The sequence below is a fragment of the Vigna angularis genome, chromosome 8 (genome assembly GCF_016808095.1).
Source record: "Vigna angularis cultivar LongXiaoDou No.4 chromosome 8, ASM1680809v1, whole genome shotgun sequence".
Classification (NCBI taxonomy): Eukaryota; Viridiplantae; Streptophyta; class Magnoliopsida; order Fabales; family Fabaceae; genus Vigna; species Vigna angularis.
The window spans coordinates 3,136,025-3,207,858 of record NC_068977.1 but is presented as its reverse complement, the minus strand read 5'-3'; the positions used below and the strand labels follow the sequence as shown (position 1 = coordinate 3,207,858).

Genomic DNA, 71,834 nt, shown 5'->3' with positions numbered 1-71,834 from the left:
TACATACATAGATACACATATACGTACATACACACACACACACCTATATATATATATATATATATATATATATATATGTGTGTGTGTGTGTGTGTGTGTGTGTGTGTGTAAAACAAAAAAGTAAAAATTCCCACATACATATAGCATGTGGTGGAAATAATCTTGAATTGTTGAGAGATAATGAGTTGCAAACTGCTATTCACAAACAAATTGAGAAAATCCAATTATCAGATTTGAGTCGATAACCAGCGATGCTCTAACCTCTAAATCAGCTAACATAAAACAATATACAATGTAGTGTCAATACATTTTTGTATAAGGTTTAGAATGAGGGAAAACAAACATACATACGCACGTACATACATATGCACATACCTACATACGCACGTACCTACATACGTACGTACATACATACATAATACTTTGACAACATTTTAACATCATTTACGTGTCATTCTGTGATTGATCCATGTTGGTGTTTATGATTATTATTGATTGTGGAATAATTTTGGACCAATCACAATGACACGTAAATGATGTTAAAATATTGTCAAATTATCATTATCCTACATAGATATATACTCACATACCTACGTACATATATACATGTGTACATACATATATATATACACACACATGTACCTACATACGCACATACATACATACGTACTACATACATACATACGTACATACATACATACACATATACATACACACACATACATACTTACATGCATACATAGATACATATATATATATATATATATTAATATATATTATAGTAATAATTCTCACATAGATATAGCATGGAAATAATCTCGAATCATTAAGAGATAATGGATTGCAAATTGCTATTCATAAGCAATTTGAGAAAAATATATTTAAATAAGTAATTCTCTAACCTTTAAATCGACTAACATAAAAAAAAGAATTATACTTATGCAGAAGAATTTAATAGGATCTTAGTTATATTTTTTTGTAGTTATTTATAATTGTTTCGACATTTTCCGTGAGGATCCTGTTAAAACACAAACTTGATTGGGTCGGTGATCACGAGCGGTAACGGCGGGCGGGCAAACGGGGAAGCTGCCAAGGATCGGGCGGACGCTTTCTCACCAGCTGTAATAGATCGAGCGGCTCTGGCGCCTGGGACACTAGAAGCTATCGAAAACCGGACGACCGTTGCTGAATCCCAAGAACTGAAGGCCGGGCGGACGGTACTGGCGGACTGTCGCTGCTCCACACTCCAAGCGGGGCGGTCGTCCTCGTACTCCAGGCCCTGCTCCATACTCCAAGTCGGGCGGTCGGGTACCTGTCAAAGGCACTCCAACGCTCAAGTCAGTAATATGACAGAGCGGTTTGTGATGCATGTATGCATTGCATCGTAAGGAATTCGTCCCAGAAATCATACCTGAGATCTTTATTTATACTAATTATAATGGGCTTTTACCTTTCGTGGGCCTGAAAACGGCCCAATCATATCTTAATCTTCATTAAGGGCTTTAATGAGTCATTAGTGCTTAATCGCGTAGTCGACATAGTAAATGACGGTCGTGACGGCCGGTCAGTAGGGTGATCGGCCAAGGATGTCAATCCTGGGAGGGACGTTCGAAACGGCCGGCCAGTAGGATGACCGGCCAAGGATGTGAACCTGGGAGGGATGATTGTGGTGGCCGCCCAGCATGATAACCGGCCTAGGAATGTCAACCTAGGAGGGACGCTTGTGGCGGCCGCCCAGCAGGATAACCGGCCCAGGAATGTCAACCTGGGAGGGACGCTTGTGGCGGCCGTCCAGCAGGGTACCGGTCACGATGGATACTCGGTCGGTCGGCCTGGATGGACGACCTTGGCGGACCGCTCGTTCTTGATGGTCGACCTAGATAGACGACCTTGGACGCTCGGTCATGATTGTGACTTGGGTTGGTGGCATTGGGCGTCCGTTAGTTTGGACGCTCGGTCTTGATTGTGACCTGGGTGGGCGGCCTTGGACGTCCGTTAGTTTGGACGCTCGGTCATGTTCGTGACCGTGGATGCTCGCTCGGTCTATGTATCAGGGGGACCATCTGGTACATAAGCCCCCGAAGCCCGAGCATAATTTTATTATTATGCGAAGGGGTTTTTGTAGATGGCTTACCTGGATACACGGGTTCTCTGGTTGGACGACGCTTCTAAGTCGTCTCTGTTAAGAGCCTTTGAGGACCGTTCGAGGCTGGGCGGTTTAGTCCTTTGGATAACGAACGGTTGAGGCCTGTAGAGGTTCTGCTGATACTGACCAGCTAAGGCCTTAATAGCCATGCTGGGACCGAACGGTTGAGGCCCCGGGAGGCCGGGCGGTACAGGCCGCGGAGGCTAGGAGACCGATCGGTTGTGGGCCTCCGAAGCTTGTGGTCATACCGGACGACAGTGGTTCTTCGGAAAGAACTCCCCGTTCACCGCCCGGGCCAAGCTGACAGTGGTTCTTCGGAAAGAACTCTCCGTTCATCAGCTTTGACTTGTGGTCACGCCGGACGGCAGTGGTTCTTCGGAAAGAAATCTCCGTTCACCGCCCGGGCCAAGCTGACAGTGGTTCTTCGGAAATAACTCTCCGTTCATCAGCTTGGACTTGGTCTATGTTTGATGCCAAATGATGGAGGAGAGCTCGTTTTGCTCTATGCAGTTGTGCAATCATTCCGGGTTACCTTACACCTGAAAATTTGATGCCAAAATTGGCTAAGTGCCTGTAGGGTCAGATTATGGAATTACCTAAGACCAAGGTAGGGTCGATTGATTGAACCCGATCGGCTGGGACGATTGAATCCAAATTTGGTTGAGTTGAGGCCAGACGGCTGAGAGTTGGAACTTGATATCCGACTGTTGAGGTGAATGGTCGAGAGCCTGTTGAGGCCGAACGGCCGAGAGTTGAGCCGGACAGCCCGATGCTGGATGCCCAATTTGGCGAATTACCTAAGGCCGGACGGCCGAACGGTAGAGGTCGAACGCGTACCTTGGAGGCCGAATGGCCAACGGTTGATTTCGAACGACCGAGTTACTTGGGACGAGCGTCCAAGAGGTTGAGGCCGGACGGTCGAACGTTGAGTGCCAAATTTGGCGAAGTACCTAAGGCCGAATGGCCGAACGGTAAAGGTCGAACGCGTACCTTGGAGGCCAACTGGCCGAACGGTTGGTGTCGGACGACCGAGAGTTGAATGCCAAATCTGGCTAATGTTGAGGCCGGACGGCCGAGAGTTTGAGGCCAATGTTAAATGCCAAATTTGGCTAAGTACCTAAGGCCTAATGGCCGAACGGTAGAAGTCCAACACGTACCTGTGAGGCCGAATGGCCAGACGGTTGATTTCGAACGACCGAGTTACTTGGGACGAGCGTCCAAGAGGTTGAGGCCGGACGATCGAACGTTGAGTGCCAAATTTGGCGAAGTACCTAAGGCCGAATGGCCGAACAGTAAAGGTCGAACGCCTACCTTAGAGGCCAACTGGCCGAACGGTTGGTGTCGGACGACCGAGAGTTGAATGCCAAATCTGACTAATGTTGAGGCCAGACGGCCGAGACTCGAGGCTTGATAGCCGACAGCTGAGGCCGAATAGCCGAGAGCTTGTTGAGGCCGGACGGCCGAATGTTGAATGCCAAATTTGGCTAAGTACCTAAGGCCTAATGGCCGAACGGTAGAAGTCCAACACGTACCTGTGAGGCCGAATGGCCGGACGGTTGATTTCGAACGACCGAGTTACTTGGGACGAGCGTCCAAGAGGTTGAGGCCGGACGGTCGAACGTTGAGTGCCAAATTTGGCGAAGTACCTAAGGCCGAATGGCCGAACGGTAAAGGTCGAACGCGTACCTTGGAGGCCAACTGGCCGAACGGTTGGTGTTGGACGACCGAGAGTTGAATGCCAAATCTGGCTAATGTTGAGGCTGGACGGCCGAGAGTTGAGGCCTCATATCCGGATGGCTGATAGCTGAGGCCAAATAGCCGAAAGCTTGAGGCCGAACGACCAGGAGTTGAGGTCGAACGGCCGGGATACTAAGTTGTTGGGTTGATGAAGCCGAGTGCAAAGGGCTGAACGGAGGAAGTTGATGTTCTCTTGAGGTGCCCTTCAATGCTCATTGGTTCCCTGTGTCTACAATGGGGAATATCCACTCGGCCCCACGGTGGGCGCCAAATGTTTCAGATGTGAGGGGCTGTGTTGGTCCCACGTCTCCACGTCACTCACTTCTCGTCTTCCGTACGTCGGATCTTCTGTGCTCGCTCCTCAGTGCGCCAGTAGGAGACCTGCGAAAGATTCTACGATGCTAAAGTCAGTTGAGAGCTAAGGCGTTTTTCTCAGACAGTAATAAATGTGCAATAAATGCAACCTATCTACCACTCACCCTGGATCTGTATTTATAGTTTTCGCTATGGGCTTGGGATTAGTGAAAAGTTAATCACGGCCCAATTCAGCCCAAATAGCTTTTAAACCCTACTTACCTTAAACTAGGATGATTAGTAACACGGTCGGCCACCCTCACGGGTCTTGTTCTTGAGACCGGCCGATCCGGACGATCGGGCGGCCGGCTTCGGGTGAGTTCTGGGTATGGGCGCGCGGGTGTCCGCCCTGCCATACGTAACCTTTCACAAGAGTGTGGTCACGGGGCATACGGGCCGCCGCCCTACAATACCTAACCCTTCACATCAGTAAGTAGAAGTGCAGTTTCCTGGGTCTCATACGTTACAATGGGCGGCCGGTCTGTTTGGTGATCCGATGACGTGGATGTCCTTCCATAGGGCGTCCGGTCCCTGCTGGTACAATAATAAAATTCAAATTAATACAAACATTGAAAATATAGAAAATCAAACCTAATGTTTATTATTTTTATTATTTATTTTAGGTTTAATCCTTTTCGACATCCCTATTTGTGTAGGAATGTCTCAGATAGGTCCTCGTTTTGTAAAGTGTATCAAAATGGTCCTTAATTTTGAAAATTGAGATCAATTGAGTCCTTCCCATTAAGTTGGCTGGACGGCGTTAAATAAATTGATGAGTGAGATGCTGACATGACGAAATGTTACTAACGTGGCATTGATCTGGCTTAATTGACGAAATGCCTCTATCTGGAACGCGCGCTTCTTCTGCGTGCTCATCTTCCCCGGCGAATCGGAACCCTAAAGCGCTACGCGCAAAGTTCAATTCAGAGAGAGAAGAGACGGAGAAAGGGGAATTGGAGAAATCAAGAGAGGAAAGGAGACAAACCCTAGCGACGGGGCGAGAAGGAAGAAGCGATTGGGGAAATTGGGAATTAGGGTTTTTGAGAGAGAAAAGAAGGAATTGCAGGAAGCAAAGAATGAATGGGAGTGAGTGGTGAGTAGTAAGTAACGTTACATAGTTGAGAAGAGGGATTGACAAGGGAGACTTGAACATATGCCCGAGACATTTCTTGAACTGATCGGATTCGAAAGATTCGGAGAGAATCATGAATCCACCAGACTGCTCAACAGGTTGTCGAAGCTCGGCGGCCCCAACTTGGTCGAGCGAACAGGCAAAGAGATCAAGAATAACAGACGCATCAGATAGCCTCTTGGAGAGTTGGTTATAGAAAGAGCACGAGTTGGCGTGGTGTCTGACTTGGTTGTTAAAGATGTGATGGTGGGTTCTGATGGGTTGGCGGAGATCAGAATCAACAACGATTCCAGGTCCGATAGTGGTAGGTCCGGAGGTGAAGAGCATGATCCTGGAGCCTGTGGTGACAAGGCAAGACTCTAGAAGTCCGAGGGCGACGGAAATGGCAGTGCCGGTGCACCTTGGAGGGCGAGTGGCGGAGGTGGAGTAGAATGTGGAATGGATGTCTTCTGACAGAGATCTTATTGTTGCCGCTCGTCCTTAACGCTCGGATGATTGAGATCTTATTGTTGCCGCTCGTCCTTAACGCCTGTCGCTCGTACCGCTCGACAGGTACGCTCGTCATCGAGCCTGTCGCTCGATAGGTACGCTCATCATCTGCTCTGTCGCTCGTACCGCTCGACATCTACTCTTGGACGATCGGTCTTACTGCTCGATAGATTCAATTGTCTTCTCACTACCGATCGTCTCCTCTCTAGGACGATCGGTCTAGGAAGTCGCTTGGTCTGCGATTCATTTTTAGTAGTTGTTTCTTTTTTTTCTGTATAAATACATTTGCTTTGTTGTATTTTCTGTAATTTTCAATAATACAATTCTTTTCAGTCTTTTCTTTCTGGTTCTCTCTTCCTCGTTTTCTCTGATTACTTACATCTTCAATTGGAGAAGTGATGGAGAATTCACATTCGGAAAATGGCAACAGAAAATCCTGTTTTTGAGGAACTGGCGGATCTGAGGGAGAGATTAAGGAAAATTGAATAAAGTCAGTTGATGATCGAATGAAGTGGATTGAGTGTAAAAGAAAGCGGGGATTGAATCAGAAGAAGTAAGAATAATAAGTGTAGTAGAGTGAAATACCTGATTGGAGGAGAGATAGCGGCTGCCGTGAAAGAGGTGGAGGGAGGAACAGGGGGAAGAGGCGAGATGGTTCAAGTCTCCCATGGAATCGAAGGTGAGGAGAGCGACGAGGGCGTGATCGGGGAAGTGGTGGTGGATGAGGAGGAGGAGGTCCTTCTTGAGGGAGAGCAGTTGGTCGTCGGGGGAGGAAAGATCGATGAGAAAGACGAAGGCGGGGGGAGAGAAGGAGAGTACTCGACGGTGCTGTAGGTCCACGTGCAAATGAATTTGATCTACGTCATTAAAATTTGCTTCGTCAGCGTGCCACGACTCAATAAATTTAACGCCGTCTATTGAAATTAACGGCAAGGTTCTAATTGACTCAATTTTACAAAAGTAGGGACCTAATTGAGATAAAAATAAATACGAGGACCTATTTGAGACAACCCTACACAAATAAGGACGTCCGAAAGGATTAAACCTTTATTTTATGTGTTAATCATAACATAAAGTGTAAGATAATAATTAATATTATAATTTAATGAATATTATATTGATATAACTTTTTGAATTTATTTAATTTATTACGGTTGAGGATTAGCTCCGAGGTGACGTGATATAGGAGGTTTTTTTTTTTGCAGTGTTGATTAACCCTTTCTTCATTATTGTGGCCTCATCTCTTGGTTCCATATCTTAATCACTCTGTTTTAAATAAGTGTTTCACTTTTTTAATTTTGATTTTGAATTTTAACATAAAAATAACTTAATCATTTTTAATAGTGTACCGTCCGGTCCTCCCGATTCATAAACCGAACGTCCACCCAGGTCCCCAACCAAGACCGAGCGTCTAAGCTAACGCTGTCCGACCACACATGGACCGAGCGATCCTCCAAGGTCGACCATTCATAAACCGAACGTCCACCTAAGTCGGCCATCAAGACCGAGCGTCTAGTGTGACCGATCAGCAGAACCGAGTGGCCGCCCACCCAGGTTGACATCCTTAGCCGACCACCCTTCTTACCGGTCGTCCCGACTTACCCTCACTCGGTCGACTACACGGTTAAACGCTAATGACACATTAAAGTCCTTAATGAAGATTAAGGTACGATTGGACCGTTATCAGGCCCACGAAAGGTAAAAGCCCATTACAATCAGTATAAATAAAGGTTCCAGGTATGATTTCTGGACAGATTGCTTACGATGCAATATATACATGTATTACAGGCCACTCGGTCATGTTACTGACTTAAGCATCGAAGTGCCTTTGGCAGGTACCGCTCGGCTTGGAGAGAGGAGAGAGCCCGTTCGACCCTTTCCAGCGCGCCCAGTCCTCAGCAAGGAGGTAATCGTCCGGTCTTCTAGTGCCCCCTAGAGACGGAGTCGCACAGTCTGCTTTAATTCGTGGATTTCAGCAACGTTCGCCCGGTCTTCGACAAACTCATCCGGTCTTCGACAAACTCATGTGTTTTAGTAGGGTCATCTGGATCCGACCGAAACATTTGACGCCCACCATGGAACCGAGTGGGTATTCCCCATTGTAAACACAAGGAACCAATGAGGGGCACCTAAGAAGAACGTCAACTTCCACCGTTCAGCCCTTTGCACTCGGCTTCATCAACCCGACAACTCAGTCTCCATCGTTCGGCCGCGCATCCTCAGCCGTTCGGTCAAGACCTCAGCCAAATTTGGCATTCAACATTCGACCCTCCGGCCTCAACGTCTTGGTCGTTCGTCCCAAGTTATTCGGTCGTCGGACATAAAGCGACCGGCCATTCGGCCTCCAAGGTCCTCTGCCGACCGTTCGGCCTCCAGCGCCCGGCCTCGTCAACACAACTTATCTGTCTCGATCGTTTTTCCGATGGGCCTCATGCGCACTGCCATTCATCGTACGATCTTTCGGACTTGTACGTTCGGCCCAAGCTTGTGATTGGCCGTTCGGAAGCAACCGTTCGACTGCGCGCGCTCGGCCAATACATTGGCCTTAGGTAGATCCTCGAAACCTATTCTAACAGGAACTTCACCAAACGTGGCCTCAGCCGTTCGGCTTTAATATGGGAAGTCTGAGGTCTCTGTATGATGGATCCTGGGTCCTGCGTAATTAGGGTTTGTGCCGGTGTGACTTTATTTCACTACTTTTATTAGTTTCAGCACGACAACGAAGATAGAACCAAATAGAACCCCAAGTGGAAGAGTAAGAAGCATCATCCAGAGAATCTCAGCATAAGAGAAGGAAAATCCCTGATTGAAAAATGGAGGTAGAGACAGAGACTATGGTGGAGAAGAGGGAGATAATCAACAACGTGATGTGTCTTTTGACAGACCCAGATGGAACTCCCTTGGGCTCTCCCATGTACCTACCTCAGAATGCTGGCCCTCAACACCTCAATCAGATTGTTAATAAGCTTCAAAACAATGTAAGCAAGTCCCTTTATTCTTCTCAAATTCTATTTTACATTTTGTTTATTATTTATAACATTGAGCGATTATCTATGCTTTCATTTTAGGAAGAGAAGTTGCCGTATGCTTTCTATATATCAGATGAGGAGCTCATTGCGCCACTTGAAACATACTTGCAGAAAAACAAAGGTTAGTCATGTTTGTTTACAATAAATTATTTCTTTTTCTTTCTTAATTCGTTGTAAATTCACTTATTTACTTGCTTTTAACACATTTTGAGAAAAAAAATCCTCATCTTTCTAAAGAATTGATACAAAGAATTACGCACTTGTAATGATGTTTTTCTTTTCCTTTGCAATGTTACTTTAACACTATTCCAGTCTCGGTGGAGAAGGCTTTGCCTATAGTTTGTCAACCTCAAGCTATTTTCCGGATTCGTCCTGTGAATCGCTGTTCTGCAACTATTTCTGGTATGTGAGACATATTGTGTATTTTCCCATTCGTAGTGGCACAATGTTGTATTGTGCTTGCTAAACTGTGAGAGACAGCAGTGTGGTTTGGATGTTGATGATTGTAGCACAAGTTTGTGTTATTCTTTGAATTTTCTGGAATTCATATTTTTGCGGTTGTTTATATTTTTAGATCATGCCGAAGCTGTACTTAGTGTTGCCTTCAGTCCCGATGGACGATAACTGGCAAGTGGTTCTGGTGATACCAGTGTTCGATTTTGGGACTTGACCACTCAGACACCATTGTACACTTGCAAAGGTTTGACATTTAAAAATGTTAAGTTGTTCTTGGTATCTGCTAATTAAGTACAAGAATATAAATGATCAATTTAACTAAATGGTAAAAGGAGTTAGAATTAGTTGAAGGTTCTCGATGAGAAGCAGTGTGTTACTGCTAAGGGGAATGTTCATCCTATTAAATCTGGATCATGATGGAATTCTAAGCTGGCAAAGAATAGTGGGAGGGTGGGGGTTATTGCAAAGGAATGAGAAAATAATAAGAGGGAAGGATAGGGACTGTGAAGGCTGGGAATTATAGTATTGGGAGAATTACAATGGTCTACTCTGCTGTAAAGAGCTATTCTTTATCCTTCCTTATTAAATTAATATCAATTTCTATAGTTTCATAATGTTTCGGCAATTTTAACGAGTCATATATAGCATTATAGCTGTTTACATTTCATGCAGGACACAAGAACTGGGTACTTTGTATTGCATGGTCACTGGATGGAAAGTATCTTGTAAGTGGGAGCAAGGCTGGTGAACTTATTTGTTGGGACCCTCAAACTGGAAAGTCATTAGGCAATCCACTAACTGTAAGATCTTTGATCACCAATACAAACATCTATTATAAAGTTTGTTTACTCTTTTCTTAATTTTTTTTCATTTAAGTTTATTGATAGCATTGCAAACTTCCACTATTTGAAGATTCAAACAGAGAAACTTGATGCTTTGAACATTGAATAGTACATTGTCGTAGTGAAGTACATATTGAAAACAGTAGTGAGCAATGGAGCAATGACTGCAGGGGCAGCATTGATTTAGCTATAAGAATTACACAACTCTAGTTACACAGCTTCCCCCCTCTTCCTTGCCCTAATTCCAAAAGTAAATAAAAGAACATCCTGCTTTATTCTGGAGATGTTTTATACGAATTGTCATTTATTTATTATTAGTTACATATTTCAACTATTATTTGGTTTGTTAACTATTTACTTTTAAACAGATATTAGTAGAAGGGTTTTTGTGTCATGAATTCCATATGATGTGTTTCTTTGATAATATAATTCAAATTATTCTTAAATATAGGGTCACAAGAAATGGATTACTGGTATCTCTTGGGAACCTGTCCACCTGAATTCTCCATGCCGTCGCTTTGTAAGTGCCAGCAAAGATGGGGATGCTCGTATATGGGATGTTTCTTTAAAGAAATGTGTTATGTGCCTTAGTGGCCACACACTTGCAATAACATGTGTAAAATGGGGTGGAGATGGTGTGATTTATACTGGGTATTTTCTCTCTCTTTACTTCGTCCTAGTTTCTGTGAAGTTTAGTCGGGATTTTTATTTGTGCTCATTGTCATAGTTTACATATCCCTGCATTCCCCCTGTTAGACTGGAAATATAAATTCATTTTGGTTCAATTCTCATTTTATGATTTTAACTCACGTTTTTATCTCAAGAGTTTTTTATTTTCTGTACTTTAACTGAACTGATCCTAGTGTTTACTGATGCCTGTAGTTGGCTTTTCCCTTGTTTTGGTTAAGTTAATGTCTTAATTATCATTCTGTAATTCTATTTACTGCTTGGAGCCTATCTGTGTTGCTTTATTACAGTTCTCAGGATTGTACTATCATTGTCTGGGAAACCACACAAGGGAAACTAATCCGTGAACTTAAGGTGAGCCTCATCCCTTTTCAGTTGAACTTTTCATCTTCATGTTTATTTTTTAACATGGTTTTTGTTATGCATGACCCCTGTTTCGGATCTGGTGTAACTTTTTTCTTCATTTAGTGTTTTGATAATATCTTCTCATCAGATGTAGCTACCTATTGGTATTTTTCTATTTCAATCTGGAAGGATTTCGATGTTTTATTTTGAATCAATGTTATGTAAATTTGTTATACAATTATTGAAAGGATTAGTGACAAATCAGGTCACAAGGATGATACCGCTCTATTACCATGTTGAGAAGAGAGAAACCAAGATGGAATATAATGAATTCCGTGTATTGTACATATGAGTATTCTTATTAATAATAAAGAAGATATGCAATAATAAGCAACACGATCAATATCTAATAATAGAAAATATTTGGTAAGATATTTCCTGTGAGATCTCGAAATTTTAAAACGTAATTAACATGTCAAATCTGTAATTATTACACTGCTGAGTCACCTGTCAGCTTCCATAAAAGCGTCTCGTCACACGTTCAGTGCATTAAAAACGCACCAACCGCTGCATGCACGAGCGCCACTTGTCGCTTTGGAAGGTTCTGAAATCAGAGTGAGTGTGCAGGTGTCGGATGGAGAGACGTTCGTCCGCTCGAACGTGGACTGAACAAAACTTGAGTTTCGAAAAACTCTTCCTCTCACCTGAACCTCTCATCTCCTTCCTCAGAACCTCAACTCTTCATCTTCTCCAACTTCTCTCTAAAACATCTAAACTTCTCTCTTCTGTAACTCACCGGTTCCCTCTCCGATCACATTTCAGAGCCGTAGGAACGTTCGTCCAGCTGTGATCTTTCTTTTGGACCGAACAGATTGTGGATCGGAACTGGTAAGTTCTCGTAGTCAACCGTTTATATTTTTCTGGTTTCATGCGAACCCTAGTTTTGGTTGCATGCATGGATTCTAGGTCTGAGTTATTCTGATTTTTGGTATTTTTAGACTAAGTGGAAGTTGTTGAGTGAACCCGGGTGTAGAACGCTGTTAGAGGTCGAACCAAAAATCTTGCTTTTGGGAGTACACTGCTAACCAGGTAAGGGAAGCTTATTAAATTTAATTCGTATGTTTGTCGTGTACTGTATGAACATTATGTGTGTCGCATGAAGTATGAACTGTGTTATTTGATTGTTGGTATATGATCATAAGTATGAGTTGATATGAGTATTTGAAAATATGAAATATATATATATATATATATATATGTATGCTGAGAAATGAGTGAATGTAAGTGAAACTTGAATATGAACTTCTCTATGATAACGTACGTCCGACATTAAACGGTTCTTGACCGTTTGGTGTTCTAGTAAAATTCTTTGAATTGAAATACTTTCATTCGGGAAGATTTCTGGTCGAGGTTGAGCTGTGTCGATCCTTTACATAGAGCTCATAATGAGCAGTGTCGAACACCCTTGTGACTACAGATCATCCATCTGTGTCGACCTACTGTGTCGATCACCCTTGTGACTACAGATCATCCATCTGTGTCGACCTACTGTGTCGATCACCCTTGTTACTACAGATCATCCATCTGTGTCGACCTACTGTGTCGATCACCCTTGTTACTACAGATCATCCATCTGTGTCGACCTACTGTGTCGATCACCCTTGTTACTACAGATCATCCATCTGTGTTGACCTACTGTGTCGATCACCCTTGTTACTACAGATCATCCATCTGTGTCGACCTACTGTGTCGATCACCCTTGTTACTACAGATCATCCATCTGTGTCGACCTACTGTGTCGATCACCCTTGTTACTACAGATCATCCATCTGTGTCGACCTACTGTGTCGATCACCCTTGTGACTACAGATCATCCATCTGTGTCGACCTACTGTGTTGATCACCCTTGTGACCACAGATCATCCATCTGTGTCGACCGACAGTGTCGAGTAACCTTGATTAATACAGGTCGTCCATCTATTTGGTAATTGGTTCTATTCTGTTTTGGAACGGAGTAAATTCTTCGGTTTTGTTCTCCACGGTTGTCCTCATTATGAAGGGGGCTGAACGTTCGTCTCTTTTAAGAAAGTGGAACATAGAATGAAAATGTGAATAAAAGGAAGTATTAAGGTGTGCGAACACTATAAGAAGTGAAATTATGATTTTGGTATTTGAACGAGCGTTCCATGGAGGGACGACTCTGATGTTTATTGAATATTAAATTTTTGGTAAAGTATGACTGTGGATAAGTTAAGCCTCGCAGTCCATCCTGATGTTCCGTGAATACTATCTTCATGTAGAGGAAGTATGTCATGTGTGGGAACGGCAGGAGGTCCTTAGTCCATAAGTTAACATGGGCGACGTAAGAACGGACTGACCTCGAGTGGCAGCTGTTTGGTGTATCCCAGTTACTACACGACTCGGGTGCAAGGACGCTTGTAACTACACAGATTCATACAGTCCGGACGGTCGGTCTAGTATTCATATATTTATGTTTTGGATGATGTTATGTGTATTGAAGTTATGGATTTTGTTTGAATAGAAATGTTGAAGTACGAATTTAAATTACTTAAGCTTACCCTTTCGTTCTTCTTTGTGTTGTCATCTTGTTATGTACGTTCGTCCTGTCCTTGCAATGATCATCCGCGTGGATGTGAGCAGATGGTGATGCGTCCCTTGAAGAAATGCTAGAAGAAGAAAATTTGGAGGACGCAACTCCGGTGGATGTGGAAGTCAAAGCCGAGCCTTAGAGCGCTCGCTCGTGTGTTGTAGTTTTCGCTAAGTTATTTTTGTGGACGTTCGGTTATAGCTTTGTAAAGCCGTTCGTCCTTGAACTCTTGTATATTTTTAACGTTCGTTATTTTCTGTATGTTTCGGCCGTTCGACATTTAACGCTCGTTCGGTTTAATTGTAAGACTGCACTGTTTATTTGCTTAATGTAATTAATTCTGATTATGGTAATTACTATATTTTGGGATGTTACATTAGTGGTATCAGAGCAGTTTTGTTCTCTTAAAGGACGCTGTAGGTTATGAGTGCATTGTGCTTTTGCTGTGTGCTTATTGTGTGTTTAATGAGTTATTGTTTTTAACTCTTTGCACATTGCTAACGTTCGTTTTCCTCTGTGTCCAGAGAACGAATGGCACCTAGACTCCCTCCTCCACCCCAACCTACGGACCCTGATGCGTCCAACAACGCTAGGTTGTTGGAAACGGTGATCGACCGACTGCAGCAACAGAATGCGACCTTGATGGAACAAAATGCCACCCTGATGCAACAAAATCAGAGTGCCATGCAGAGTTTGGAAGCCTCGCGAACCAGTTCGGAAACAACCCAAAGGCAGCTGATGGAGATTCTAGCAGCAACCAGGCACACTGCGGGAGCGTCTTCTTCCAACGCTGCCCCGCCTACTGCTGAATGGAGCTTGGAGAGTTTCCTCCAACACCATCCGGCTAAGTTCAGTGGGAAGGGTCTCCCAGACGAAGCGGACCAGTGGTTGAGGGACATGGAGAAGATCTTCAATGCCAAACGATGCCCTGATGAAAATAGATTGGTGTACGCTGACTATTTATTGACTGGAGAAGCAAGTCATTGGTGGACGAGCGCGAGAGCCATTCTAGCAGACGCGCGACAGCCGATCACTTGGGAAGTGTTTAGAACTAAATTTTATGAAGAGTACTTCCCGGACAGCGTTCGGTTTGCGAAGGAGGTGGAATTTCTACAACTGGTTCAAGGGGGTATGTCTGTTTCCGAATACACCAATAAGTTCAAGCACCTCGTCAGATTCAATACCATGGCCACGAGTGAAGTGTGGCAGTGTAGAAAGTTTGAAAACGGATTGCGGAGCGACTTGAAAGTACTGATCTCCAGTTTGTGTATCCGAACGTTCCCTGCTGTGGTTGAGAGAGCCAAAGTCTTAGAGAGGAACATGGCAGAAGCGGAACGGCAAAAGAAGCAGCAACAAGCGAGTAGGGGACCGATAATGTCTAGGGGAGGTACTGTCCAGAGGAGACCTCCTTACGCTCGTCCAAACCAATCTTCTCAGACGAGCGGATCTCAAGCAGTGGTTCCTGTCGGACCGTCTGGACAGGGAAGTGTGGTTTGCTACCGGTGTGGAGGGCCACATTATAGGTCTTCATGCCCTCAGTTGGTGGGAGTAAAGCATTGTACTCGTTGTGGAAGAAACGGACACTCGGATCATGAGTGCAATATGAGTGGGCGTGCGGTGATGAGGCCACCCAATGCTGGAAGAAATCAGACGAGAAGAGGACGAGCCCAAGCAAGTGGGCGAGTGTATGCTATAACGAGCGCTGAGGCAGCGAGCTCAGGTAACCTTATAATTGGTGAATGCATGCTGTTTGGTAGATCGTGTTGTGCTTTGTTTGATTCGGGGGCGACGCACTCCTTCATCTCGAAGGCGTGTGTTGAAAAACTGGGATTAGAAGTGAGCGAGATGCAGTTTGATCTGGTGGTGTCTACCCCAGCAGCTGGTGAGGTTAGGACGTCCACTATGTGCGTCAAGTGTCCTATAGAAGTGGAGGGACGTAAGTTTAAGGTTAGCCTCATCTGCTTACCTCTTCAAGGTTTGGAGGTGATCTTAGGAATGGATTGGTTGGCTGCCAATCGCATTCTTATTGACTGTGGAGCGAAGGAATTGATTTTTCCTGGTGAAGAAGAAGAAGTTCTTTCAGTGACGCTCGGCCAGCTGAAAGAAGACATTATGGAAGGCGCCAGCTGTTTCCTGATTATGACTCACGAGGATCAGGAGTCCAGAGGAGTGGTAGAAGAACGATCGTCCATTGGAGGCGGTACTGGACGATCGGTTGTGGTTGAGTTCGCGGACGTTTTTCCGGAAGAGATCCCTGGACTTCCCCCTCAGCGTGAAGTGGAGTTCACCATTGATTTGGTGACGACAGCGGCTCCTATCTCGGTTCAGCCATATCGAATGTCGCCTGCGGAGTTAGCTGAACTCAAGGAGCAGATTGAAGAGTTGATAGAGAAGAAATTCATCAGGCCGAGCGTATCACCTTGGGGAGCGCCTGTGCTGTTAGTGAAGAAGAAGGATGGCAGCTCTCGATTATGTATAGACTACAGACAACTAAATAAGCTGACCATCAAGAACAAGTACCCGTTGCCTAGGATTGATGACTTGCTGGATCAATTACATGGGGCTGCTGTGTTCTCGAAGATTGATTTGAGATCCGGATATCATCAAATCAGAGTTAAGGAAGACGACATCCAGAAGACGGCATTCAGGTCTCGTTATGGGCATTACGAATATGTGGTGATGCCTTTTGGAGTGACGAACGCCCCAGCAGTGTTCATGGAGTATATGAACCGCATATTCAGGCCCTATTTGGATAAGTTTGTGGTCGTCTTCATAGATGATATTCTCATCTATTCCAGGACCGAAGACGAGCATGAAGAGCATCTTAGACTCGTACTTGGAGTGTTGAGGGAGAAGGAGTTATATGCCAAGTTGTCTAAGTGCGAATTCTGGATGAAGGAGATTCAGTTTTTGGGTCATGTGGTGTCGGCTGGAGGCATCTCGGTGGATCCAGCGAAAGTGCGAGCGGTACTGGAATGGGAGAGTCCGCGTTCGGTCACTGAGGTGCGTAGTTTTGTTGGACTGGCGGGCTACTACAGACGTTTCATTGAAGGCTTTGCTAGAATAGTGGCGCCGCTAACTCAGTTGACCCGAAAAGATCAGCCGTTCGCTTGGACCGATCGTTGTGAGGCCAGTTTCCAGGAGTTGAAAGTGAAATTGACGAGCGCTCCAGTGTTAGTTATTCCGGACACTTCTAAACCTTTTGAGGTGTACTGCGACGCTTCTCACCAAGGTCTGGGTTGTGTTTTGATGCAAGAGAAGCGAGCGGTAGCGTATGCGTCTCGTCAGTTGAGGACTCACGAGAGGAATTACCCAACGCACGACCTGGAGTTGGCAGCGGTCGTTTTTGCGCTGAAGATTTGGAGGCATTTCTTGTATGGATCCACGTTCCAAGTCTTCAGTGATCACAAGAGTCTCAAGTACCTCTTTGATCAGAAGGAGTTGAATATGAGGCAGAGGAGGTGGCTCGAGTTCTTGAAGGACTACGACTTCGAGCTACTCTATCATCCAGGGAAGGCGAACGTGGTAGCGGACGCTCTAAGCAGGAAGGTGGTACATGTGTCGTCCATGATGGTGCGCGAGCTGAGCTTGGTGGAGAGTTTCAGAGATCTAAGGTTACAGTTTGAGTTAGAACCGAGCAGCATCAAGTGTTGTAACCTTAGCATATCTAGCGATGTGTTTGATCGGATTAGGATGAAGCAACGCGAGGATGAAGAGCTGGTGAAGATCTTAAGCGCGCTCGGTACGGATCGAGCTAAGTGGTTCAATACGGGAACGGACGGCATGTTGCGATACATGGGCAGAACGTGCGTTCCGAATGATGGCGAGCTGAAGAGGATTATTCTGGAGGAAGGCCATCACAGCCGTCTTAGCATGCACCCTGGCATGACTAAGATGTATCAAGACCTCCGGAAATCATTCTGGTGGCCTGGAATGAAGAGTGATGTCGCTCGTTTTGTGGCATCATGTCTAACCTGTCAACGAGCAAAGGCGGAGTACCAAAGACCTGGCGGATTACTTCAACAGTTGGAAATCCCCGAATGGAAGTGGGATAGCATATCCATGGACTTCGTGACTCATCTACCACGCACGGTTAGGAATCATGATTCAATCTGGGTGATCGTGGATAGGCTAACGAAGAGCGCCCACTTCCTAGCAGTTAACTTGAAGATGTCGATGACCAACCTAGCCAAGTTGTATATCCAAGAGATCGTTCGCCTACATGGAGTGCCGTCGAGCATCATTTCCGATCGAGACACAAGGTTCACTTCACGGTTTTGGCAGTCACTTCAAAGCGAGCTCGGTAGTAAGTTGCAATTGAGTTCGGCATATCACCCTCAGACAGACGGTCAGTCTGAACGGACCATCCAGACGTTAGAAGATTTGCTGAGGACGTGCGTCCTAGATCACTTAGGCGCATGGGATGAGATCCTGCCGCTAGTGGAGTTCACGTATAACAATAGTTTCCAGGCGAGCATTGGAATGGCACCGTTCGAAGCACTCTATGGGAGGAAATGCCGAACGCCACTTTGTTGGTTCAAGGAAGGAGAGCACGTGCTGACTGGACCTGAGCTTATCCAGCAAACGACCGAGAAAGTCAAGCTAATCCAGGAGAGGTTGAAGACTTCTTTGAGCAGGCAGAAGTCGTACGCTGATAAGAGGAGAAGACCGTTGGAATTCGCTGCAGGAGACCATGTGTTCCTTCGACTCAATCCAGTCACTGGTGTAGGACGAGCCGTTCGTCCAAAGAAGCTGTCTCCCAAGTTCATTGGACCGTACCAGATCCTGAGGAAGATCGGACCAGTAGCGTACGAGCTTGCATTGCCGCCCCAGCTATCCAACCTTCATCCCGTTTTCCATGTTTCTCAACTTCGGAAGTATATAGCAAATCCATCACATGTACTGGAGTTGGAAGACATTCAGCTTCGTCCAGACCGAACGTTGGAACTACATCCAGTCCGAATGGAAGATAGCCGCACCAAGTATTACAAAGGCAAGGAAGTTCGTTTGGTGAAGATGGTGTGGGACGCTAAGACTGGTGATTCGACGTGGGAGGTTGAGAGCGCCATGAAGGACTTGTACCCTAGTCTATTTTCAGGTGAGTCTTTAAATTTTCGAGGTCGAAAATTTTTGTAGATAGGTGGAATGTGAGATCTCGAAATTTTAAAACGTAATTAACATGTCAAATCTGTAATTATTACACTGCTGAGTCACCTGTCAGCTTCCATAAAAGCGTCTCGTCACACGTTCAGTGCATTAAAAACGCACCAACCGCTGCATGCACGAGCGCCACTTGTCGCTTTGGAAGGTTCTGAAATCAGAGTGAGTGTGCAGGTGTCGGATGGAGAGACGTTCGTCCGCTCGAACGTGGACTGAACAAAACTTGAGTTTCGAAAAACTCTTCCTCTCACCTGAACCTCTCATCTCCTTCCTCAGAACCTCAACTCTTCATCTTCTCCAACTTCTCTCTAAAACATCTAAACTTCTCTCTTCTGTAACTCACCGGTTCCCTCTCCGATCACGTTTCAGAGCCGTAGGAACGTTCGTCCAGCTGTGATCTTTCTTTTGGACCGAACAGATTGTGGATCGGAACTGGTAAGTTCTCGTAGTCAACCGTTTATATTTTTCTGGTTTCATGCGAACCCTAGTTTTGGTTGCATGCATGGATTCTAGGTCTGAGTTATTCTGATTTTTGGTATTTTTAGACTAAGTGGAAGTTGTTGAGTGAACCCGGGTGTAGAACGCTGTTAGAGGTCGAACCAAAAATCTTGCTTTTGGGAGTACACTGCTAACCAGGTAAGGGAAGCTTATTAAATTTAATTCGTATGTTTGTCGTGTACTGTATGAACATTATGTGTGTCGCATGAAGTATGAACTGTGTTATTTGATTGTTGGTATATGATCATAAGTATGAGTTGATATGAGTATTTGAAAATATGAAATATATATATATATATATGTATGCTGAGAAATGAGTGAATGTAAGTGAAACTTGAATATGAACTTCTCTATGATAACGTACGTCCGACATTAAACGGTTCTTGACCGTTTGGTGTTCTAGTAAAATTCTTTGAATTGAAATACTTTCATTCGGGAAGATTTCTGGTCGAGGTTGAGCTGTGTCGATCCTTTACATAGAGCTCATAATGAGCAGTGTCGAACACCCTTGTGACTACAGATCATCCATCTGTGTCGACCTACTGTGTCGATCACCCTTGTGACTACAGATCATCCATCTGTGTCGACCTACTGTGTCGATCACCCTTGTTACTACAGATCATCCATCTGTGTCGACCTACTGTGTCGATCACCCTTGTTACTACAGATCATCCATCTGTGTCGACCTACTGTGTCGATCACCCTTGTTACTACAGATCATCCATCTGTATCGACCTACTGTGTCGATCACCCTTGTTACTACAGATCATCCATTTGTGTCGACCTACTGTGTCGATCACCCTTGTTACTACAGATCATCCATCTGTGTCGACCTACTGTGTCGATCACCCTTGTGACTACAGATCATCCATCTGTGTCGACCTACTGTGTTGATCACCCTTGTGACCACAGATCATCCATCTGTGTCGACCGACAGTGTCGAGTAACCTTGATTAATACAGGTCGTCCATCTATTTGGTAATTGGTTCTATTCTGTTTTGGAACGGAGTAAATTCTTCGGTTTTGTTCTCCACGGTTGTCCTCATTATGAAGGGGGCTGAACGTTCGTCTCTTTTAAGAAAGTGGAACATAGAATGAAAATGTGAATAAAAGGAAGTATTAAGGTGTGCGAACACTATAAGAAGTGAAATTATGATTTTGGTATTTGAACGAGCGTTCCATGGAGGGACGACTCTGATGTTTATTGAATATTAAATTTTTGGTAAAGTATGACTGTGGATAAGTTAAGCCTCGCAGTCCATCCTGATGTTCCGTGAATACTATCTTCATGTAGAGGAAGTATGTCATGTGTGGGAACGGCAGGAGGTCCTTAGTCCATAAGTTAACATGGGCGACGTAAGAACGGACTGACCTCGAGTGGCAGCTGTTTGGTGTATCCCAGTTACTACACCACTCGGGTGCAAGGACGCTTGTAACTACACAGATTCATACAGTCCGGACGGTCGGTCTAGTATTCATATATTTATGTTTTGGATGATGTTATGTGTATTGAAGTTATGGATTTTGTTTGAATAGAAATGTTGAAGTACGAATTTAAATTACTTAAGCTTACCCTTTCGTTCTTCTTTGTGTTGTCATCTTGTTATGTACGTTCGTCCTGTCCTTGCAATGATCATCCGCGTGGATGTGAGCAGATGGTGATGCGTCCCTTGAAGAAATGCTAGAAGAAGAAAATTTGGAGGACGCAACTCTGGTGGATGTGGAAGTCAAAGCCGAGCCTTAGAGCGCTCGCTCGTGTGTTGTAGTTTTCGCTAAGTTATTTTTGTGGACGTTCGGTTATAGCTTTGTAAAGCCGTTCGTCCTTGAACTCTTGTATATTTTTAACGTTCGTTATTTTCTGTATGTTTCGGCCGTTCGACATTTAACGCTCGTTCGGTTTAATTGTAAGACTGCACTGTTTATTTGCTTAATGTAATTAATTCTGATTATGGTAATTACTATATTTTGGGATGTTACATTTCCCTACCAAATCATATCATATCTTTCTATTTAGTGTAATCAAATCATATCTCTAACACTTCCCCCAAGCCAAAGCATATGTATCACATGAGACAAACTTGTTACAGATGTCATCAACACAAAGACTCCTTGAGAGACTTAGTAAAATGAAACTCAGTTGGTTGCTGAAGCTGACAAAGTAAATGATGACAAAGCTAATAGATATTTTGTTAGGGATTCGGGAAGGAATTCCTAACAAGCTCTCTCTCTATCTCAAACACAACAATCAAGAACTTGTAAAAGAAGGAATAGTATGAATGGTATTCACAACAATGAATCAAGAATACACTGTATTTTAGGAGCTTAACCTCCTCCACCTGGTGCTAAAGACGGGTCAACACATACAAACTACACAACTGGCTAACTGAAACAATAAAGGGTCCTAATATATAGGCCTTTTTCCGCCCCCTCACTTAACTGATTAACAGTTAAGTGTTCTGTTTCCCTTTTCTCCTTTCCTATACTCTCTAAGTCCTAACATTACTCCCCCCTTGAAGATCAACCTTGTCCTCAAGGTTGGAAACGTGAGATTTGATCTCCTTGATCTGCTTCATCACCGTGTACTCATATGAATGGAATCCTTTGGCAACTGCCCTCCAATTCAGGTCTGGAGGTTTGGGTGGTGGCAATTCTTCCTCCAATAACTTCCATCCTTCTTGGATTTTATTAGCTTCCAGCATTCTGGTCACCTCATTTCCAGAATTATAAGCCGTGAGGAAATGGTCTTCGATGTCTTTCAAAGCTTCAAAAAGTTCTCTCCCCTCTGCAGGTGTCTCACGAACGGCAAGACCCTTCTTTTGTTCGCTGGTCCACCTCTTCACCAAGTCTGTCCTTCTCTCCCGGGCATTGATTCTTCCATCCACCTTTCCCTCCTCATCCTTCATTCTAATGGTAAGGCCGTTCGGCCAATTACTGAGAGGTTGTTTGGACTGTAAGACTGTTCGGCCTTTGAATCTAATTGTAAGACCGTTCGGCCAATGACTAGGAGACCGCTTTGAGTGTAAAACCGTTCGGCCTTTTATTGTAGCTATAAGACCGTTCGGTTCCTCCCGTCCTCTTCCATTCTGGTCCGGTAGTCCTCTCCCGTGCGGATCCGGCAATCCTCTCGCGTTCGGTTCTGGCAGTCCTCGACCGTTCGGTTCCAGCAGTTCCATCACGTTCGGTTCCGGTCTTCTCACGTTCGGATCCAACAGTCCTCTACCGTGCGGTTCTCTTCTCCATATCTTTATGTCGTTCGGCTCCTCCCCTGCATGCAACTGTTCGTTCTTTATTGACCAATATCGTTTGGTTCCCTGGCAGACCGTTCGGTTCCGGTCTTCTCACGTTCGGATCCAATAGTCCTCTACCGTGCGGTTCTCTTCTCCATATCTTTATGTCGTTCGGCTCCTCCCCCCTGCATGCAACCGTTCGTTCTTTAATGACCAATACCGTTCGGTTCCCTGGCAGACCGTGCCTATTCCAAACTGACCCCACACTCTTGGCGGCTCCCGATCGGCCTGGGTGATTGGCCTCGGCCTCCGACCGTGTCACCTCACCTCTTGTTCGTCCCCAAGACGACTGGTCTTCTATGGCCTCGAATTGCTCGGCCAATGACTAGTAGACCGTTTTGACTGTACGATCATTCACGTTCGATGTTGGGAAGTATTCTTCCGCGGTTCCCGACTGCTTACTGGCCGCCACCCTTTCAAAGATGGTACCCCGTTCTGTTCTCCAAATCGCACCACCACTGCCCCCTTCAGACCTTCCCAAGAACGATTCTTGGCTTTCTCCTTCCAGGCTCTGAACCAGTAGCCAGCGCTCCCCTTCAAACCCTTCGAAAGTGGGTAGTTCTACCCTTTTTCCCCGGTTAGGTTGGACGTCTCTTCGGTCTTCATCCAGTTCCTCCTCCGAGCATTCCCTTCTCCCTTCTCCTCTGATTCTCGTTAACAGAATGTTGATCTTCATCTACAGACCCTGGACTGCCTTCTAATCCCTTTTCCTGGGTCCACACCCTTCCTCCAAGAACTCGCAAGAGTTCTCTAGTTTCCTGCCGCAGTTCTTGCATATTTTTTTTCCATTCTGCTAGCTCCCTTTTCTGTTCGCTGATCCTCCTTTCCCAAGAATTGTCTCTTCCTTCCATCATGCTCCTTTCCCCAAGAATCCGACACCCTTCTCCAAATGGGAATCTGGCAGTTTCTCGATTACTTCTTGATCCTTCACCTCCACTCCGATCCGGCAGGTCGGACCACTTTGTTAGGGATTCGGGAAGGAATTCCTAACAAGCTCTCTCTCTATCTCAAACACAACAATCAAGAACTTGTAAAAGAAGGAATAGTATGAATGGTATTCACAACAATGAATCAAGAATACACTGTATCTTAGGAGCTTAACCTCCTCCACCTGGTGCTAAGACCGGTCAACACATACAAACTACACAACTGGCTAACTGAAACAATAAAGGGTCCTAATATATAGGCCTTTTCCCGCCCCCTCACTTAACTGATTAACAGTTAAGTGTTCTGTTTCCCTTTTCTCCTTTCCTATACTCTCTAAGTCCTAACATATTTCCTCGACATGACTTTCTCTCTGTCAAAGTGACAATCAATATTCATCATGTTTCATTTTTTCAAATCATATCTTTATTTAATACACCTCCTCAAGTTAGAACATATGTATCATAAGTCAAACTTCTTAAAAGTGGTTAAAGGGTATAGCAGCTGCTGTAGAGAAAAAATGTGTAACTGACACGATGGCTGTGGAAAGCAAAAAAAATACTTAGAGGTATTTTTAAAGCCAAATGAAAGTCTATCATGGAATGACGAAAGTCTATCATTGATACGATGATGTTCTTTCTTTTCTTAATTTTTGAATCAGCTACATGTATTTTCTGTTATTAAACTGTCTTTACTTTCCAATACTTTTTCTAATATTTTGGAAAAATTTTAGGGACATGGGCATTGGGTTAATTCTTTGGCATTAAGCACCGAGTATGTTCTTCGCACAGGAGCTTTTGATCATACTGGAAAACAATATTTCATCTCCAGAGGAAATGAAGAAGGTAACTTTTTAAATTTAATGGTATTGTTGGCCCTCTGAACGTAGGATTTTAGTTACTAGACCCGACTGCATTGGCTGGTCAGATTGGTTAGCCCAAACTCAGATTGGTCAGGTTTGTTTGATTATAGATTGGTTCATTGCTTATATTCTTGCTTATCTCAGAATTTTTTTTTTTTGATATTGCTCAATGGCATTGTTTTATTCTGTATCCAATCCCATATAACAGTATTAGGCTTGATTTTTGTTATAAAAATGTTACTTGAACTTGGAAATTATTCTTAATAATTTATAATATTTTAGTGAGCAGCTTAATGTTTGTCGAAGTTTGTAATTTTGTATGCTTTAGAGTTTAAAGCTCTCGAGTACTGCTTTATGCCGTCCATAAGTGATTTGTGTGGTTCTTAGTTTGGAAAGATTTATTGTTTTTCTGACAGGAAGTTGAAAGTGTATGTAAGGAAGAAGAGAGGTTAGTCGACTGTTATTAAACAGTTAGAGAGAGTTAGTTGGTTAGTTGGCCTAACTGTGTTAACAGTTAGATGGGGCGGGAATGTTATGTTGTATAAATAGGTGAGCTGGGGATTAGAGGAGGAGGAGGAGGGGAAGCTCTGGTGTTTGAACAGACTTGTGAGTCTTGTTGGAGGGAGGTTAGGCTCCCTTGTTGCTCCATTCTTGTATTCTTTCTTGATTGATCAATAAATCAGAGGTTATACAGTATTCTTTCTTCTCTGTTAAAGTGTGTAGTGAGTGGTGGATAAGGTTTCTTAATTGGAAACCTATCATTTTCATATTACATTTTTCTCATTTCTGTTAATTAATGTTTTGGAACTTTGGTTTGAAATAATTAATCCTTCCATTCTTTTCTTTTAGTTATCCATTTTGCATTCATAGCTATTGTTAGAGTAGTCGATGCTTTCAATCTATTAAATGTTAAATTTATCTTTTCCTCACATTTCTCAGGTTTTAACTATTACAGATTGCTTCCTCTCGGAACATCTTCCATCTCTGTTATACATTTACTAATACCAGCTTATGCCACTGATGAATATAGGTTGCTCTGGAAAGGTATCAAGCAATGAGAGGCAATGCCCCTGAGAGATTGGTCTCTGGATCTGATGATTTTACTATGTTCCTTTGGGAACCTTTTGTCAACAAGCATCCCAAAACTCGCATGACAGGTCATCAGCAGGTACAACTTTTCTTTATTTTTCTTATCATTCAAATTATGGGAATGAGAATAAACCAAAACTATCATCAAATGCAATGCAACTTCGGTTTATATAAGCGTTATTGAGTGCCTAAGGCCTTTTGAAAGAATATTATGATATATGACTGTATCTTTGCAATCTAAAATTTGGAAAAAAGGTTCTAATAAATCTGATATCCTTTTCTTGGCCAATGTATCAGATCTAAACTTGAGTCACAGCAGGTTGTCCTGCGGACTGCAATGTCTCCAAATTATGTTAAATATTTGCTGATGTCCATTTCTTGTTATTAGTTGCTGGTTGAAATTGATTGTATTGTTACACATTTAACATCTTTTAGGTTTAATGATTAAGTTAAGCTTTGTTGCTGACAGCTTGTGAACCACGTCTATTTTTCACCTGATGGGCTATGGGTGGCAAGTGCTTCTTTTGATAAATCTGTGAAGTTATGGAATGGCACCACAGGGAAATTTGTTGCTGCCTTTCGGGGCCATGTCGGGCCTGTTTACCAGATCAGGTACAATTACGTGATTCCTTCTTACTTGAAGCCAACGATATTTCATTTAGAACCCTAACCAAGTTATTATTGTACAGCTGGTCTGCAGACAGTAGACTTCTTCTAAGTGGCAGCAGAGATTCCACACTTAAGGTAAGCATGGTTTTCTGTTTCTATTAATAAAGGATTTTGTATCACGATTTTTTAGTTTGATTTATACATCAGAACGTATAAATTTTCATTTGCAAAGGTGGAACCTTGGCCATGTTTGGTTTTCCAGGTTTGGGATATTCGGACTCGGAAGTTGAAACAAGATCTTCCAGGCCATTCTGATGAAGTATGTCTTTTCACATGCCAAATTTTTTGGTATTATTTTGCTATATACTTTTTCGTTCTAGTTGCTTACCTAAATTTATTTTCTTGCGGTAAAGGTTTTTTCTGTTGATTGGAGTCCCGATGGAGAGAAGGTAGCCTCTGGTGGTAAGGATAAAGTGCTGAAGTTGTGGATGGGCTAGGCTAATTTTGGGACGAATGTTGGAATCTAAAGTAAGTGTAATCTAATCTCAATTGAGTCATGGAGATTCCAATGCAAGGTCCTCTTTAAATTATATGGACAGCATATAAGATGTGTTCATCAGAAATATTACTCCACATAAGCAATTCAGGTCTGGCCCTGGACGAAGTTGCTCAAATTGAGTCTCAGCACAGTGGTAAAGAAGCTGATTGAAATTTTTGGATGCCAATCACATACTAGCGAGAATATATACCTACCAAGATGTTTTATTGTCTGTTTTGAAGTCTTTTTGTTTTTGTCCTACCCTGGCATTTTCTTCTAACAACAATGGCCATTTTTTGGTTAAACTGTCATTTTTGTTCACCTTGTCACTTTTGTAGTGTTTGAATGGAGTATTTTAAATTGAGATGTAACGGTTAAAATTTAGTTCTTATTTTGTAAAGCTGTGTTCAGACTGCTATTTAGTGAAATTAAAACATCCATGCAAACATGAAAAAGAGATGTGAAAGGCTTGGAAGTACAACACGACCAAGTGCTGTGTGTGGATGTCCTCATTGAACCATTACACCCCTCCTTTAACCAAATCGTAGATGAATGGTGGGTGGGGTATCTTCAGAGATTCAAACTTCTAGTTTTAGATGGTTTAAATGGTTAAAATGTTGAAAAGAAAGAAATGTCGATTACTTTCCCTTTAGATATGTGACTTCAATTCGGCAAAATCTTACATGGTCCCCGTCAAATTAGCGGTGGATTGTTCTACTAACCCGTTTTTTTTAAATTAAAATATAAAATAAATTAAAAGTTAATATTTTTATGTTATATTATTTTAAGAATATAAATATATATTAGTGTTGTAGTTTAAACCATTATCATTATAAATTAAATTTTATTTTTTATTTATAATAGAATAATATGATATGTAAATATAATATTATTTTAATTTATTTGATTGAAAACATTAATTAAAAATTTAAAAAAATTTATATAATTAAATATGCTTTAAATATGGATAAACGAATTTTAAAAATAATTAAAAAATTTAAAAAAAAAATTGGCAGGCTAGGCTGTCCCTTAATTCCATAAAACTGGATTTTACTTTCCGCAACACAGTAGATCAATTCTGAAATTTCTTTTTCGAAAGACAGTTAACACACCCCTGTTCCGGATCAAAATTTTCGTAACCCTGTGATGAGGTGCAGGTAGAAATTTGATGGGATGCACGAAGAAACACCCATCACCATGCATTTTTATCCCCATTTGTGTGCGTGTCTTGTTTGAGAACGTTCCGACGCATCTGTAGCACCCAAACCCCTCTGAACGGACGCTAAGTGTCAAGCGGGGGTGATCCAGAAATCAGATAATAGAATGCAGGTGTCAGCAGATGAGCGGACGTTCGTTTTAAGCAAAACTGAGTTTTTGGAAAGTTGCGTCATACTCTCTGCATGCATCTTCTTCTTCAAAACTCTGATATTTCTCATTTCTCCTCCTTCTCACTAAAAGCTCTCCCTTCTCTCTACGAAATCTTACCTTTTCTCTTCTCCGATCTCCATTCAGGCACCGTAGAAGCATTTCCGGCGTCCCAAGCTTCAGTTTGAACCGATCAGTTTCGAGTTCTGAACGGGTAAGTTCTTCTTGTCCTTAGCTGTTCGTTCTCGGACACATGCAAACCAAGTTCTGGTTGCATGAGTTCATAGTCTCATTCTGAACCATTTTGGTTTGTTGTTTGATTCTGGTTTGAAGAGTCGTTGAGCGTTGAGGGTAGAAGGAATCGTAGTCAGGTGAACCGTATTTCTGTCTCTAGGACGTTTGTTTACGCTCAGAGGTAAGGGAAGCTTATCTAATTTAATTTGTATGTTTACTGTGCTGCATGAACGTTCGTTGAGTTGCTAAATTAAAGTGAAGTATGATTGTTGTGATATTTGACTATATGATATATGATGGTTGCTATGTTCTGGGGTATGAAATATATGAAATTTATATGATATAGATTAAATGAAGTATGAAAATTGATTATGATATGAATGTATAAAGTTATGAAACTATGTGTTAAGAACTAAGTTGAATATGAATGAAATTCTGGATATGAAATTTTCCTATGATAGTGTACGTTCGTCACTGAACGGTCATTGATCGTTCGGTAATACTAGAAATCCTGGTTAAAATTGGATTCTTTCATTTGGAAAGAATCTTAGTTGAGGACGAGCGTCTTCGTGTGGTAGTACTATGCTTGAGCGTTCGGCCAAGCATAGTTGTATCTGGGTATTCTGTGATAAACTTAAATTTGTAAATATATGTAATTGTATATTTTAGTTATTCTTAAACACTATTCCAATAGTATCTTATTATATTTATCAAGCTTCTATTATAAGTTTAATAGGGCTCGGTCTCACACCAAGTGCTCGTAATGAGGAGTGTTCGGTCTTATATCAAGCGCTCGTACTCGTTTCTTTTATATCTCAATGAAAATAACGTTCGTCCAAATTCAATAGAGGTTTCTTTCTATAGTGTTCGATCATTGACTGACATTCGGTTTTCGGGATGCTAAACTCAAATAAGCTAATTTTTCATAAGCGTTCGGTTTCTTTATGTGAATTCTTCTAAGTATGGTTCTTTAAATGTCTTGAAGAGTCTACATTCATTGGTTCCGACCTAAAGCCTTAGTACTTGGCATGTTCTTTGAGGTGTTCGGTTTAAGCTCCCGAGAGTCAGTTCATTCAATTGGCTCACTTTTTAAAGTAACGTTCGTTCTAGTCGTTCTTGTGACATATAGTTGTACTCGGTTTCTTTCTCAACATGACAGTAACCCTCTCGGTCTTATTCTATTATGGAACGGGAGATTTCTCTGTCTCGTTCCAAGTGTTCGTCCTCGTTCTGAGTGAGGATTGAACGTTCGGTATTGGATGTCCTTAATAATCCTTGAACAAAGATGAATTTGAGTAGATTTGATAATGAAAGATGAAGAAAATATGAGATGGATGAAATGTTGTGGATTATGAACGAGCGTTCCAGGGAGGAACGACTCATGGATGATTATTGAATTTGTAAAGTATGACTGTGGGCATGCTAAGCTGGCAGTTCATCCTGATGTTCCGTGAGTACTCGTCCTCACGTAGAGGAGGTAGGTCATGTGTGGGAACGGCAGGAGGTCCTAGTCCTTAGGGTTACTTTGGACTAATAGTACTAACCTCGGGTGGCAGCTGTTGAGGGTATCCCAGTTACTACATCACCCGGGTGCACGAACGCCTGTAGCTACGCAGATTTCATACAGTCCGGACAGTCAGTTTAGTATTATGATTTATATGAAACGTATGATGAAATATATCTTGTGTGTTTGATTGTGTGAAATGTATGTCTATACATAAATTAAATTACATAAGCTTACCCTGTGTTTTCCTTGTGTTGTCTTATTTTGTACATCCGTCTTTGTCATTGCAATGATCATCCATTGTGGATGTGAGCAAAAGGAGACGAGTTCCTGGAAGAAGCTTTAGCGGAAGAAAATCTTCTTGAGGTGGAAATGAAGACCGAACAATAGGACGTTCGGTCATTATTCTAGTTACAGTAAGGTGGTCGTTTGATCACCTCCTCTTTTGATTATATTTGACCATTCGGTATAAACTTTTGTAAACTGTTCGGTCAGGTTTGCTTATTCTGTATAGTTTTAGTCGTTAGTCGTAACCTTTCTGTAAGGCCGTTCGGCCATAACCGTACGTTATTTTTAGTATAAGACTGATTTGACTTATTGGTAAATGTAATTATTCTATTATATAGTTATACTGTATTTTTGGGATGTTACACTATTATGTTAAATTTAATAATAAATTATATAAAATCATAAGTCCATTATAATAATTATTTTTAAAACTAGAGATGTTTGTTTACTTCTTTATTATAATGAAAAATAAAAATATTATTTTTATTATTAAAATAAATGTAAATACAATTTATATTTTTAGTGCGAGTAAATTTTATTTATTTTGTAGAAACTTTTTTGCTATAAATAGTTATTTTAAACTAAAAATAATTAAATTTTAAAAAAACAAGAAAATAACAGTTAGATTTAAGAAAACGTACAAGTTAAAGAGTAAAATATAAAACAATTAATTTAATTTTTTTTAAAAATGTTATATAAAAAATAAAATAAGAAACGGAATGTGCACAAAAAAATATCTTTTTATATAATAGTTTCTCGTATAGATTATGCATGTCATTCTTTCTACTTAAAAATTCACTATTTTTATTTATTTATTAAAAAATATTTATTTATTAAAAAAATTATTTGAATATTTTTAATTAAGTTTGTATAATTATTTCAAATTTCTATATTTTTAATTAACTCTACATAATTTAATATTTTTATTAATTAAGTGTCGTTGTTAAAAAATTATAATTAATATAAAAATATTAATAATGTTTTGTAATTAATATAAAATTTTTTGAGTACACGATATATATAAATATTTTTTTTAATAAAAATTCAATTAAAAGTATTTAAATTAATAAGACAATTTAATTTAAATATTACAAAACATATAAAATTTAAACTCATAATTTTACTTACCAATATAAATTTTAGTATTGATAAATAATTACATTACTTGAGAAAACTTTATCTTCACCTTATCAAATCCAATTATGGTTTAAATAAGATGAGTTAAATAAAAAAAATCGTATAAAAAAATATTGGCCAACTTCAAGTTATATTTCAGTGTCATATTAGTTTCTGAAACTAAAAAAAAAAGATTAATTTTTGTTTTGTTTGTTTATAGTTGATACCACTCCTATGGTTGTATCTGTGTGCCATAACTAGTTGTAAGGTTCATTCCCGTGAGCTTACAAATTATCTATTTCCATCCACAGAACCTGAATCTGTCACCTTTTCTCTGTATCTTTCTCACACAATACAATAATATCGCTTCAAATCAAAACCAACTTTCAAATCCTGACCCACCTTTGCTTTTTCTGATCGCCACCATCTTTTTGCCTTCCAAATCCTATTTCGTAACACCCCATTTCCATTTCTTCCCAAAGTTCATTCCTTTTTCAGGTTTGAAACGGAACCCATTTCTCTGTTTTCATGCTTTTAGCCAACAATGCCAAGTGTCTGGATGTTCTGTTTATTGTTTTCAACATTGAACTTTTTTGAAACAGAGGGCATCTGCATGTTGTATAGGGCTGTTTTTAAAGTTTCATGCTTCGATGGTTTATGTGAATTTAATGATTTTATTTGGATTTTGAGGGTTTGCATTTGTTTTTTTGATCTTGCTTTTTTCCTAGTTACTCATTTCGTATTTCAATTCTTATCAATGCATATTTTGATTCAATTGAGTTGGTTTTGGTTATAAAACTTCATTTGAGTCTATATAAAAGGTCCATGCCTGAATGGACCTGACCCCAATCGGGGTATTGATTTATCTTTTCCTTTCCTTTTCAATAGCAGTTGATTTACTGAGTTAGTAGCTAAAATGAATTGAATGCCTAATACTTTGTCATGTAGCTTTTTGAGGAGTTGGCCTACAGAAACTTGGTTCAGTGTTAAGTTTGCGTAGTCTTTGAATAATCTTTAGCCACTTTGTTGTGTTATTTTTTTTGTTCATGATTGAAGTTAAACAAATGCCGCAGCCTGACCTCAGGAGGCTATCATTTAACGAATAAAATAATCATTCTCTATTTTATGGAGAACAACAATGGTTTTCCATTTGGAATTATTTATTTCGTATGAATCAATATTTATAGTATATAGAATAAAATAAAATTATTGGAATACAAATCTCTGGTACAGTTTCTATCCTATAAGTTTAAAGTTGTTTTCTTTTATTCTTAGAAATGAGTTATCCCTCTATAAATGGAAGGCAATAGGATTATCATCCTTGCAATAAGCATCTTAGATAAAGTTGGTTTCATTTCATGTACAATGTACATGCGTTCCAGCTTAAAACTACATCTTTCTTGACATTGAATTTGATTTTAATTGTTTTATGCAGTCTATCTTAAGCATTCCAGTCCTTCAACATATGGAGGGCTGTTGACATTTCACTCATACTTTTTTATTATTAGTATTGATCATGTACCTATTGGCATATAGTCTATATCTTCAATGTAGAGGCTTCAACATATTTTTTGTTGTTGTTTTCTGTTTGTTTATCTTCACCTGTAGATTTTTCTTTATCTGCAGGAAAAATCTATCAATTATAATTCCAAATGTCTTCGTCCACTCTCATCTGTGACACTCAGCCATGGAAGGAGTTAGAGGTGATGGATAATCACTTCCTAGATTATAATTCAGAGCTAGTGAAACATTCTACTTATCGCTTCTCATTTGTGCAGGCCCACGCTGTGGATGTTAAAAAGACTCACTTACGTGATTTATTGAGTGATGAGGAGAGATCCCGGTCAATGGTGGTGTATGACGCTTAATTTATGAAACTCTATAACCTTATGACCTATTATATTCTTTTATAAGTGTATCAATAAAATTAGGAGATTACCATTTAGGAATTGAAAATATTTTATGCTAAAAAAGTTGAGTCACTACAATGTGCTTGCAATGTCTTGATGTCTAACCTTTGGACTTCTGCATTCTTTGAAGTGAATTTGATGGAATTCTATTGGATTACTCGAGGCAGTTAGCCACTCTTGAAACAAGGGAAAAACTCTTCAAATTGGCAGAGGTTAGTTCAGTCCTTCTAGATATTTGGACAACATGTTTTATCTTGTGGCCCTCAGTCATGTCCTTTTAGATACATAAAATGTCCTTTATCAAACTGAAATGAAGTCATCTGATTACTATATCTCTGATGTGACGCAGGTTGCATCCCTCAAGGAAAAGATAAACCGGATGTACAATGGGGAGCATGTAAGTTCCTGTATACCGAACCACTGAGCTGTACATATGCTCATGTCATACTTGCATTTTAAATTTTTTTCTCCGTCTGGAACAAAGGTGTTAATTCTCAACTATGTTTTTATTAAATGGTTTCTACAATTCCCACTTCTACACTGGGAAACTTTGTATTCAAAAAGTTTGCATGTATATATGATGTGGACACAATTGCTACAATTTCTGAATTATCACATTTTCTTGTTACTTCTCTTGGAATTTCAGATAAACAGCACTGAGAATAGATCAGTACTTCATGTAGCTCTTCGTGCTCCAAGAGATTCTGTTATACAGAGTGATGGAAAGAATGTTGTCCCAGATGTTTGGAACGTTCTGGACAAGATCAAGGAGTTCTCTGAACGGATTCGCAGTGGATCTTGGGTAATATACTGGCCAGTTTTTTGTACTTTTTTTGTGGTATATGGACATTGTTGATGTAGAGTTAAAGAGTATAAATTATATTTTTGTAGGTTGGAGCTACAGGAAAGGAATTGAAGGATGTTGTTGCTGTTGGTATTGGTGGCAGTTTCTTAGGTCCATTATTTGTGCACACAGCTCTTCAAACAGGTTGTTGACTCATTCTGGTTTCTTGGTGGTATTCACATAATCAGCCTTTCTTCTCCTTATATTTGTACGTTTTTTAGTACATATGTAGATGAACATAAGAACCATGTATATTATCTTCAAGCAAGTAGAAGTGCTGAATATTGTTTCTATGACATCTTTCAGATCCTGGAGCAATTGAATCTGCAAGAGGGCGTCAGCTACGGTTGTAAGTATCTGATATCACTTTGGTTTTTGAAGTCTGGTTTGTTGCCATCCAATTCTAGTATGCATTCCACTCCCCTCGTGTTAATTTTATACTACTATTTATCTCATTTAGTGGTGACAAGGTTAACCTCTTCACTATGTTAAACTTATCACGAAATCAATATATGCTTGTATGTGCAGTCTTGCAAATGTTGATCCAATTGATGTTGCTAGGAATATCACGGGACTAAATCCTGAAACAACCCTAGGTAAGTATGGTTTTGCCTTTTCCTTTTTACTTGATATTTGACTTAAGCGACTGGGATTCCATCTTGTTTTCTACACTGTTGGAACTCTTTTTTTTTTTTTTTTTTTTTTTGTAGTGGTGATTGTTTCAAAGACTTTTACAACTGCCGAGACCATGTTGAATGCCCGAACACTAAGGGAATGGATTTCTTCTGCCCTAGGGTGAGTGTTACGATAGGGGTAATAATAAGGGTTGGAAAGTATATGAGCAGAGAGAATATTTAGTATAAGTTAATTAGAGTAAATAAATATAGTATAAGTTAATTAGAGTAAATAAATATAGTATAAGTTAATTAGAGTAAATAAATATATATTTAGGGAAATATTCAATATAAGATATTTATAATTAAGGATATATGCTAGGATAATATATGGAGAGATATTTATATTAAATATAGGGATATTTATATTAAATATTAAATATAAGGATATTTATATTAAATGCAAATATATTCTAGAGAAATATTTAATAAGAGATGGGTGGGAAATAATTAATATAAATAAAGTTAGAGTCTAGGGTTAAAGACATGCTTTTGATTATTGAGTTTTGTGACAAACATTATTGTCTTGTGAGGGAGGTTATGCTCTCAAAGTAATTGAAAGAGGTTATGCTCCCAATTATTGTTTACCCTTGTTTATTCAGATATTACCATCAATAAAAGAGATTCATGCATCCAATATCATTCGTTTATTGTTCTGTTACGTGTGAGAGAGTGTGAAAGGTTGTATTTGGCTAGTTTATGTACTCAGGTACGTAACAATTGGTCCGACCTGCCGGATCGTCAAGGGAGGAAACTACCAGATCCTATTGAGAAGAGGAAAGACATCATGGAGGAAAGAGTGAATGCAATTGAAGGGAAATTGGAGGTCATAGAAATCTCCATGGGAGGATTGGAGGCGGCAGTTCAGGAACTAGTGAAGGTGATGGGAGAGCGAGGTCGACGACATGAAGGAAATTCATATGGAAGTCAGGGGTCTGTCAACGGGAGAAGGTATGAGGAGGATGAGAGAGATGGCGGTAGGCTGGATGGTGGACATCGAGAGGAGCAGCCGAATTGGAGGAGAAGGGTAGATTTACCCATGTTTGAAGGAAGTGATCCGTCAAATTGGATCAATAGAGCGGACAAATTCTTTGAGCTACAAGGAGTGTCGGAGGAAGAAAAGTTGTGTCTAGCCTATATCAGCATGGAGGGAATCGCGGGACACTGGTTCAGATTCTGGAGGGAGAAGGCCAGGAACCGTTCGTGGGCAGGATTAAAGGAGTCAATGGTGATCCGTTTTGGAGGAAGAAACCGGGGAACCGTCTTCGAGAGACTGGTGGCCTGTAAACAATCAGGAACCGTGGAGGAATACATCCAAGAATTTGAAGTCTTGGTCGGCCAAACAGAAACAATGCCCGACGCACAGCTGATGGGGTACTTTATGGCAGGATTGCAGGAGGGGATCTGTAATCAACTCAGATTACTTGATCCGCGGGAGTTGATGGACGTTATGAGACTGGCAAAGGACGTGGAAGAGTTCCAAGGGGGTGTGAAGGCTGGGAGCGAAAGTGTGATCAAGAATCAATCTGGAGAAAAATCGAACGGGGCGGATACGCGACTGGAGCTCAGTCGCCCTAACCAAGGCCGAACGATAACTGCCATGGAGAGCCGAGCGGACATCACGGAGAATGTGGGGACCGGACAAGGAAATAAACGTGAGGGATCTACCTTATGAGGAATATGAAAAACGGAGGAAAGAAGGAAGGTGCTTTAGATGCGGCGAGCGGTTCGGTCCTGCTCACCGTTGTCTGGACAAGAGTTTGAGAGTCCTGATATATGCAGAGGACGAGGAGGAATTTCCACCACCCAAACCTCCAGACTTGAATTGATGAGGAGCCATGAGATCAAGCTCCCCAATCCAACCTTGGGGACAAGGTTGTTTTGCAGCGGGGAGTAATGTTACGATCTAAGGTAGGGGTAATAATAAGGGTTGGAAAGTATATGAGTAGAGAGAATATTTAGTATAAGTTAATTAGAGTAAATAAATATAGTATAAGTTAATTAGAGTAAAAATATATATTTAGGGAAATATTCAATATAAGATATTTATAATTAAGGATATATGCTAGGATAATATACGGAGAGATATTTATATTAAATATAGGGATATTTATATTAAATATTAAATATAAGGATATTTATATTAAATGCAGATATATTCTAGAGAAATATTTAATAAGAGATGGGCGGGAAATAATTAATATAAATAAAGTTAGAGTCTAGGGTTAAAGACATGCTTTTGATTATTGAGTTTTGTGTCAGACATTATTGTCTTGTGAGGGAGGTTATGCTCTCAAAGTAATTGAAGGAGGTTATGCTCCCAATTATTGTTTACCCTTGTTTATTCAGATATTACCATCAATAAAAGAGATTCATTCATCCAATATCATTCGTTTATTGTTCTGTTACGTGTGAGAGAGTGTGAAAGGTTGTATTTGGCTAGTTTACGTACTCAGGTACGTAACAGTGAGTGTAGTGTTAAAACTATTTTTCAAGAGTAATAGTATAATTCTTAATCTGGTTCTTTTTCTGGGCTTTTACCTTTTAGACTTTAGTATTATAAGCATTGTGTCTTCATCTGGTAATTTCCCCTTCAAAACATATCCATAATTATGTAAAATAGAAATGTTAAATGTAATCTGAAGACTGGCTTACCATTCTATTTTACCTTCAGGCCCTCAGCAGTTGCAAAACATATGGTGGCAGTCAGTACCAATCTCACAGTATGGCCATTTGTTCTCTTTTCTTTTGCTTAGCTCATCAAAATATGTTAAAAATTCTATGTGTAGTTTCCGTGTGAAGACATATATCAATTGTTCAGGGCTGAGCCTGCAGTTTTCTTTTTTCTGTTGTCTTCATTTCTGATGCAGCTTGTGGAAAAATTTGGCATTGATCCTAATAATGCTTTTGCATTTTGGGACTGGGTTGGTGGCCGATATAGTGGTAACTTTTTTTTGCAAATGTCTACTTTTCCTAGATCTTACTGGATGGGAGCCCCTGCAATATGCTGCCCTTTATTGAATAAGAGAAGTAATTTGATTTTAACTATTATTTGGTGTGTTGTTTACAGTCTGCAGTGCTGTTGGAGTATTGCCATTATCCCTACAATATGGTTTCTCAGTAATTGAGAAGTATGTGATTTATTATTGCTATGAGCAAGAATTTCTTTTCATTGATAATAATGGTCCTAACTTTAGCTTATTTCATTGTATTTTTAGCATAACTTATTATAGATGCACTCTAGCAAGCATTGCATTGCCTATATCATTTCTATCTTTTAATTAGAAAAATAGAAAAAAAAGGAAATTCAACTTCATAATAATAGCTAGTTGGTAATTAATTTATAATACCTCCAATGCTTCTATATTTTCTTTGTGCAAATTAATGGAAAGAAAGTAAGGTTTTCTCTTGGCTTATAGCCTTAGTTCCAGGAGGGTAAAGATTCATCCAACTATTCATTTTATTTATTTATTTATCTGTTGTTTTGGTTCCTATTTGATAGAATAAGTATCCTTTCTTGTTCATATGCTTGGTTTGTACATGACATCACATTTCTTTTTTGAAGGTTTTTAAATGGGGCTTCCAGCATTGATCAACATATCTATTCAGAACAATTTGAAAGAAATCTACCTGTAAGAACCCCTACCGCAGCCTTTGTGTCTTTCAATGTTTTTTTTTTGTACTAATGGATCTCCTGCACATGTTAGACAGATTTTAAGCCATTTATTGTGTCTGGAAAGTAATTATCATAAACCAACCCATTGTTGTGTCTAAAAGCTTATGCTACTAGTGGAGGTCAAAGGCTGGTTTTGTTGAGATAGTAATAGTCTTAGAATTAGTCCAACGTCAATTAGGTAAAAGAAGGGTCATGTGACTACTTTTTCTTAATATTGGGAAAACCGAAGTTGTTGGCTAAGAATAGTATAAAGTACAGTATGTAAGGGCAATCCTCATGGTCTCCCTGATACTACTTTCACTCTCTGCCTGTCTCTCCCTACTTAGTGCTCTCTCTCTACTCAGTGCTTCCTTGACCTTGTTTGATGAACAATTTGTTGCTCCCAAAATTTGAATTGGATTTCATGGTTTGGAAACTACTCTCCCTTTGAAGCAATAAACTGCTATCATTGATGGAGAGTGAGTAATGATTAACCACATGAATCCTTCCTTTTTTTGGGATTATACATCTATATGGCAGTAATGATGTTTCTTTAACAAATGCAAGATGACATGTTCAATTGTGTCAATGGGCCAGGTGCTTTTGGGACTGTTGAGTGTATGGAATGTCTCATTTCTTGGATATCCTGCCCGAGTGAGTACCTCGCCATTTGTTCTATTGAATAACTCCTTATGTTTCTTTATTATTTCAATAACTGAAACGTTGGTTCACACCCAGGCTATCTTACCATATTCTCAAGCCCTGGAGAAGTTTGCCCCTCACATTCAACAGGTATGTTTGTTATTGTCTTGCAATTGAATGCTCAGGAATTTTCATTTTTTGTCCTCTTTGTTCATATTGTTTAGTGTATGTTCAAACTAGGTTAGCATGGAAAGTAATGGCAAGGGTGTTTCAATTGATGGTGTGCCACTACCATTTGAGGCTGGTGAAATTGATTTTGGTGAACCAGGAACAAATGGGCAGCACAGTTTTTATCAACTTATACACCAGGTGTGATACAGATAGCAATACTTGTGTTGTCATGACATTTTGAACTTTAATTTAATTTGTGAAGTTTGCATGTTAATGCTTGGGTAAAATCTATATTATGATTGATGAGGACATTAGGTCATATACAAGTTTAATGGAAGATTATTTTCCTGTATGCTGACCTTTGAGTCAAGTGGTGGTTACTCGGCAGATCATTTACGTTGCATATGGATTCATGGTTTATCTTTCATAAGTTAGTTTTCTCCTGTCAGTTCTAAACACAATTTTCTGAGTGGCACATTTTAAACTGCATTTAGGATTTTCCCTTATGCCTCAAAATAAATCAGAAGTTAGTCATGCTTGGATATATATCATACATGGGCATTCCAGCATAAACTAGATGACAAAAATTGTTATTGGATAGCATTAAAGAATTTCAACAAATTTTTCTATTCATTAGAATTTGGGAGAGGGGTCAATCATACCAAAAAGTGGAATTGATTTCAATCTTTAAGCTTATCTCTTTTATTTGATTCAGGTACCCTGTAGTCTGATAATATTCATTCTGTGATGTGTGCAATCCAATGTGCTCATGAATTTAAAATGTTACATTTATCTCAGTATGAATGACTTTGTTGTGAAATAACACATCTATATCCATATCTTGATCTCCAGGGACGTGCTATTCCTTGTGACTTTATTGGGGTTGTGAAAAGTCAGCAACCTGTTTACTTGAGTGGTAAGCTGGTTTGATATTTACACTCTGGTTATCTTGGTTTGAGACATGTAATTTATAATTCATGCACTTTCTGTGCAGGAGAGGTGGTGAGCAACCATGATGAGCTAATGTCAAACTTTTTTGCACAACCAGATGCACTTGCCTACGGGAAGGTACACAAGTAGTTTCTCTAAATCTAATTTATATTCATTAACTAAACAAAGGGAGCGCTTCCATATGGGAAGGTATATTTGTGCTCTCTTTCTTATTTATGGATCAAGTAGTCTGATTGCTTCTCTCTTCTCAAGATCCGATGTAGATAAAAAGAATATAATAAATCATAAAACAATGAAGCGATTAATTCATGGTTTTTTTAATAAAATGAAAATTGGAAATTAAATTGAACTGGTAGTTGCACAATAGAAACAAGATTCTTGATGTTGGTATCTTCAAGATTATTCTTGTTTTGTGCAAGAATCAGGCCTAACCATATACATGACCCAAGGCATAGAGGGTGATGGTGTTTGGTGTTCTCGTGCTGTGAAAGAAGGGAGTATTTCTAGAAGACACTCTAACACTGAAGTTAGAGGTGATGCTTGAAGGCTAGGATGTGTGGGAGGAAATCCTTTATTTGAGTGTTTTAGCTTTTATTTGTTGTAGAGCTAGAGACCCTTTGAGTTAGGGAACAAAGGATTTTGTCCGATATAATTGATTGAAGATGACATCCTCTTTTTCATTGCCTTCTTGAATATATGGTATGTACTTGGTTGGACTGAGGGAGGTAAATATTGGGTAACTTACTCTGGCCAGTGAGGCAATGGCCACAATCCAGTTTGGAACAATTTTCATGTCATGAGCATTCTTCTCAAAGATTCCTTAATTGGAGTTTTTTTAGCAGTTCTATACTGTATTTACATGTTTACTTGTTTTGAGGGTTAATTAAATCAATCTTTCTTTTAACAGACATCCGAACAGTTGCAGAAGGAGAATGTTCCTCCACATCTTGTGCCACACAAGGTAGTTTCCCTTCTGTTTCTATGCTACTTCATGACTTATCACTATTGAATCACCAGTCCCCTCACTGTTTGTATTCTTCATGCTGCAGACATTTTCCGGGAATCGACCTTCTCTCAGCCTTCTGCTTCCATCATTGAATGCCTACAACATTGGACAGGTTTGAAGTCCCTCCTCTTATTATATGAACATTTAGAGAGGAAATAATTCATTCCTGTTTGCTGGAATTTGAATTTACCAGTATCTTCGTTCCATTGAGCATGTCCATCCTGAAAATATCCTTTTCCTACCCATAGATCTTACCTCTCAATATACTGATGTTCCAGTCAGATGTGAATTTTCCATACTTGAGCAGTTTATACTAATGCTTTTCTTTAATGAGACTGTGAAAATTGAATTTTTAGCCCTAATATCACCTATCTGCTTTCCCAGTTGTTGGCAATCTTTGAACATAGAATTGCTGTGGAAGGTTTTATTTGGGGAATCAATTCTTTTGACCAGTGGGGAGTGGAGCTTGGGAAGGTTAGTAATTGATAAGTGACCCTTTATGTTCTTACTTCTATCCCTGGCAATGAAATATTCTGTGGTATAGTTGTTTCTTTCTGACGAGATTTCATATCAATATGCACTTTTTTTTTTAATTTGACTTTGATGAATTTCACAATGTTCATTCAGTCGTTAGCCACTCAAGTGAGAAAGCAACTCAATGCATCCCGCACACAAGGAGAACCAGTTCAAGGCTTTAATTTCAGTACTACTTCTATGTTGACAAGATACCTTCAGGTGTGGTAGATCATAATTCTATTCAAAGAAGAATTATTTTCTTAATTGTAGTATTTGTTGATGTTGAAACTGAACCTTGGTTTTGAATTCTTCACCCAATAAATATTAATCTACAACGACGAGAAAGCCTTTTCCTACCAGATGAGATCGCAATAAATATTTTTCTAGAAAATATAAGATGATCAAACATGGTTCAAGAATTACATGTTTTTCTTATAGGTTTTTGTTTCTTGGTTGATATATAAGAGAGTGTGCTAGCATGTTCTTGTTGCTTCATTTTAGAAGATTACTGAATTGATTTGTTTATTTGTATGTCAGGCAAGTGCAGATGTACCAGCTGATCTTCCAACTCGTTTACCTAAGATATAACTGCCTTTTCTTGAGGAATGTTATTTTTTTTATCTTGATATTGAATCAAAGTGTTGTTACCAATCTCATATAAGCTGTGACAGGTTACACAGCAGCCTTCAAACTTCTGTTTCTGAACTAATTAAGTAGTTCTGGCTTATTACAGTCATCCTTCAATTTTGTTGTGAAATGATGTCTTGAAAATCATTGCCCTATGTTTTGCTGGATTTTGAGTTATCAAGCATAGTTTTATCTGATAAAATTTAAGCACAGTTTCACAGATATTTTTTTAGTACTGTTCTAATTAAGATAAGAGTTTCAGCCTGATAAATTATACAATAAAAGCCATACTAGTTATTGGAGATGACACTAATTACTATTTGAGAACAACACCAAAAACACACTAAAAATGGTATCTAAATTCTGTATTTTATCAGATAAACGGTTTAGACAAACAAAAGTATACATTGAAACATTTGTTTATGAACTGTACATATAAACTAGAACAACTTCGAATTGTAAAGTTTGAAACGAACTTGAAAACTCAAATATTCAAAACTGGTGAAAAAAAAAATCTAGTGCTTAGTAAATGAGTTACCTACCTTTAAGCTGGACAAAACCTTAACCTTCAACTATATCTTTTGAGAAAACCTTGGGGCTATTGCTCCCTGCACCCTCGCAATTAGTAATTGCACTTCCACACTAATAGAAAAAGACTAAACTATCTTTTACTATTGTACCACACTTTTGTAACAGGTTGAATCTGACACAAATAATATATTTCTGCTACTTGACTTGTAACAAAAATTTGTCTATTATTTGTTGATACTGTTTAAAAAATATCTGATAAGTATTAATAGATATTTGTCAAAAACTGTGGAAGTAGTAAATGCCGAAACTTGATGCCCAAAGTTGCAGTTGACCAATTAAGATGAAGTCTTTAGGAGGTCCAAAAACATATAAATCACAAAGGGTAAAATGGACATTTTGTGAAAAAAGACAGTGTATGAAAACATGATGTGGGTGCCCAAAGTAATTAATTGTCTTGAGACACAATATGCCCAGTGAAAAAAGAAAGCATTGATGATTTACTGCAGTCAAGCAACGAAAAGCGAGTGTTCTAACCAATTCAAATTATTAATTATTTTTATTTAAACAAAATTACCAATTTTTTTTTCAAATTAATTAATACACTTTTTTAATTTAATTATTGGATGTCAGTAAATAGATATTTTTTTAATTAATTTTTATCTTTCACATTTAGATAAAATTAGAATGTAATGATTTAGTGTCATTGCACCAATTCTTTTCATATGGGGCATGGAGGTAATGTCTTAATCTGTGTTTTCCAACGAATTTTAAAGTTAGGAAGACAATAAATATGTTGATAACATTATTGTTAATCTTAATATTGCTAATAAGTTATTAGTACTTTGATATAATGCTTAAGAATAATGGACAACTTTTTTTTTTAGAAATTTTTTTTTTTTTAGAAATTAATATTTCTTTTTTATCTTGTAGACAAATCTATTTACAATCATGATAATACCAATAATTTTCAATCATTTTAAGTAATGGATTGGAGGCACACCCACGTCTTTGTCTCCCATTCAACCCTCAACGTTCTCACTTTTCTACAAATTTGAAATTTGAAAAAAAAAATATTTCTTTTTAAACTTTAAAAATAATAATAATAATTAGAAAAGTGAAAAGCGAAAACCAACGACCAGCTTTTGCAGATTGCGAGATTTCCCGCCTATAAAAAACGACGTCGAACTATAAAGGCGGTACTCGCGTGGATTCTCATTTCGGTTTAGATTTGTTTCAATTTTTTATTTTTTAAATAGATTAATTGATTATTTTCTCAATATTATATCTAAATTTAGACCTGTAAGATTTTGAATTTTCTTTAAAAATATAATTTTCTCATATATATTCTATTTTCTCTCTTTATAGAAATATGAGTTTTGAAGATATTTGTTAAACAAATGTTATCCGTAAGAAGATAACAATAGGCATGTCATGATACATTTTGTGATTCAACCCTTTATTCTTCTTTCCTTTTAAGTTTGATTAATAAAAGAGACTGACATTGTAAACTTTAGAAGTTTTAGTAGCAAAATTTGGATTTTTAAAGGTGTATAAAAGTGATTTTGCTAGTAAATACACTGTCCTAGAGTAAAAAAAGGGTACTTTATTCGCATTTATTACGTAGTATTGAATTAGATTAGTGAAATGTATCATTGGCTGAGGTAGATTTTTTAGTATTATTTGAAGTAATTTATAATAATTTCTGAATGTAAAATTGATATTTTGGACAAATAAAACTAATACTTGATAAAATTATAATAGTTATATACATTAATTAAAAAAACATTTTTTACACTTATAGCTTCTAATTCTCCAAGTATAATAAATGGTGTAATGGTATGGTACCACTTTTATAAATAATGAGAATCGGTATAAAAAATAATATGGAAAAAGCTTGTAATAATCCATAATTATTATTTTTTATACTCTAAAATGGTATAAAAAGTTATTTTTTTTAAATTTAAAATGAATTTTTTTATACCTTCTAAAGATTTGTTTTTTTGTTTGTCTTTACTTCATTCTCTTTAGCACTTTCGTGTTCTCTTTTTTGCTGTTGGCTTCATCCTCGTTCTTTCTTGCATTCATCCTCCATTCACATTGGCATTTACATTTAGTTCTTGTCATCGTCAATGTGTTGTGGTGGTGTTACTCGTGCTCTAGTTTGGTGACTCTCGTGCTCAAGTTTGATTTGGTGGTTCTTGTGCTCTGGTTCCTCTCATGTTATCACTCTCATTGTGGTTCACTTATCGTTGGTTGAGGTTATCCTCCTCGTTTAAGGTTTTGGTGAAGCATAGTGCTGGTAAGCTTGGTAGTACATGGTTTCGTGTGTTGTTCGTGGTGGCAAATATGCTTCAAGCACGGTTCTGCATGGCTATGCTAGAAGTACAGTGCAACAATTTTTTGATGATGCTCGTGATGCAGATATGTACGTAATGCAAGGATTTCACAATGGTGAAGCTCGCTTGTAGTCTGATTGTTAGTGTTCAAAGAATATGATGACAACAAGTTTTCTCTTTCGAAAACAAACACTGCTTCCAAACGAAACCTAACAAGTTGTTCTTTGGCGTGCGATAAAGGAAGAAGAAGAAGAAAAATGAGAGTTGCGAGGAAGTAGATTTCGATTTAGAGGAGGAAGATTTTTAATCAATGTTGGATGAGAAAATTAAAGAAGAGCTCAATAGCATCATGGGGAGGAGCATAGCGGAAGATGTTGATTGTAGTTTCTATACTGGTTAGTATTTAACCATTATAGAAAGTTTTCAACTTTCTATACCAATTTCAGAATTAGTATAGAAAGTCTTTTTAACCCATACAAAAATGTTTTTCTATACTAGTGATATAATTAAATATAAAAGTTTTAAATCTAGATAAATAATGGATATTCATTATATACATCACTCAATATTAGTTAAGTACCATAATAAATTACTCAACTAATAAACCATGTTGATAAAGTTATAACTTAATATTTAAGAGAGATTATAAGATAATTTTTTTTCTTACGAGACATTTATTAGATAAGTACTTAGGTGAAAGCTTTTCTCTTATGACATTTATTAGATAAGTATTGAGGTGAAAATATGCATATTGATTCTAGTACTTATTAGATTTATAATAAAAATTCTTTTTTCATAAAGTTAATATAAATTTTAACGAATAAAACAATGATAATCACTCAAGTGAAGAAAGAGCTTAGATAAGAGAAATATTACATCAATTTTTTATCCATTAAAGTTAATGATGCTTAAAGAAATGTAAAATCGTTTAAAAAACATAAGTACTTTTTAGTATTTTGTAAGATTCATCTATTATTTAAAATTATTCTAACTTTGATTATGTCTACATCTTGTAATTCATTTCATTCAAAACTTTTAGTTGAAATATTTAATTATATATGATAATATGAGTTTTGTCCATATCAATGACTTTATAATATATATAAGATTTATTATATATTCCATACTAAATTAAAAAATATTTTTAAGATATAAGATTTAGATAATATCCAACAAATACCATTTGTAAAACATTTATTTTATTCTCTCTAGTTTAAAATAAATATGCTGATATGCTATTCTAAACAATTCATAATTTTAGTCAAATCCTTAATTTTGTCCACGTTTTGTTTTAATTTTATATTTTAATTAATTATATGCTTTTATGACACTTTACATAATCTAAATTTAAATTCAATAAAACAAAAATAAAAGAAACGAAACACATTAATTTTTCTTTTATAAATTTAACTATTTTTTAATTAAAAAATCACATATAAAATAAATAATTTTTTTAATAATAAAATTATAAAAATTGTATATAAACACGTTAGCTTATTTTCACTTGTTAATATAATAAAAGTCCTCCCACAAGGACCTGTCATAAATTTCGAAAGAGTAATTTACAAGTGATTATACAAAATCATTTAAACTATGAAACTTATATAAAATATGATACCTTCCAAATATAAAACTACAAAACTATTTAATTGTGCATATAATTAATTATTGTTATATTCTATTATAATAAGATTTTTTACTTGAGGACTTCACGAAAAGTGATCTTAATATAAATAATCTGATTTAAAAAATGTGAAAATGAAAATAAAAAAATTAAGAAATAGTCATAAACTAAACATTTTGAGATTCACGAAAACAACTTAGTTATTTTTATTTTTTCTAAAAATTATTTTGTAAACTAATTTCTTTCCTTAATAACATGCTCTAACACTTAAAGAAACAAATTTAAATAATTAACTTTATTCTGAAACATTCAAAATTTAAAAAAAAAAATAATTTAACAAAAGCAAAATGTAAATAAACACATTAATTAAAATTTAATGTTTTCCTGATTAAAGTACAATAATTAAACTGAAATATTGTTCTCAATTCAGTTAAGTTATTTTTAATAAATAAAGATAGATTAAAAGTTCAAATAAAAGCAAAAGAAAATTGTCAATAACTGTCCCTAAGTAACAGAAACTCATTTGCACACTACTGTTCAAGCAGCAACAATGGAGGGAAGAGAGAGAAAGTTTTCTCTCTCCTCTCAACCGGAACCTTTCCACACTTCCCATTCCTCTTTCTCCACTCCAATGCAACAGCATCAATCTCATGTGAGTTTGGTTATCTTCAAAATTTGAAATTTTGAATTTTTTAAAAACAAACCTAACTACCTAACGTCACCATCACTGATTGCTACCTCCGTCGCCTTTAGCGCCATATCTGACGACTCTGATGGTTTTATGACTATTCAAACGTACCCATTTCCTCAAAATTTGATTTTTGTAATGATATGTTGTTAGTTTTGATTTTTGGTTCTTTTGTTTTGTTTTGATTTATGTACAGAACGGTATATATAGTTCCTTAACTGTTTCTTTTTTTCTTTTTTCTTTTGCATTGTTCTCCTTTTAGAATTAGAATTTTACCGAGTGACAATTTCTGAAATAAAAGTTTGTTTCAAGTTCAGCTTTAATGTTTTTAGTGCTGTTATCTGATCATGGTTGAGATTGATATTTTACTGTGACAATTTGCGTAATCAAAGTTGTGTTAGATGTCAGTTTAACTGTTTTTAGCTTTAAACTTCAACCGGAATCAATATTTTGCTTTGAAAATTAGGATGCTAAAAGTTTGGATGAATTTCAGTATAACAGATTTAAAATTCAAATTCTGATTAGAGAAGAACAGGGAAAGTTTGGTGTTTTGTGTGTTTATGTTTATGTGATTGAGTTTTGATAATTGTGGTTCTTCCGGTGACAGTATATTTGGTTGTGCAGGAAATGGTGGCTTTGAAGAGGGCATATGCAGATGTAATTCTGAATACTATGAAGGAGTCTGCAGGTCGGGTAATGGTGTCGGAAAAGAGAGCACTTATGCTTCAGCAGGAGCTCACTGCGACCAAAGAAAATGCTCTTCATATGTTAATGCGTCTGAAGAAAATGATGGATGCCAAGGTTTTATTTTCAGTGCCAAATTTTGTGGTTGTTATGGTTATTTGATGATTATAATGATTTGAGAATCTGCTTGGGTTAGATTTTAATTTAATTGATATTGAAATGTTAGATTTGTATTTGACTGGCAGTGAGCATTTAACCCAGTTTATAAGAATGGATTTGTGTGAATGATGAAGTAGAGTCACTTTTAAATGCATTTATTAGTATGTTTTGAAAACTTTATGGGTCACGTTCCATTTTTAAGCTCGATGTAGTAGAATCAAGAACAATTCACTTCTCACTGAATCAATCTATTATGCAGAGTCAATTGTTTTGGAAGCCATAGTAGCCAAACACATCAACTAGTCTTAGAATTTGTTTTTGACAAAAGTGATTTGTATGGCACACCAAACAAGCCCCTCGGCGATTGAGTGATGTTGTTCTTTTAGCTCCACACCCTCACCTTCAATTTTTCAGTTTCTGCCTACTTTAAGCTTCATTTTGGAATCTGAAGTGGAAGATCCTTATGATCACATGTGATGTGCTTGTAGTACGAGGTTTTTCATTTTGTTGCTCAAGTGGAATTCTGATAGAACAAAACAAAATCTTCTATCTAATATGTGTGTCAGAGAAAGAAGTTAGTTGGGTCAGTTGTCGGTTAGTTGAGCAGAAACTATTTATAAGGGAAGTTTGTTAATAGTTGGCAGGAATATTGAATAGAGGGAAGTTTGTCAGGACAATTGTAAAGTTCTGTGTGGGAGGGAAAGCTGTTTCTGTGTGAGAAGTTCTTTAAGATCAATAAAGACATTCTTGTGTCTCTAGTTACTGTTTCTAGATCCAAATCTCATCCCATTTCTATCAAATTCACATGTATCATTTTCTGGATGAAGTAATTTGCTAAATTGAACTCTTGGCCATATTGTTATTGTGTATTTCATTTTGGCTTGTAATTGAAAAAGGCCTAAACAAGTTGTTTTTTGTTATCCTCTGAAGTAAGCATTGATCTTGTTTTCAGTAGGATGCTTTGATGTTTTGGGATGATTGTTTGGACATGTATTCTTCATTGTGTGTGTATAGCTGACTCAATTGAGTATTAACCTCTTATTCTCTGCATAGTGTTCTTCCTCTTTCCTATGGGATTTTGCTTCCCACCTTATGCATTTCCTTTGCTAATGCTAACAGTGGTATAATTCACTTTTTTTTTATTTTAACATTCTATCTTGTAGTCAACTTACGCACATGATTTGCATTTTTTAGTTTATTAATTTGCCTTGTTTTCAATTCCAAATCCAGCAAAAACAAAGCATTTATTATTTTCTAATCATCTTTTGTTTTGGCAAGTCAAAAGTTTTTCACTTGAAATTACATAATGTAAGAACTGTAAAATATCTATCAAAACTAAATTTCAGTTTTCTTCCATTGGTATTTTAACAATTTACAAGTTCCAGTCTACACCACCGGTTATCTGTCATGAACTTTCAATTTGGATTACAAATTTCATCAGGGTTTTTAACAGCGCGCTATATAGTACTATAGTGTGTGGCGGTGCGCGCAGGACCCTACTCGTTGAAGGGGTTTCTGTAGTGGCCTTCGTGGACCAAATAGAGGCAGTAGCAGGCCCTATAGAGGCATTATGTGTTAGATTCCATAAATCCCCATTGAACAAAGACACTGGATCTTTTTTGAAGGCCTAGTTTTCAAATTGAAAAATTTAAATCTATAGATGTAATAATAGTGAAAATGATAAAGAAGAATTGAATTTAGAAGATGATAATTGGCACATCCTTTTGTTGGTAATTACTTATATGTTATGTTTAAGACACTTATGACTTTTTATTGTTAATTATGAATGTTATTAATTTTTAGTAATTTTCATCCTTTCTGAGAATCTATATGTTTAGTAGACATTGTATAGACTAAAAAAAAAATCTAATAGCAGCTTTTCCATATATTCTATCTTGCTATAGCATTTTTGGAATCAAATCCGGGGTTTATAACATTGACTTTAATGAAGTTTGAACAAACTTATAATCTAATAATCTTGGATGGATTTTCTTGTTTCTCCTTCGAAAGTCATAAAAATCTTTACGTCCCTGCTTGTCCAGTGAGATATGTCCTGCTTCAGGTTACATATCTTTACCAATTTGTCACTTGAATTCCATGTTATATGTGGAATTAACGTAATTTTTATGCTTACACGTAGTTGCACTATATATATAGACACTACATATATATTGCCATTTCTCTGTTAACTAAGTCCTAAAAATTCAAGTGATTGGAGGAGTGGTGGTATACATTTCTCCACAATATTGGGTGGTCAATGATGACAAGAAGCTGTTATACCCATGTCAGGATTTGTAGGAGAACAACAATCAAATCTTAAATCTTAGATCTTAGAATGAAATTTGGTTTATTACATGACTCAGTTTATTGTTGTTTCTGTAGTTAGGTTTCTCATAATTGAAGAATCCTTGGATTTTTATATACTGTCTGATGTAATTGCATTCCCACTTTGATGTGTTTTTCCTTTTCTGGTATTCTTAGACCATGCATTTCCTTAAACTAATTCTTTCTTTGTTAGCAGACAGCTGAAGCAGAGAAAGCATCATTGCAGCAACAAAGAAAAATTGAAGAGCTTGAAGCCCAGTTGAATGAAGCTGAGGATGTCGTAACAGATCTTAGGGCTGAACTGAAGCATGTATACTTTGTGCTAGAAAAGATAAGGAATAACCAGGTGCAGCCTTTGAATGGGCAGAACATAAAGCAGGTTGCAACTTGTGTTAGTGTAAAACCCGAGATTTCAATATCGTATCCTCATAAAGAACTTGAATGTATAACAAGCTGTGATGTGGTAAACAAATCACTGACTATGAACATCTTAGATAAGAAGCAATTGCACATCTCTAATTTGGAGGATTGTTCTGGCCATGACTCTGACTTTGCTTCGGTCATCACAAGAAGCAAGGAACCTGAACTTTGCCGAAATGGATTTACTCAGAGAATCCGTGCACTTGAAGGAAATTTGCTGGATGAAAAGCTGCTCATGCAAGACGTACACAATCAACGTTATGGTAAAAAACTTGGGGTCATTGCTAAAGATGTTGATGGGAAAGTTGCAAAATTTAGAGCACTGAATGAGGAAATGAAATTTAGTAAGCATGTCAAGCTCCTTAAAATACCAAAATGGAAGATATTTTCCGGCTACAGGTCTCAATTTCTATCTTGTAAATTTCGTTTTAATGACAGCAGCAAATTGAGCAAAGATGTGTGCTCTCTACCTTCTATCAACCTTAGTGCCATTATCAGATGGAAAAGAAAGAGAAGAAGGCATAGACATCTAGGAATAAAATCTTCTGCTTTTAGAAGTTGTAAACCATCATTTGTTCTCGAGCAGTGCTCATCTGTCTGTGATAATGCCAAATGTTGTGAAGATGAAAAGGATGCAAATATGAATTCAGTGGTACTTTTGACTGATGCAGAACCTGTGCATGGGGCCACTGAGCTAGTGGAGAAAGCAATTGAGAAGGATAACAAGTTATCGAATACAGGAGACAGTGCTGAACAGAATCTAACAGGACCAAGCTCTGACATGAAAGTTGAGGTTGTTGTTCATGTTTCATCTACAAATAGTGATATGAAAGATGAAGAAGCTTTTATAGAAAAAGATAGATCTTGCAGTCAAGTAGATGAAAGTAAGCTTCTGAAGTATACATTCCAAAGGAAGCGAAAAAAAGAAGTTTTGGGAAACACACACCAAAACTTTGATTCTAAGAAGAGCACAGTGAAGAGGAGGGTGGAGGACAAACAAAATGGTGCATGGGAACCCCAGAATCTAGCATGATGGAGGAAACTTTTACAAATAACCAGCACCTGGATCAGGTTGCTTATCAGGTTTGTTCAATTCTAATTCACACAATAACAACTCCAAATTGAATTAGGAGAAAAGCATGGATTATTTGAATGTGAATTAAGTTCTAAGAAAATTTTGGTTAAAGCAAAATGAAGGGTTATCTGTTAGTTTGTTTTGGATTTAAGCACCAGGCTGATATACTTGTTTTCGTTATGCAGCTTATCATTGTCTGCAAACTGCAAAATGGTATTGATATCGATATGGGTGCTTAAAGGCTTTCAACTATAGCAGACCTTTGAGGTTGTTATCTTAGTCTCTCTGAGCACATCAAAGATGTTTTTGTAAACATTTAGGCACTCTAGTTTTTTGGTTTTTAAATTATTTCTGCATTTCTATCCATATAGAGAAAAATGCTGTTTCTACAGTGCTGGTTGCCTCTGTTAAGTGCTTAATTCAAGCTAGCTTAGCACTTGAGCCATGACATGTTGATGGCAACCCTTGATAGCTAATGGATATGTTTGTAGGATGTTTTTTATTATTATTATTATTATTATTATTGTTGTTGTTGTTGGTATTATTTTTATATCTCTCCATAAACTATGAAAATTATATGAAGAAAAGTTTTATTGCCGGCAGATTAGAACTTATACTGATTTGTAATTGTCTCATTTTTGCTTCTCAAGAACATCACTACTCTGCATATTGAATTTGGGAGTTGCTGAAGTTTGAAAAGTTTTAGAATTGGAAACCTCAGTGATTATTTAGATAAAGTTGTATGATTATTTTGAAATCTGATGAACTTAAACTAGACAATAAATGAAGCTATTTATGTATATTTCAAAATATTTATTTATTACGAAGTTCTATAGTTTCTTTCTCCTTTTCTTTCATTTTCTTTCCCTGTTCATGATGCCTCAGGTTTTAATATTCTTTTCTCTCTTTTATTCATCACGTATTTTTTATTCAGACTCCACCAAGAAACGAGCTACAAATTTTGTTTCATTATTAATATTTTTGTCATTATTTGTTCTAAATGATCAAGAATGTGTTTTACTGCTGCTATAATGTTGGGATTGATCCAGTTTCCTGGCCTCTTCTTCACATCATCCTTATCCCTTTAGGTTGTTACTGATAATCTCATCAGTAATGAACACAAATTATTCATTTACTAAATATATTTTGCTGTATACATGTAATTCACTTTTCTATCTAATAATAAAAGTGCATTATCTTAAATCCCTATGCATCGATCTAAGATACTTTATTTATGTGAAATCTTGAACAATATTTTAAACTTTTCCAAATAACAAGAACATAGTGGCAGTACAGTACTAATGATTGATGGTGAAATATCTAAATTTAAAAAATTCTAGTTCTTTGGAAAATTAATAGAACAAAATTTAACACTAAATTCAATATAAAATCTTAAATTAATAGATTTATAAGTTTATTTCTCATATGCTATTTAATTTTTTCAGTATGATTTATAAATTTATACATGAATGGAAGAGTTGAATGAACGGCGCCCACAGATCAGTTGATTATTTTAAAGGATTTTGTGGTCTTAATAGATTTCGGTGAGTTTCTGCATAGGTCTTAGTAGATTCATTGGGTATATGCTATTCTTACGTCTAAATTCATTTTTTTATTTCCGAGATTTTTTTTCTAACTTTCACAGTCAAACTACATCATTTGATAAATAATTACGATTTATGTATTGATCAATTTAGTTAGTAAATTCATTTAAAATAATTTCAGTTGATATTAATTAAAAATTATTTAGTTAATTTTAATAAAAAATTAGTCAAAAAAACATAATGATAAGGTTAGGGTTTTTTTATTAATGTGAGTTAAGAAGAATAAGGAATGATGAGATTCATAGGAATTCCAAGAATAATAAAAATAAATTAATTATAAAATATATTCTTTCTTAAATAAATATTTTTGTATTTATTTTCTTAAATTGCTTAGGATATGATTTGTTATGAGATAAAATACTTTGAATAATTTTTTGAAATCATTTATATAAATTTATAATTTAAATAAAAAATTAGATAAACTTTTAAATTACTTATTTAAATTAACAATTTAAAATAAAAATATAGTATCTAATTAAAATAAAAAAAAAATAAAACTTATGGCAGATTAGGGTTTGAGAAAGAGAAAAAATTTCAACCTTTTTATTTATAGAAAAAATGTAAAAGTTGTGAAGTCATTTCAAGTGACAATTTCATGTTAAAGGCTTACCAACCTAGCCGAAAAAACAATTGCATGAGTTTTTCTCTCATTGTCACACCCACCTACTCCTCTATTTCAAACTTCATGAATCATATAATTGGTATAGAAATTTTAGCTCATTGGACTGATTAGATTTAGATAATATAATCAGGAATAATTAAGTTCGTGATTATAATCTAATTAGTTTACTTTGATCAACAATGTTACTTGTAAGACATATATTAAAACAATTTATTTCAAATGCTTTTAGTATATAAGTATTTATTAGTTTATTATTCTTTATATTATAATGAATTTATTTATTATTTTTAATCTTTTGCCTATTTTTATGTAACTTTAATTTTATAATGAAAAGTAATTATTGTAATATTTTGTTTAATTAATATGTAAATTAAAATTTTAAAAAAGAAAAACTAACATAACATCCATATTAACACCTTCTCCCTTTCCTGACAAACTAAAAGTGATTTTTCAGATTATGAATCTTCCTCCTTTGCCATCCAATTGTAGTATCCTTTCATCTACATTATCTTTAGTGTGCCATTTGAAGAAATTACATCCTCGCACTTCTTCATTTCAACTCCGCTGTTGAAAACATCAAACCAAAAACATCTCAGGAAAAACCAAAAAATTGTATCCCAAAATATAAACACAACGAAGGAAACAAACATTGTAATTAGGGTAGCCCAAAAATGCTTCCCCTCGTTCTTAAGAGTTTTTGCGACTCTCAATACAACAAGCTCTCCACAATAGCATATTTGACTGCCAACCATTCCTCTCAATGAACCACCACGAGAGCTCCCTCATGAGCATGACGAACACTGATTCATTGACATTGCCTCGCGGAACAACACAATAATGCTTCGTCCACACCAACAAAACAACCCCAATCCCGAAAAACGAACCCCAAACAAAGAAGAAAACAACAACAATTCGTCAACTTAGGGCACCTTCAGAAAACCAACAACACCTTTCTTAACTTAGGGCACCCACCTCACAAGAAGGAAACACCGAAGAACACAAATACTGTGTTAGAACGAAAAGCTTAGGGTACCCCACCTCACCTCACCTCCTTCAGCTCAGCTCCTCCAGCTAAGCTCATTCCAAATGAATGTCTTAGGGCAAACACGTATGTATTTGATTTTCTAATCAAAGCATATTTTCATATTTGTCTTTGCTATAAAATTTGCTTTTGCCACGTTGGATAAGTAATTTTCCACATCAATTAACATTTACCGTCGTTCCAACCAACTTAACGGATAAGACTGAAGTCAAACAATTTTTATAACATAGGGACCCAATGTCTACACTTTTAAAACCGTGTACTAAACTGAAAATTAACACTGAACATAGGGACCAAGTAAGCATTTAAGCCTTATTCTTAAGATCAGGAACATAGTAAACATTTGAGATCACATTTGTAAATCCATTGATGTTCAATCTAACATTTCCTTTTCCCATTACATTCAATCTAGTGTTATTACCAAGCTTGACAATGTGCCTAAAGCTTTCATCCATTTTTTAAAATCACTCCTTATTGCCACTCATATGATTGCTGCACCTAGAGTAAAAAAACTAGTTTTCTTCCTTCCCTTGTTTGTGATCAACATAAACCATTAGTAAGAGTTCATCTTCCTCTTTCATTTCATCCTGTACCTCAGCCTTAGCATAGTTTCATTTTGCCAGGTGGGACATTCATATTGAAAATGTCCAAGCTTGTGACATTTAAAGCACTCAATGTTTGCTTTGTTGAAGGGTTGTCTTCCTCTTCCTTGGTCGCCTATAATGAAATGTTTTCCCGTCCTCTTCCTTTTCCTCCTTTATCTTCATTAGTAATGTGGAGTACATTTTCTTCGTCATCATGACAGTTCATTCTTTGCTCATGAACAAGGAGAATACTAACTCATCAATTGTCATAATCTCTAAATTGTTTGATTCTTCAATTGAGCAAATAACGTAGTTAAATTTAGAGACCATGGACCTTAATATTTTCGCAGTGATAACACTCTCACCCATATGTTCACCACACGCTTTCACGTTTTTAGCAATCTTTAGAGTACGAGCAAAATACGAATTGACTGTCTCTTCCTTCATCTGTAAAATTTCAAACTCTCTGCGTAATGCTGCAACTGTGATCTTTTCATCCTTGTAGAGCCTTGGAATTTTTGCTTCATTAAATCCCAAATGTCTTAAGACGTGTCATAATTAAGTATTGTATCCAACACTTCACGGTCTATAGCTTACTAAAGATAATTCTTTATCTTTAAGTCTTTTAACTTCGGCTCCTCCACCAATTTAACTTCTTCCTCTGAAGGTGTTGCTCCATCGGCTACTTTAGTGATCCCATGCTCTACTAGATTCCAATACTGTTTGGAACATAGGAAATTTTCCATTAACTTTGCCCAATGATCGTAGTGACTAGCAAATTTTGGGATCGCAGGTTACACACACTTATCATTCTCTGCCATTCTGTTTTCACATTCTTTCTGAAATAAATTTGTTGTTTCTTTCCACTCACTCACCATTGTTTCTCTCACTCTCAAGGAGATTTAGGATCAGGCCCCTATATAGAAGCTCTGATACCAATTGTTAGTCACATAATAATATACACACTGAAGGTATGTGCTACAGAAATTCTTATTAAATTAACAAAACATAAGTTGGCTTATAAAGCCAAAATACAGAGATAACTGACCAAAAAATAAATAATTGAAAAGACTATATCCACCCATGATTTTACTTGCTAAAGATACGTGAGTGGTTAACTAGCCTAGATTTCATCTGCATATCCTAGAAAATAGGATTGAATGATAACCAACATATTTTAACAAATTGGAACAGACTAACATAAAATAAATATCTCCTAAACTAACCAACAGGTACCGTGTAGAACTCACGAGGTAGTGGAGGATGATGGTGTCGCGATAAGGTTGGGCGAAGAGGACGATGTTGATTTGGTTTCACGGCGACAATAACGACATTGAGGGTTTGGCGGTGGCGGCGCAAGACTGGTAGTGGTCCGGCGAGTCCTTCGCTTGACAGCGACAACTAGGGTTAGGTGGTGGCTAGGGTTTCTATGTAGGGGAAATTAGGGTTTCTGGAGGTAGGAGGTAAAACTGACGTGGCAAGTGATGTGGTAGAGCTAAATGAGGTGGCAACATGTGGTTGGGTGACACTTAAAATTTAGCACTGCCACATGGCATAATCTGGTGGAGTTTAGTTGGGAGGGGTGCGTGTAAGGAAATTTAGGAGTGTAGTAGAATAGGGTTTCTGTTGGGCTTAGATGTTGGGCCTGTTTCAGAAATATGAGTGTTTATTTGTAAAATTAGGGGTGCATTCAACCCTTTTTCTTGAATAAACTAATTTCCTTTTGAGAATTTTGGGCCTTGATTTGCAATTTAGGACCAATAAAGCTTTAATTTCAGCTGCACAAATAAACATTAAAACATACAAGAATAATTTATGCGCTAAAACTCACTTTTTTCGTCTCTTTAATTCTCAAACCCGACAATTCCAATCATCACAAATTCACTTTAAATCAATCATTTACGCACAAGAATCTCACTAAAATATTGAAATTAAATATAAAATGTGGGCATATATATATGCACTCATCAATTTCCTTTCTACTCTTTCTAACACCAATTTCAATCAACCAAAGGTACAAATAGGTCATAAATGACTCTGTGATAGACCCTAAATCATCCTTTTTACCCCAGACCTTCTAATTCCAAATCTCACCCATCAAAACCCATAAAACTAGTCCCAATTCAAGCCGAATTCAATATATCAACTACTAAAGAGTCTTATATTAGTTTTCCTAACATTCTTAAAGTTCAAACCAATTTTAAATCACCTAAGGATGGACCTAAAAGTTCTGTTTTACATCAGGCTTACTTCCTTTAAACTTTCACCTATTAAAACCTCTAAAATTGAGCATAAAACCTCCTAAACTTCACCCTACCAACTAACATCAGTTTGTAACCCAAATTTAATCTATTTCTAAGCTCCAATAAGTTTTAATTGACATGAAAACAGACCTGAAATATCATATTACTCACTCTAACCATTATCTTACAATTTTGCCTATGAAGACCTTTATTTCAAATACCAAACCACTTACTTTGATACTCACCACCCTTTAAGCATTTCAGCTAATTCCAATCATCAATACAACATCACAACCACGTCATTCATGACAACCAATCAATTTCACACATACTCAACAAATTACACAACATCATTTAACCAATAACCATCATTTTCAACACAATCCCCAACATGCATCAATTTCAAATACTTCCAAATATCATTTTATAATTAATAATTAAATTAGAAAATAACATTAGCTTCCCTTACCTTACACCGACGTCACCGAACTCTAAGAACGCCAAAACTCTTGCTTCTGACTCAAGGAACTCTACAAACACCTATAAATCACCAAATCGTGATCGGAGTGAGTCCTTAGGACCACAAATTTACAAGAATCAAGAATAGAGTACAAATGACACATGCGAAGGGATTTTTAAGCATGATCATAGACAGAGAACAAAAGGAAAAAGAGGTAGAAACTTACTTGCTCTAAACGAAGAACTAATCGGTTAGATATGGAGATCACTCAGCTGTGATCTCATAGGAACTTTCTGATTGTCAAACAGATGACCGAGGAGTGAGATTTCTTAGAGAGAAGGGAGAGAAAACTAAGAGGAATAGTTTTAGAGAGATGGTTTGTGTTTTAAGTAATGAGACGAGTTTAAGAAATTTTATTTATATAAAAGAGTTATTGTAATTTTAAAATACTCGATTTTATTATTTTAAAACACCTATCAGCTCTAATACTCTTCTTTTTAGGTTCTCACATTCTCCCCAACAACAAAAGTTTTCGTCCTCGAAAATTCACTTATCAGATAAAAAGAAAAACCTACTTTCCTCACATTTTTTTTATCACAACCACCTATTTGACAAAGATACTACTCCTTAATAACTTTAAGGAGATGAAAAACCTTGTCTTTATGCTAAAATGCTCTTGTGTTTGATAGTGCGGATTGATTTAGCCATTACTCTCAAAACAAATTCTCAACCTTTAAATCTCAGCTTTTAAGAATCATTCTTTCACATGATCAACCAATCTGTATTTGTTAAACCAAAATGACCACTCATTTGACTTCTACCACCTCTTGTAAATTCCTTCTAAAACTTTAGCTAGCCTTGACTTCAGATCACACCTGACTGATATCACTGCACCTTCTCTTGCTTTCGCTATGAAGCACTATATAATTGACTTGATCACTCATGTCTTCTGATATTACTACCAACCATTAACACTCTTGATCACTCTTAAACCCAACCATTTTGATGACTTCACATTGCTTTACTGATATCCACTCTTGAGCTATATAGTTTCCAACAATGATATCACATTGCCAAAGTAATATTTTACAGCGACAAAACTAACTTGTGCTTTCCATCTTCACTTCTTCAACGTGCCAACCTGAACTACTTTCTTTTCTTGACCCACTAACTTGTAATCGTGCTTAGATCTGCATCATTCTTGACTTGAAATCACTAGCTTGATTAATACATAATCCTTTTATGATACATCTGAAACTAGGATTTTCCAAGCCGTCCTTTCTCAACCATTTTGAGAAACCCATTAGATATAGTAGTTTAACTATACTAATGAATTCTCCTTACCACATTCACTTCAGACCGCAATCTTCATACTTTTTGACTAACTCTTACTTAATTCTTACCAAACCAAAAGCTTGAATCTCCTCTTTGTTCTCACCATTTGTTAACACTTCCTTACCTCAAGATCAACATTACCACTTGAAATCATAGCTCAGTTTGTTTTTTCATCCACTAACCCACTTTCTCTGTTTAACTTCCATATATAATCTCACTTAGGACTTTTGAAGATGATTTGCTTTTTAAGTAATGAAACGAGTTTAAGAAATTCTATTTATATAAACGAGTTATTTTAATTTTAAAATACTCGGTCTCATTATTTTAAAACACCTATTAGCTCTAATACTCTATTTTCTAGGTTCTCACATTTGCGTGGTAGAAATAGGTTATTACCAATTTATGATTAATGAATGAATATGATTGAGATAGGTGGATGAGATGATATGATTCATTGATTTTGTGTAATGCTGAGTGAATATGATGAATTGTTAGCTATGAAATGATGTATAAGTCTTTATTAACGTAATTGTACATCCAGAGTAGTGCATTTGGTTTCCACGATAAGGCTTTGAGTTTAAGCAGAGTTACTTAGGAGGCTTTTGAAAGTAGGCAGAGAGTGGTCTGACCATAAGACTTCAGAGAGTAAAGTATAGTATACTTGTAAGGCTTAAGGAAGCAGGCAGAGATCGGTTTGACCGTAAGGTTTCGGGAGTAAGCATAGTATACTTGTAAGGATTATGGAAACAAAAAGGATGACTTTGAAAGGAGTCAGAGGATGATATGTTATGGGGTTGTGGTATCAGAGCAAGTTTTCGAAATCCTTTTGGGGTTGTAGGGAATGAACTCGTTATTCTTAGTAAAACTTTATGCTTTATTATGTTTATGGTGTGAATTGCTATTTAGTCTCTTTTGAAGAAATTAATGTTATGTATGATATGCTAAAATGTATTATGTTTTTCTACGGACAAATCGCTCGAACCCTGGAACGAATAGTCAACAAGATGCAACAACAACAAGTTGATCAAGTATCTCAAAATTATTCTAGCTTGAATGATTTCCTAAAACATGACCCTACTAAGTTTAATGGAGAGGCTACCCCTGACGAGGCCGACTCGTGGCTAAGGTAGAATGAGAAGATTTTTCGGGTGATGACTTGCTCAAAAGAACATAAATTAACCTATGCAACGTTTCTATTGGTGGGTGAGGTCGAATATTGGTGGGATAATATGTAAAAGTTGATGATGGTTTGTTGTGAGGTTGTGAATTGGGAAAAATTTAAGACAATGTTCTTGGAAAAATATTTTCCAAATAATGCAAAATTCACAAGGAAGGCAAAATCTTTGACCTTACAACAAAGAAGGTTATCAGTACAAGAATATGTGGTAAAAGTTAACTATCTCTTGAGGTTTTATACCTAGAATATTACGAAAGAAAAGAGATGCCAAAAATTTGAGGGAGGGCTAAGACATGAGCTGAAAAATGTATTTATGCCATTAGAAATACAGGAGTTTCCAGCGTTAGTAAAAAGGGCCAAAATGGTATAGTTGTTAAAGGTTGATCCGAATAGGGTTTTTAGACCTTTGAAAGGCGAATCATCAATGAAATTCCACAAAAAGCCATATGATAAACTACAACTATCCTATTGAGGAACATTGAAGTGTTTTGAGTTTGGTGGGACACATTTCCTATGCGAATGCCCTAAACTTATTGGAGAAAAAAGCTAAAGTGAAGAGATGCTTCATTTGCAACGAGCCGGGACACTTTGCCAATGTTTATCCCAAGAAGAAGAAAGTGGGTGAACCACAACAATATGATTCTGTTGAAATAAAACCTCGGGAAATAGAAAGAGTCTGTGGAGGAGGCTACCAAACCAGGTAAATTAATCTTACACACCTGTTTGTTGCTAGGAAATTTTGTATGTGTTTTGTTTGATTTTGGAGTCACACACTCTTTTATATCCCTAGCATGTTCGGAAAGACTCAGATTTCCTATACGTGATCTAGAGTGTGAATTGGTGGTTTCTACAGCATCGGGACCGGTCTTGGGCATTGACACCTTTGTCATGATCATTAATGGTTTTCTTAAGCAAGATTGCCGCCTGTGAGTATTTTAAAGAGATGATTGGAAGAGGTTCTTTACTCTGCTACTCAATATGGTACCTTGAAGGAGCTGATGAATTTTGTTCTAAGAGCTGAGAAGCTTGAAATGGCCAAAGATTTTTGGAATTGTATCATAACTTCTAAAGGGTGTAAGCTAAATGTGAGTGCCTGGACAATATGAATTCATGTACTCTTTTCAAAAGGACATGTGAAAGAGGCTTGTTCATTATATATATATATATATATATATATATATATATATATATATATATATATATATATATATATATATATATATATATATATATATATATATATATATATATATATATATATAGATAACAAAAATAATTAGAAGGAAAAATAGTTTCTTATCATTTTTTTTTCTGAACTTTAATAGCATCACCTGGTGGGATAAAGTTTGTTGTTGTTCCTGATTGAATTTGGCCCTTTTAACATGTTCATTATTAGTTAAAAAAAAACTATGTATTTGATTCTCATTTGTATAAATTTACTGAAAACTAGAAAATCAGAAGAAACTCATTAAGTGAGAAGGGAAACCAACTAAAATTTGTAGTTGTTAATAAATTCCAATCAATGTTAAAAAGGGATGTTCGAAAGAGTGTATTGCTGGTATTTTTCTGTACTTTATTTATGCTGTCTCAGCAAAGATTGCAGACTAACTAAGAATTATGATTGATATTTGCATGTTTTCTTGTGATTATGTAAAATGCTTCTGAGCAACTATTCTTTGTGGGTTTCCTGCATTGATCGGTACTAGACATCTCAAATTTGGATTTTTCAGGTCATTTTTTTTGTTTTTATTTCGGACCATATGGACCAATCGTTTTGGGTATGGTGTTCTTTCTCTTCATTATTGCATGAATCGGTACTAATTGTAGCTATGACATTATTTGCATAGAGGTCTATATTTCGAAATTATTCTCAATATGCTGTAACTGTGATAAATGTACCTTGTTAACATTAAACTTTTATTAAAATAAGTTAATCAAAATTAAAAAAAAATATTAAGGTTTTTTTATAAGTGAAACTTTTGGATTTGGTTAAGAGTTAGTGTTGACTAATAAGGATGTGAATGAGTTGATATTTTATTGTTTGAATTGTGAACTTTTTCATAAAAGAACTTACAAATTAATATTAATTTATAAAAATAATCTTTTTCTTAATTTAATTTTAATAAACTATTTATGAAAAAAATTATTCAAATATGTCCAAAATCATTTGAAGATACTTTAAAACATCACGTCCATTAGAATAGACAACTATCCCACGTCTATTAAACTAAAACGTGTATGTTTAGGCAACATGAAAGTGTTTTGGACGTATACTCCTTTTAGAAAATTATTTTGTCAAATTGTAATAATGTGTGTTATATTTATTGAATTAGTACAGTTTTAAATTTAGTCAAATTTTGGTTTTTAAAAATTGTGTTATATTTACAGTATCAGCACAGTCAAATTTGTATGTTCTTTTAATTAATCAAAAAATGTTTGGGGAAATTGAAATTAATTATGCAGTATTTAGTATTTAATTAATGAGTAATGGTAAGATAATACATTTTTATATTCATTTAATATATAATATAAAGATAAAATTATAATAAAAGAATAAATTTTTATATTTTTTTTAAAAAAAAGAAAGTAAAAAATGAAAAAAAAAATATAAAAAAAACTTATGTGTGTCCATCATTTCTCTTAATTAATTATTCAATTGGAATATTTCTTTCCATTATTTATTATATATATTCGTTTGGAGGCAGGCAAGATGGCGTTGTGATTGAAGATTAGGGAAAGGTGACAACTGATTGCATTTTCACCTGTAACTTGTATCAATTTTCTGTTTACCTGGGAAGAAGATTGTCTGTAATGAAATGAATGATATTTACAAATTTTGAACTAATATAGCTTTTGTTTTACATGTGAAGTGTCTAGGTTTCATTTGTGGAGAAAAAGGAAGGGTTATTTAAGATGGTATGACAGCAAAATCCAAGCCCACCAGCAAGGGTCGAAGGCAAGAGCCCAGAGATGAAACATGGAAGTGTTAAAAAATCCTACATGATGGTGATGATTTACATGGGAGAATTTGGTGACCTATGAAGATGCTATTTGTACTATGGTTGGCCACTTTTGGCAGGACCAGCAATAAAGGAAGAAACATACAAGGTTATGTGCTTACATCATTGGACAAGTGGGGACACTCTGTGAAACATCTGCATATCAAGCGTGCTTAGCCTCTATCACGTTTTCAATCCTTTTTGTCTTTCAACCAATAACTCTAGTGCACCATGTCATTCAATTTTGGGCATGGAGACAGATTCCAAATCCCCACTTCTCTATCTGCTTTTTCTGCTGTTACTTCCAATTCACTGTGCTAATTTTTCCTCTCAATCTCAAAAACTGTCATTATTTTAATTTCACAACTTTAGTTCATCCTTTAACTCAACTGGTATACTGCAACATAATGTATGTCTTGTCAGCATAAATCTATTATTATAGTAATACATCATGGTGTCATCAGAACTTGTGCTAAATATTGGATGTTAAGTTTAAGGGCTAAAAGTGACAGACACTTATCATAGTGAAAAAACTAACTTTTTGCAAAAGAGGAAAATGGAGCATGATAGATGATTTGGTTATCCAGAAGTAAGAAAGTAGAGGAAGCAAAAAAGCCTTTGAACTTTGAATGAGGAGTTGGAGTGACACACAGCACTGTGCCAGTGTCACGAGCCTATCAGCCCTTTAAGGGTAGTGGCTATGTGCATGATTTGGTGTGCACGCCAATCCGAGACATATACTAACTTACAAAGCCAAATTCCTTAGATGGATGAGGATATGATCAGCACAAGGACCTCGGCATAGTGGCAAAGTGGCAGTTCTTGTACCTATGTGTTTGCTTGTCTCCTCAGCACCTTACACCATTCACATCTTGCTGTGATATTCCCCCATCATCACAAATACCACTTTACCCTTCATTGTGGTTATGCAGTCCCCCACATAACCTACAAGGGTATCATTCCCTCTTCCACAGCAATCACTTTCTCTTGCTCATTTATACCAAGCTCTAACTCTCTAACTAACTCAACTCAAATCAAACACAAACAAACAAACAGGTCTTCCAATATGGAGATGAAGAGAGAAACCAACAACAAGGAGGATAGCATACACACCATAGTGTTCACAGCAGGTACATTTCTCCTAATGGTGTGTCTAAAACACTTTCTAGTTGAGCAATGGCGTGCTTGGGTGTTCCTCATCCTCAACGTCATTCTTTTAGCAATTCTTTTCATGTCTCTGAGGCCAACCAACTTAGATCACAGTTCAGAAACTGAAAGCAGTGTTGAACAAGTGAAGAGTGACAACAAAGAGAAAAAGAAACCAAGTGGGGGTTCTCAAGAAACTGAAGAAGGAAAAGATTGCTACATAAAGCAAAGTTGGAGTAGTAGTAGTACTAGTACTGGTAGTAATACTGATACTTATGTTGATGCTGAGAATGAAGTTGCAGAAGAAGATGAGGAAGATGAGGAGGAAGAGGAGCATGTTCCAGTGCTGTCCAAGGAGGAGTTGAATGAGAGAGTGGAAGCTTTCATTACCATGTTTAGGCAGCACTTGATCTCTGATGTCAAACAAGCTGAAAGTTTCAGACTCCACAAGATTGAAGTGTCCTGCTGTTGAGCCTATGTTCTAAGAAAACAGCTACAAATTTTGTTTCATTATTAATATTTTTGTCATTATTTGTTCTAAATGATCAAGGATGTGTTTTACTGCTGCTATAATGTTTGGATTGATCCAGTTTCCTGGCCTCTTCTTCACATCATCCTTATCCCTTTAGGTTGTTACTATAATCTCATCAGTAAATGAACACAAATTGTTCGTTTACTAAATATATTTTGTTGTATACATGTTTGAATTCAGGATTTTATGAAAACTATCTAAACACAAAAATCGAAAAACATCAAACACTTTCATAACTACTAGTTGTGTTTTGATCTGAAACACAATCTTATCCTTTTCTTACATAACTACTTTCATTACCACTTTCTTAACCAATAATAAAAGTGCATTATCTCAAATCCCTATGAATTGGTTTAAGATATTTTAAACTTAATGGGTTTTCCAAATAACAAGAAAGAAAGAATCTCGTTCCTTGCAAAAGTGCCTAGTGGCAGTACAGTACCCAACTGAAAAGTCTGAAATCAGAATAAGAATATTAATGATAACAGTCTCTCAATTTTTTTCTTTTATTTTTCCTACCCTCTATTCATATCTGTTGAGAAAAGCTGCATAATTTGAAACTTCATATAATTAGAACAGAGAGGCTGTGAAAACAGTTAATTACTGTGAAAGAAACATTTGACTCTGTCTTCTTCAATTCTTGTAGATGAAAACATTCATTTTTTATTCTTATCAAACACTTATCCCTTTCACTTATACAAAAATATGCAACTTTGTTGTTTAGATATAATGTCTCCTAAAGTTTTGAACAAGTTAAACTATTTATTGACATGTAACTAAGCCATCCATAAAGTTTTGACACATTTTTTCATGAGATACAATAAGAAAGAGACAAAAACAAAAAGCTAAAAAGTAGGGTCTAAGCCATAACCTGACAGTTTTGCAGCCTCTCCAAAGGTCTGTATGATCTATGGCTGTTTTGGTGGTGATTCATCCAAATAAAATAAAAAAATCTTCTAGAACCCATTTTGCTGCTTTTATGCTCTCCACCAAGTTTAGCCAGGAGGGTTTGTCCCTCTTTATCATGTAACTAATGATTCATGGTGAAATATCTTGCCTTCAAAGTCTTGTCTAGCAAGGAGTCAGGATTCTGATGTAGTCTCTACCACCCTTGTGTTGCTATAACTCCTCTCTTCTTATGTCATTCCTCAACTTTGACTCAATAAACATATAAAATTATGAAAATTATTTTAAAAGAATGTTAATTAATAACATATTTTCCTTTTACAAGTTTAAATCTCAAATCTATATATACAAAAAAATCAATAGAGTAGACACAAATAGAAAAACCAAGCCACATAGGGCATTTTGAACAACACACTGAAAAGAACCAAAAAAAAGTTATTTTATTTTTTTACCAATTTAAGTAAACACCCCCTCATAATCTTACCATTTTTCAAATTTCAAAATTCTCCTCTCATTTCCCTCCTACCTAAACCCTATTTTTTCATTTCTCTTCACTCTATGTTTTCCATGATTTTGTTCTTTTTTTTCTTTCAATTTTCTTGATATTCGGTAGTTATATATTTTCAACTGTTTTTTTTGTTTTGTATGTTTTTTACTTCTTTTACTGAGATTTAGTAGTTATATATTTGAGCTTATATTTATTTTGTATGTTTGTGTGTTTTTTTCTTTTCTGATTTTGATTTGACTTTGATTTTACGAATTTAGGATTTTCACTTATTTTTCTTAATTTGTGTGTTTTGAATATATTTTATTTCTTTCACTTTTCTTCGTTCTAAGAGGTCTTATTATTTGTTAGTTTGATTGAAGAATCAAGATGTAGGATTGATCTTTGAGATGAGTTCTTCAATTTAAATTGATTTGTTTCTCCGTTCATGTAAGTTGATGATTTGAATTTGATTTTCATATTTAAAACTATTTTGAACTAATTCATTTAGAAAAGAGTACTCATTTGATCAATTGAACAAGTATAAGTTCTCTTAAAAAGTACAAAATATATGTCTGATATCTGATATAGCGCTGAGCGGCACCAAGATAACGTTGAGCGTCCTATTTTGCGAATGGGATAGTGGTGAGCGGTGCTAGGGTGACACTAAGCGTCTAGTTCTGCGAATGCTTTGGCGTTAAGTGATAGCATGATACTGTTAAGCATCATCTTACACTCCAAGTCTGGAACAATTTAGTTCCAAGACTTTGGGGGATATAAGTGTATCGTTGAGCGTAAAGTTTTGTGAGAAGACTGGCACTAAACGTCATGATTGGCGCTAAACGTCACATTTTGTGAGAAGTCTAGCACTGGGCACCACCCCTAAGCTCTAATGTATATGTTTGAAATATTCTTCTTCTTTAGCTGTTTGAGATAGAATGCAATGTTTAATCCAAGTGTGAGTCCAAGTCCCACATTGGATAGAAATGAGAAAGTAGAGTAGTATATAAAGGTGAAAGACCCATTAACCCATTGTCTTAAGGTTTTGGATAAAGAGTGATGTCGATCCCTTGTATAGTTAGCTCTAATGTTATTGGTCTTTGTGTAACCAACAAAGAACCTCTTCCTTGATAGATCCAATATGATCTCTCAAATAGAGAAGGGTGGAGGTATAATGGAAGATGATGATGATGATATAAGTATAATGGATCTCTTAAGTTTTAGATATATTATATTGTTACGGTTATTTTTTATAACTATATATATATATATATATATTTATATGTTGAGACAATCAACTTTGTTTATCAATCTTATAATAATGTCGTATTTTATATTTTATCGATTGTAAATTACTAAAATTGAGATGTTACAGTAATTAAACAATTTTTGAAATTATTATCTTATAATACATGGATTTTGAAATAAACATTTATTAAAATTTATATTTTCAATTTTCTCATTAAAACAAAGTTATTTTACACTTAAATTTATATAAAGGTTTTAAATTTTGTTGATATACATTGTGTTCAAAGAAGTATGTACAAATAATATGATTTTAGACTTCTTTACGTGAGATTGTGTTGGTCTTACATTACTTTAGTGTAAGAGGAGAAATTGTGCGTCAAATACAACTTTAATTAGTAATAATTTTTAATTTTCTTTTAAAATAAATTGAAATAATTCATGACTCAAGTTCAATATAATTTAGAATGAATTAAAATTTTGAAAAATGACACAAATAATCTCTTTCATGTAATTTTTTTAAAAGTTGTATTTTAATTTATGCATGACCTACCTCATATTGTTTTCTAACTAAAAATAAATATTTTTTAATTTAATATTATATTAAAAAAATTCTCCAGTTCCTTTTCTAATGCCATTCATTTTTATTGCCCTTTTAAGATTGTTACATAGTAACTAAAAAATAATCATAATAAAATAGTTATAAATTTTATTTTTTTAACCCACAATAAATAAATAGATGCATACATAACTAAACTAATTAAGTATTCGATGAAAATAAATAGTAATTAGTAAAAGAAAAATTAACGCTATCTTATCTTTTGAAATGGATATAAATAAATAGAAATAAATTTTCTAAATATTCAACAATTGAAAAAATGTAGAGTGGTATACAAATTAATAATGTTCAGAGAAATTCAAGAGTCAAGACCTATTTATTCATATATTCTCATTTAAATAATTAAAAAGTTTTGAAATCATGAAACCTGAATCCAATTATGAACACATAAAAACTTAACTGAGAAGCTTAATAATGAACCTCAAAAAATTATTAGTTATGTCAAAGTTTAATAAAGTTCCATCTCATCATTTTCTTTGTTGACTTTAAAATTCAAATGATGGTTAAAGTTAAATGTTCAAGCAATTTTTCCATAATTCAAAGTTTGCTCATATACTTTATTATTTTTAAACTTTCACTCAATATATAAGTGTTTGGTTTCACTGATTTATAATTGTTTTATAGCCATAACTATTATTTGTTTAGGTAAGCTACTTAAAAATGTTTTTAAAATAATTATTTTGTTTGAAAAAAAAAATAGTGACAATAAATCTTGAAAAAAACAATAAGTTATAAATTTTAAAAGTCATGAAAATGACTAAATTAAAAAAAAAATGCTTTTGCAAACAACTCATTTCCCATAAAAAACGGCTGAGAAAAAAAAAATAAAGTTTGCTTTCGCAAGGATACTATTATAATTTTTTATTTCAACTATACTCTTGTCTTCAATTTGTGATTTTTAATTAGAGTAGAGTATTAGAAAAAGGGCATTTTAATAATTAATAATTCTTAATATATATAAAAAGTATCATCGTAAGATAAAGAAGATACTTTATGTGGAAAGAATATTCGTATTTTATTTTGTTCTTACTTCTTGTACATACACCATATTTATAATCCTACTTGATGGCATATTCCTGAAGAATTTAAAGTTAAAAAATTATGTTTTTTTAAAATACAATTTCTTGATTCTATGAAATAATAATGTAAACTGTATCTTTGTTTTTCTTTAATTTTTTTTTTGCGATTTTGACATTTATAATTACTTTTTATGATTTTAGTCTCCACATTAATATTCCAATTTCAATTCAACTCTCATTTGTGTGAACTCTAAACCTAACAAGTAAATTTACAACAAAAAACTATATCAAAAAATAAAATTAAAGAAAATAAATTTGCCAAGACATGTGAATTAAAGATATCTTTAAATTTGTGATTGCATGATTGAGTTGTATAACGAGATTTGATCTATTAAATTTGGATGTTTGTCATCTAGTTTATATTGGTTGAGTTTATGTTGATTGAGGAACTTGGGATTTAATCAATTGAGCAAGTTGATATGTTCTTTGGGTTAAAAGTTGTTTTTAACCAAAGTACTAAGTAGGGAATACCAATTTGATCATTTGAGCAAGTCCCAAATCATAGAATTTAATTTGTTAATATCTGATACAACATTGAGTGGAGGCAAAATGATATTAAGTGTATATTTTGTAATTTTCTTATGCTTTGACTTGTTTGAAATAGATTTACTATGATTTTATGTAGATGTATTATGATGTTTTTATGGAAGTGACAACATTGTTGTGAATATGTATGGTAAATGTTGTGGAAAAAATTTCAATAAGAAGTCTCTTGTGGTAATTTCAGTAGTATATATATTAATATATAGACTCCGTATTGGGAGTTATATTGTCCCTTTAATAACCATCTGATCTCAAGTAGAGAATGGTGGGTATGTAGTGAGAGAAGTAGAATGTCCTAGTGTAGGGGCTTTACCTTGGTCAAAGATGTTAACGGACTAACCTTGTGTGTGGTAGGGTGAAACCCATTGACAAAACCTATATGGAGCAATAAAGGTCACCACAAGTGCATAACTCACCAGAGTTTGATACAAATATATGTATCTGGATGGTCGAGTCTATTATGAGTATTTGTATGTGTTATGGGTGTTGATATGAATGATTTATATGTATTAATATCTCTATACATGTTGTATGATTGTTTTTTTTTTTGTTTATTAGCTTACCCTTTCTTTTGTTCTTATTTGTTTATGTATTTTTTTTGTTTGTAATTATCACCTTAATAGTATGAGCAAGTGGATCTAGAACGAGTGTGGTGCAATAGTGTAGAGTTAGAATGATCAGGTCATGTTTATGTTTTCTTTTGAAACCTTATTATGTTTTTGAATCAGTATAATAATATCTGAGTTGTATAAGATCATTGTATATATTTTTAGTATTATAGTTATATTTGAGATAACTATAATAGCATTATGTGTGGACATATTTGTGAGTCATTTGTTTTTAAATATTAGATATGTGATGTTTCTTTTAATAATTAAACACAATTAAAATAAGAGGTTATAATTGATCATAAATAATGTTACTTCAACAAATCAAAACACATATTACTTATAATAAGTTAACTTTAAAAAAAACTAATTTTAGACCAAATAAAAAAGAATTAGTTTAAACTTAATCCTTAAACCCTAACACACATGCACAGCAAAAGAATGGTGTGACATGATAGAACATTGTAGT

The 71,834-nt window shown here is 36.5% G+C and overlaps 5 protein-coding genes across 7 annotated transcripts; 4 read left to right on the top strand and 1 right to left on the bottom strand.

The window, feature by feature from the left end:
- Nucleotides 1-4,650: 4,650 nt before the first annotated feature.
- Nucleotides 4,651-6,799, bottom strand: LOC128193523 (protein transport protein sec23-1-like). The gene is made up of 3 exons (XM_052867149.1): nt 5,223-6,799; nt 5,046-5,134; nt 4,651-4,768 (listed from the first exon to the last, which is right to left on the bottom strand). Exons 1-3 carry the CDS (start codon nt 5,694-5,696, stop codon nt 4,651-4,653), a joined length of 681 nt encoding a protein of 226 aa, XP_052723109.1. The 5' UTR covers nt 5,697-6,799.
- A 17,671-nt stretch (nt 6,800-24,470) lies between these two features.
- LOC108323620 (notchless protein homolog) lies at nt 24,471-26,751 on the top strand. Its single transcript, XM_052867143.1, has 6 exons — nt 24,471-24,539; nt 25,587-25,724; nt 26,115-26,257; nt 26,335-26,389; nt 26,517-26,573; nt 26,668-26,751. The coding sequence occupies exons 1-6, from the start codon at nt 24,471-24,473 to the stop codon at nt 26,749-26,751; spliced, it is 546 nt and encodes a 181-aa protein (XP_052723103.1).
- Nucleotides 26,752-31,538: 4,787 nt separating this feature from the next.
- LOC108320285 (glucose-6-phosphate isomerase, cytosolic) lies at nt 31,539-42,497 on the top strand. Of its 2 annotated transcripts, none has more exons than XM_052866843.1 (24): nt 31,539-31,797; nt 32,926-33,002; nt 33,078-33,154; nt 33,340-33,421; nt 33,559-33,606; nt 33,856-34,011; nt 34,101-34,197; nt 34,360-34,402; nt 34,582-34,649; nt 34,764-34,848; nt 37,402-37,450; nt 37,598-37,670; nt 37,798-37,858; nt 38,293-38,359; nt 38,980-39,036; nt 39,121-39,174; nt 39,265-39,393; nt 40,048-40,111; nt 40,190-40,263; nt 41,054-41,107; nt 41,196-41,264; nt 41,537-41,626; nt 41,780-41,887; nt 42,206-42,497. In XM_052866843.1, the coding sequence occupies exons 2-24, from the start codon at nt 32,952-32,954 to the stop codon at nt 42,254-42,256; spliced, it is 1,707 nt and encodes a 568-aa protein (XP_052722803.1). In that variant the 5' UTR covers nt 31,539-31,797; nt 32,926-32,951; the 3' UTR covers nt 42,257-42,497. The 2 variants fall into 2 exon arrangements, with proteins under 2 accessions (XP_052722803.1, XP_052722804.1); XM_052866844.1 differs by having other exon boundaries at nt 32,908-33,002.
- A 4,802-nt stretch (nt 42,498-47,299) lies between these two features.
- Nucleotides 47,300-52,682, top strand: LOC108320300 (uncharacterized). 2 transcript variants are annotated; one of them, XM_017551684.2, is made up of 4 exons: nt 47,300-47,438; nt 48,099-48,275; nt 50,839-52,145; nt 52,323-52,682. In XM_017551684.2, exons 1-3 carry the CDS (start codon nt 47,337-47,339, stop codon nt 52,093-52,095), a joined length of 1,536 nt encoding a protein of 511 aa, XP_017407173.2. In that variant the 5' UTR covers nt 47,300-47,336; the 3' UTR covers nt 52,096-52,145; nt 52,323-52,682. The 2 variants fall into 2 exon arrangements, with proteins under 2 accessions (XP_017407173.2, XP_052722802.1); XM_052866842.1 differs by having other exon boundaries at nt 47,305-47,438; nt 50,836-52,145.
- Nucleotides 52,683-64,782: 12,100 nt separating this feature from the next.
- Nucleotides 64,783-65,938, top strand: LOC108320302 (uncharacterized). The gene has a single exon (XM_017551686.2). It carries the CDS (start codon nt 65,270-65,272, stop codon nt 65,819-65,821), a length of 552 nt encoding a protein of 183 aa, XP_017407175.1. The 5' UTR covers nt 64,783-65,269; the 3' UTR covers nt 65,822-65,938.
- Nucleotides 65,939-71,834: the final 5,896 nt, after the last annotated feature.

Coding starts and splice junctions, on each gene's coding strand:
- LOC108323620 (XM_052867143.1), top strand. CDS start 24,471: ATGTTCTTCGCACAGGAGCTTTTGATCATACTGGAAAACAATATTTCA. Junction 26,258..26,334: donor GGGCCTGTTTACCAGATCAG/GTACAATTACGT, acceptor ATTATTGTACAG/CTGGTCTGCAGACAGTAGAC. Junction 26,390..26,516: donor GCAGAGATTCCACACTTAAG/GTAAGCATGGTT, acceptor TTGGTTTTCCAG/GTTTGGGATATTCGGACTCG.
- LOC108320300 (XM_052866842.1), top strand. CDS start 47,337: ATGGAGGGAAGAGAGAGAAAGTTTTCTCTCTCCTCTCAACCGGAACCT. Junction 47,439..48,098: donor TGCAACAGCATCAATCTCAT/GTGAGTTTGGTT, acceptor TTGGTTGTGCAG/GAAATGGTGGCTTTGAAGAG. Junction 48,276..50,835: donor AGAAAATGATGGATGCCAAG/GTTTTATTTTCA, acceptor TTTCTTTGTTAG/CAGACAGCTGAAGCAGAGAA.
- LOC128193523 (XM_052867149.1), bottom strand. CDS start 5,696: ATGCTCTTCACCTCCGGACCTACCACTATCGGACCTGGAATCGTTGTT. Junction 5,135..5,222: donor CTTCTCGCCCCGTCGCTAGG/GTTTGTCTCCTT, acceptor GTAGCGCTTTAG/GGTTCCGATTCGCCGGGGAA. Junction 4,769..5,045: donor TTAAGCCAGATCAATGCCAC/GTTAGTAACATT, acceptor TTGTACCAGCAG/GGACCGGACGCCCTATGGAA.
- LOC108320285 (XM_052866843.1), top strand. CDS start 32,952: ATGTCTTCGTCCACTCTCATCTGTGACACTCAGCCATGGAAGGAGTTA. Junction 37,671..37,797: donor GGTTGGTGGCCGATATAGTG/GTAACTTTTTTT, acceptor TGTTGTTTACAG/TCTGCAGTGCTGTTGGAGTA. Junction 39,175..39,264: donor TTGCCCCTCACATTCAACAG/GTATGTTTGTTA, acceptor TGTTCAAACTAG/GTTAGCATGGAAAGTAATGG.
- LOC108320302 (XM_017551686.2), top strand. CDS start 65,270: ATGGAGATGAAGAGAGAAACCAACAACAAGGAGGATAGCATACACACC.